At 34.5% G+C, this 72,089-nt stretch overlaps 6 protein-coding genes and 1 long non-coding RNA gene across 7 annotated transcripts; 2 read left to right on the top strand and 5 right to left on the bottom strand.

Moving 5' to 3' along the window:
• Window positions 1-850: 850 nt before the first annotated feature.
• On the bottom strand, window positions 851-2,032 carry LOC133036759 (uncharacterized). Its single transcript, XM_061113489.1, has one exon. The coding sequence runs from the start codon at window positions 2,030-2,032 to the stop codon at window positions 851-853; it is 1,182 nt and encodes a 393-aa protein (XP_060969472.1).
• A 30,498-nt stretch (window positions 2,033-32,530) lies between these two features.
• LOC115712336 (vignain) lies at window positions 32,531-34,289 on the bottom strand. The gene is made up of 3 exons (XM_030640609.2): window positions 33,326-34,289; window positions 33,082-33,225; window positions 32,531-32,986 (listed from the first exon to the last, which is right to left on the bottom strand). The coding sequence occupies exons 1-3, from the start codon at window positions 34,001-34,003 to the stop codon at window positions 32,732-32,734; spliced, it is 1,077 nt and encodes a 358-aa protein (XP_030496469.2). The 5' UTR covers window positions 34,004-34,289; the 3' UTR covers window positions 32,531-32,731.
• A 1,676-nt stretch (window positions 34,290-35,965) lies between these two features.
• Window positions 35,966-37,163, bottom strand: LOC115715239 (uncharacterized). Its single transcript, XM_030644077.2, has 2 exons — window positions 36,862-37,163; window positions 35,966-36,297 (listed from the first exon to the last, which is right to left on the bottom strand). The coding sequence occupies exons 1-2, from the start codon at window positions 36,964-36,966 to the stop codon at window positions 36,214-36,216; spliced, it is 189 nt and encodes a 62-aa protein (XP_030499937.1). The 5' UTR covers window positions 36,967-37,163; the 3' UTR covers window positions 35,966-36,213.
• Window positions 37,164-38,526: 1,363 nt separating this feature from the next.
• Window positions 38,527-39,632, bottom strand: LOC115715046 (uncharacterized). Its single transcript, XR_004011162.2, has 3 exons — window positions 39,344-39,632; window positions 39,178-39,235; window positions 38,527-38,712 (listed from the first exon to the last, which is right to left on the bottom strand). It is a non-coding gene; the product is annotated as an uncharacterized LOC115715046 (long non-coding RNA).
• A 3,543-nt stretch (window positions 39,633-43,175) lies between these two features.
• Window positions 43,176-47,894, top strand: LOC115713119 (putative multidrug resistance protein). The gene is made up of 6 exons (XM_061113004.1): window positions 43,176-43,427; window positions 43,510-43,564; window positions 43,652-44,384; window positions 44,486-45,026; window positions 45,110-47,067; window positions 47,172-47,894. The coding sequence occupies exons 1-6, from the start codon at window positions 43,242-43,244 to the stop codon at window positions 47,539-47,541; spliced, it is 3,843 nt and encodes a 1,280-aa protein (XP_060968987.1). The 5' UTR covers window positions 43,176-43,241; the 3' UTR covers window positions 47,542-47,894.
• Window positions 47,895-60,729: 12,835 nt separating this feature from the next.
• Window positions 60,730-63,042, top strand: LOC133036758 (uncharacterized). Its single transcript, XM_061113488.1, has one exon. The coding sequence runs from the start codon at window positions 60,730-60,732 to the stop codon at window positions 63,040-63,042; it is 2,313 nt and encodes a 770-aa protein (XP_060969471.1).
• Window positions 63,043-63,354: 312 nt separating this feature from the next.
• On the bottom strand, window positions 63,355-64,305 carry LOC115710883 (uncharacterized). The gene has a single exon (XM_030639236.2). It carries the CDS (start codon window positions 64,303-64,305, stop codon window positions 63,355-63,357), a length of 951 nt encoding a protein of 316 aa, XP_030495096.2.
• Window positions 64,306-72,089: the final 7,784 nt, after the last annotated feature.

Raw genomic sequence — 72,089 nt, 5'->3', positions numbered from 1 at the left:
GATTTTTAAATATTTTTCAACTCATCCTTATTATTATTTTAAAGAGAGCTCTCCCATATTTTTAAGTTGTTTTATGAGATTTGTTTTTTTGTTTTTTTTAAAATATTATAGTATAACCACAGAATTTTAACACATTAATTACTATATTTTTTGAGAAATTTTCTAAGCTTCTGAATGTTTTATCAATTAAAATTAAAAAGGGGATGGTACTGTATTTTGGTAATGCAATATGTTGTTGTTAATATATATAAATAGGGATTGGACTGAGGTGGTCAAAGATTTTGTGGTGGGTGACTGAGTCAGGTCAGGTCAGGTGAGCCCACCATGGTTCATGGAACTGTGAACCCTTTTGAGCTGATCAAGGCCACACGGTTGGCCACTTAAACCTAATTAATCCCTAATTTAATCACATTTAGCTACCAACCCCATAAAAAACTATCACATAATTTCATACAAACACTTACATTACTATACTTTGGATACCCCAAAACTTTGGAAACCGCTTTAGGCTCATTGTCTTCTTTTAGGTTCTCTTTCCATTGCAAACCTCCCATAACCTTATTAATTTTTTTATGAAAATACTTATTAATTTAATTTAAGTATCTATTATTTTCTATTGCACTTCTGAATTATCCATCCCTCATAATTTTTTTTGGTTAATTAAGATTTTTGTCCCCTAAACTTTAACATTATTAAACATACCCCTGAATTTTTCTAGCTGTTAAAAATTTCCCCTAAACTATTGAGATTATTAAATTTAAAGTCTTTTGTCTAATTTCATTCAGTTTTACTATTTCAGTGATTGTTTTTTTTTTTTTGAGAAAAAGCGTAGTTATATATAATGAAGATATTAGACCTCTCGGTCATTACATAAAATATTCTCCGGGACAGAGTTAATCGGAATAGATCCGTACATATTGTTGTTAAAAGCCCAAAAAGCCACATTATGGGCCATAAAATTACAAGATCTACTAATGTTCGAAAAATTACAACAAATAAAAGAAAGAGAAGACTTAGTACAAAAGGAGGCATAGTTCTCTAGAGCCCAATGGGATGCCTTCCCATTAAGAGCATCGATCACTAGCCTCGAGTCATTCTCCACTATAATATACTTATGCTGAAGATCCATTGCAACAGACACCGCCAAGCAGCAGGCCGCAGCTTCTCCACAAAGAGCATCAGAGTAGTCCAACCGGGATGTGTAAATACTCATCACCCTTCCCAGATGGTTCCTACCAACCGCAGCTATACACATACTCTCTAAACCCACTCGAACATCACAGTTAAATTTGATCCACTCCAGAGGTGGTGGATTCCAGCTGTCCCTCCTCAACGGCGAAGGACAAGGCAAAAGAGTAGTGTGTAGCTCTGCAAAAGAAGAACAAATAATGTCAATACATTTTAAAACATGAGGAGGGCTGTTGTTATGAACCACTTCATTTCGCATTCGCCAGATATTGTCAACAACAATGGATGCATAGAGAAAGACATCCTCAACCCTAACACCTTTGTTATTAAGGCTCCAGATAAATTTCACCCAATCCCAAACACGAATACCGTTGTCACTCACTGGAAAAATTCCCCAAGGTGATGAGCGCCACAAGTGCATCGCCACATCACAAGTTAGAAACAGATGTTTCACAGTTTCCTCTCCCCTTCCACAAAAAGGACAATTAGTATCTTCAATTGGAAATCTCTTACAGATGATTGCTCTAACCGGCAGGGCATTGGAGAGGATGCACCACCAAAGAACCTTTTGGCGCTCCATAATATTACTATTCCAAAGTTTATTCCAAAGCGCAGGCGCAACATCACAGTGGGGCGCTCTCTCCAAAGCTTGGGAAAGATAAGCTGATTTGCAAGAGAAACGCCCATTACTTTCCAAAGTCCACAACCAGCTATCCTTGCCACTACCTTGGGGAATTCCATCCTTGAGAATAGCCGAAATGGTCTCACGGTCAAAGAGCCTATGAAGTTTCCCCATATCCCACCCACCCGTGGGTGTTATGAGATCAGCAACACACTTGTTCATTAAATGATGCTCCCAAGACTTTGATATCTATCAAATTATGTCCATTAAACTTTAACATGTACTAAATCATGCCCCCTAAACTTTCATCCATGTTAGACCTTTTTTTTATTAAAATTGGACAAAAGTTCTTAAATCCAACAATCTCAATAGTTTAGGGGAAAATTTTAGCGACCTTAAAAGTTGAGGGGGCATGATTTGGTACATGTCAAAGTTCGAAGGGCAAAAATCCTAATTAGCCTTTTTTTTTTTTAATAAAATCACACCGAACATTAGGATGACATTTCGTTAGAATGATCTTTTCTTCTATTTCAAAATGGAATAGTCACTGCAAAAAATAACTATTTTTAGTGACAACTTTTTATTCATAACATATTTTTTTTGGACTAAATGTGATTTTTAATCACAATAAAAAATTACTTGTGAACTAAACATAGTATTAAGATACAAAATGTCTCTAATTTAATTTTAGTCACAACAAGTAACTAAAAATACATTTAGTCATAATAAATTGAAATTTTTATGACTAATACATTTAGCTACGGACTTTTTAGTCACAACATAAGAATGATAATTTATAATTTGTCACAATTTTTTTACTTTTAGTCACAAGTTAAAAAGATTTTTTGTAGTGAGTCATCCACCAAAATGGTAGAAGGTCATTCTATTAGAATGACATTCCAATACTTTAATATGCAACCAAACAAAGAAATAGAATGAAAATTATTTCATTTCCATTCCAATATTCTATTTCATTACCTCCAACCAAACGCCACCTAGGGGTGTTTATCCAAACCAATCTACATTGTTTTTCTCATAGAGCATCCAATCTACACTAAGTGCTAATTTCATATTTTGAACCGAATCCAATGCACAAATGTGCGGAATAGGTCAGTTATTTTAGATTGGTTACTTTTCAATATTAAATTATATCATATTTGTGAAAAAATATTTTTTCTCACATAACTAGCAACAAAATAAAGTATTGTTATTTTATTTCTCCAACAATAAATTAAAATAAATAAAATAACAAATAATAAATTTAAAGGAAGAAAAAAAATGTATGTATAAAGAAATATTTAATTTTGTTTTAAATTGTATGTACAAAATAATATATATAAGAATGGAATATACATTTGTTCTATTAAGTTTTGTAATATATTTGTAATATATGTATTAGATTTTTAAATTACTATTTTCTTTAGAGAAATTTGCGACAAAAGTCTCCTAAAAATTCACATTGATGCAGATTAGTCCCCAACCTCTAAAAATAGCAGTAATAGTACCTAAGTTGGACTTTCGTGTTTGTCCGTTCATACCCTATCAGTTAGAGTGACTAATGGTACACATGTACGCCTCTGATTTAATCTCCTTTTTATTTTATTTTATCTCTTTCTCTTCATAAATGAAAATAAGATATAAAACAAATTACTAATTAAGAAAAATAAAATATTAACCAAATTACAGATAAAAAAACAAAACCTAAAACTAGAAAATTAAAATGGTAAAAAAGGTAAAAAAATTTGAAATCAGAAAACCCCAACACCCCGAATCTCTAATCCCTAATCTCTAGCCTAATCGAAACCCAAATCCTTCAACAATTGATTCAGAAACAAGTCACAAAGATCCAACCCCATTCAACGATTCAAAATGCTCATCACTTTGTTGAATCGTGACCTAAATCCTTGGAGCTTGAAGTCGACTGCTTGGGAGGTACTCAGAAATCGAAAGGACGATGGAGGACGACAATGGAGGAGGTACAATCTTATTTTCAACTTTATTTGATGTTTTAATTGTAATATGTTGGGATTGTGATTTTTTAGAACTTTTATTTTCTCTCACACTTTATGTTTGTTTACCCTCACTTTTGAAATGAAAATAGTTTCACTGTTAGATTGTGTTAGTGTGAATGATATTGTGTTAGGTGTACACATTTATTTGATGTGTTGAGATTCTTAGAGAATGATAGTATTTAAGGTATTTTGATAGATTTTTTGTTGGGTGAATAAGTCAATTTTCACTTAGTTTTAATGTGGAGCTCTTTTATGTGGGATATATATAGTGTTGATGCGTTAGAGTTTGTTGGCCTTGATACCTATTAAGACTTTTGCACCTATTTTAATGATTTGCCCCTAATTACTTAGGGTAGAATGGTTAAATATTTCACGTTTTTACGGGGAATTAAAAAATTTGAAATAAAATAAAACTTAACATTTTATTCAAAAAATTTACTTTGTGATATATTTCCATCAAGTTAATTGGCTTATTACTAATAGTTAAAGGATAACACTTTTGGCTAGTTATATATGTTTAAGTTTTTTTCACTACAAGAAAAGGGCTTTTTGCCGGCGCATTGTTGCGCCGGCAAAAGTACACTGAATGCGCCGGTAAAGCTTTGCCGGCGCAGTTGTGCGCCGGCAAAGCTTATCTGGGAAGCTTGGTCGGTAAAGGACTTTTTACCGGCGCGTACATTAACTGCGCCGGTAAAACGTCCTTTTACCGGCGAGGAATAACGCCGGCAATAAATAAGCGCCGGTGTTAAAAAATACCCTTATCCGCCTTGAACCTGCTATGATTAGGTTTTGCCGGCGCAATAGTGCGCCGGCAAAACTATTGGCGCCAATCTAGCTGTTGGCGCCAATAGTTTTTGCCACTTTTTACCGGCGCACTATTGCGCCGGCAAAAGTATTAAATTTTATTTTTAAAAAAATTTAATTAATTATATTTAATTAATTTTAATATTAATTAATTAAATATAATTAATTATATTTTTTTAAATAATTGTAATATTATATTAACAAAATAAACCAACATAATTTACATTACAAGATAAACCAACATTAATTACTACTAAAATCAGTATATAAACAAAATATTAAATGTTCGAACTGGATAATAAAAAAAGTACAGTTCTATAGGCGGGTAATGTCGTCATCGTTGTTTCTCTGAGTCTCGGGAGGCTGCGATGACGATCCAGCACCCGCACGACGGCCGATGATCCGGCACCGGGAGTGGGCAATGGTGGAAGATCCATGGGAGGCAAGTTGAAACCCGGCACGGCTCGAGAAAGATACTCAACCGATCTTGGAATCGTCTGAGGTAGAGTTGTTGTGTCTCATACTGCTGCCTCGTTGTTGAGTTGTCTGCTCCGCTTCCTCCACTTTTTTCTGTAAAGCCTCGTACTGTTCCATTGTAACAGTCGGTTGGGGCGAAGGATGCGTGGCGAGTGCTCTTTTGGCCCAACTCCCTTCGGTGCGGGAGATGACCAAAGCCTCTAAGATGCCGAGATCGTTCCCCGAGTACTTGCGTCATAACAGGTAAGTCTCGGGGGTACTGTGTAGGATCGACAGCAGGCTCTTCGGGCTCATCTGCAGTGGGCGCTGGTTGAGTTGCCGCTATTTCAACCATTTGCTCCTAAAATAATTAAACAAGTAAGTTAAATGGTTAATTTTAACACAAAATAAATTGAAAGAAATAAATAAAAATTGAATTAAAAGGTAAACTTACGTAAGCTTGTTGCGCGAACTCGTTGCGCCAATCGTTGCCTTTATGGTGAAACTTTTGAAAAGTTTTCACCGCAGTTGGCAGTTCTCCTGTGTCGGGGTTAGCCTATTTTCAAGAGAAAATATATTAGTACTGTTATTTTAATAGAAAAAGTTAAATGAATGATAGTTAAATATAAACTTACCCCTTCGACAACATGTGAAACAATGGGCTTGGAGCCCCAGCCTCCTAAAAATTTCATCTTACCCCGACTTTCTTTATTTTTCGCTGCTCTCGCCTGAAATTAATAATTTTTCTAACAATTAATTATTTATTATTGACTATATATACTAATCATTACCAAAATTTAAAATTTTAAAAAATGTACCTTTTGTTTGTCTGTGCTCCAATAAGCGTGCAGTCACTCCACACCTCTTGAGTTACTCCCTCAGGAGGTGACATGTCGGCCCTCTCCTGTCCAAGCTCCTCAATGTTTTGTATCCACTTCTTCTTGCAGTCTGCCCTCCAGTCACGTAAACCCTTTGACATCTCGTACTCACCGTAGTCTACGAATGTAGGGTTATCTCGTGGGAGGATAAACTTGGTCTGCAAAAAGTTACACATTAATACATTAATTACAATTTAATAAGAGTATAGTAATTTAGAAATTAAAAAAATTAGTAAGGCATACCTCAAGTCTATCCCACAAACTATGCTGATGTCACTCTGCGACATCTTCCCATTTGAATTTATTAATGGGGATAGACATCCGAGTCATCCATTTGGCCATATTGTTGAATTTTTTTCCGTTCTTGCCTACGGGGGTGCCAGTCTCTGCGTGCACCTCAATCGGTAACTTGGCAGATTGTGTTTTGGAGAGCTCCTCCTCAACATTCTTGCCCTTGTATTTACCTCTGACGCCTTTCTTTTTCGAACTGCTGCCACCTGGTGTAGACATACTACATATACAACACATATTGTTTATTTAAAATAAACTAACATATTGCAAACATATTAAAGAACAAGGGTTGTAATTTTTATTTTATTTAAAACACTATGTCAATTACAATTCATCATCCTCATCATCAGTTACATATACAGCATTATCATCACTGTCACTCTCTAATTCTAAGGAGTTGTCTTCTTCGGTATTTAGACCCTCGTTGTCATCATCGACAATGAAATCATCTAATTGTTGAGGCTGTGAATTCACACGATGGATGTTTGCAACTTCAGTTGGGTCGACATCATGGCGAACATAGTCAACATCATCCAACTGTGGATGTTGAACAACGAACTCGGTTTCAGCTGAATTGTTTTCCTGTACAAAGGGTGTCTCCCCATCCGTGTCCGGGAAGTCCCAAACATTGCGCGGTATGTACTCATTTACAATCAGCCAGTCTTTACCGTTCTTTAAATCAGGAATATATAGGCATACTAACTTATAACAAAACTATTAAATTAATTACTAATATAAAGAAAAAAAAACAAACCTGAAGCAGTCCAAAAATGACAACAACAAGCAGGAGGCGGTGCTTCGGGCCGGTCAACGGGACCTAATTTCATAAAAATAAAACTCAATAATTAAAATATCAACACACATATACACACATAAATATATATACATACACTTATACTTAAACTTAAATATATATACACATACACATACATACACACACACACATAAACACATACACATATACATATACACACATAAACACCTATATACTCTCACATATTTACATATACTCTCACATAAATATATATACACATATACATATATATATACATACACCCACATACACATACACATATATACATATATACATATATACACCCACATACACATATACATATATATACATACACCCATATACACATATATACATCCACATCCACATACACATACACATACATACATACACATACAGAAATACATATATATACACTAATAAACACATTTACACATACACATACACATTTACATAAACTTTTCAAAAAAAAAATTAAAAAATACCAGGAGGTGGGGCTTCGGGGTGTGCGGTGGAGGCTACTGCGGCCGGTGGTGGTGCCCGACGAAGGGTGGTGAGTGGCTGCCGGCGGTGGGGATTTTTTTCCAAAAAAAAAAACAAATTTTTTTAGAGAAATGAGTGGGATTTTGAGTGAGATTGATGGAGAAGTGAGATTGAGTGAGAATGAGTGAGATTGAAAGAGAGGGATGAAGGAGATGAAGGAGAAATTTTTTGAGAGAAAAAAAAAAATTTCTGAAAAAAAAAAGCAGAAATGGGCTCTGCTCGTCGAAGGGGATATATGAACACTTTTACCGGCGCATTGAATTGCGCCGGTAAAAGTGGTCATATAACCCTAAAACCAAACGCACCGTTTGGCTTAACACTTTTACCGGCGCAGTAATGCGCTGGTAAAAGTAACCCCACCTACCACGCGTTTTATTTCCCCCCAAATTTTCACGAGGGCGGTTAACATTCCCACCAAAATTTGGGAAACTTTTACCGGCGCAATTGTGCGCCGGTAAAAGCCTTACAGAATTGGACATGTGTTCGCGCCATTTGGCGGTTCAGTATTCATCTTTTGCCGGCGCAGTTGACTAATTGCGCCGGTAAAAGGTATAGCTGAATCCAATCCCAAATTCAGCATCTCATTAATGCTGACAACTTTTGCCGGCGCAATTAGTCAACTGCGCCGGCAAAAATTGCTTTTCTTGTAGTGTTTATTAGTTTATATTTTATTTGACTGAATCAAGTGGTAGAATCTAAGAATTTAGTTTTTTATTGATATATTTATTTTTCTTTGTTGATAGATATTTTAATACAATTTATTTTTCTGATAGTTTTTTAGTGTTACAAACTAAAGCTCCATCTTTTTTGGTGTGTTGTTTGAGGACGTTATAGCTTTATTATCTAAATTTTTGGAGGCAGTTTTGCCTTATGTTTGCTCACTTTAGCAGTTTATGGTTTGGCGAAGCATGCCTTTCGGTTAGACGATGATCTATCCTGGTTCGAGGATATTCGTACACTGTTTGTGAATAAGGGTGTACATAAATCGATCCAATCCAATGATAGCCGACCGATCCAATTACAAGCAACTGCCAAACATTAGACATCTAATTGTGATTAGATCGAATTGGATGTTATTTTTGAATATCCAATTAGATCAGTTCCAATGTTGGATGGGGTGTCCAAAAATCTAATACATTAACATCCAATCGAACTAATTAATATTTTCATTTAGTTTGAATGCATAATTAGATTTTATGTTGTTATACGTAAAAAAAAATATATGTATATATGAAAATTAACATTAAATTTTACTTTTTTTTGAATTGGATAAATCTTATTCAATCCAATAGATACTGGATCTAAAATATTAGATGGATCCGATCCGATCTAATAAATGCTAGGTCTAAAACATTGGATACTAATAGATATACATGAAATACATCCATTAGGAATCGATATCCAATCTAATATTCATTGGATCGATTAGATGAGTAAAATTAATTAGATCGTATCCCTAAAAATATTTGATATGGTCCAATAAACATTCCTATTTTATAAAATATCTACATGGTAAATTTATGAGTGATTCTAATTGCTACTAAAAAAAACCTATTTTTGATAAAACACAAAGAATCAAACAATTATATTTCCTTTAACAATGATGGCTGATAAAATAAATAATATTATTTTCACAAATTTAGGTTTAAAGGGCCGAAATATAGAATCCAAAGCCATAGATAGATATATGTGTTATCTAATAAGCCCAATTAATTAATTAGTACTGTTTTCGAGTTTATTGGGTTGTATGCATGCATGCATGCCAGCCAGCCAGCCAGCCACTTCAATGTATAATATGTTTGTCGTTTTTGTCTTACATTACATTACATATTTATATTTATAATATATATACATATTAACCAGCAAGAAGAGGAAATGAAGGAATTATGTTCATATTAATTAGTACCCACTAAAGTTAATAAAGCAATAGCTAGCTTATATATATTCTATAATAAATATAATATGAATGATATTTCCTTTGTCTGATCATCATGTAATAATATCCAATATAAATCTACCTTATATGATCAAAACCAGTAGTACTGATCAACTTTGACCAATATTATTGTTTCATCTTTCACTCTCTCTGATCTCTTTTGAGATCAATCTTTGAGTTTATAGTAAAAGTGAGTCTCTGATGATTTCTGATACTATAAATATTATACCTTTCTTATTAGTACTGAATCTTTTTGCAGAAATTAATATATGTATATATTCGGGGTATACATAAAGCCAAACCATATATCGATCACAATAGTTGTAAGTCATGATATGATATGACATTTCCTTTATTTTTACATACCCTCTTTACCTAGCTACCTAGCTCATTATTTCTTTGTTTTTCAGCTACTTCATCAATATTCTTCTTCATAAGTCTCCAAGTGGGTAGAAAGTACAAAACCAATAATTACACTGATTTCATGTGTTTTTTCTTTTCTTTTTTATGTATGGTATTTTCATACATGAAATTATTAATCATCTAATTATTGTTCTATGAATGATCATACTATGTATTATGGTAATGAATTTTAATTATTTTTATTTTATTTTTTAATATTAAATATATAATAATAATTTTGGTCTTTAAAATATATTTTACAAAATAACTACTGTATAATATAATTTAACTCAAAAAGACAATTTAATTTATTTAAACATTCCAATTATGTTTTCTAATAAAGTAAACAAGATAAATTACAACTATTCTATTTCCAAAAAATTTTAGTAAGCAACATATTACAAATATTGATTTCGATTATTTTTCATTTAACTCGATTGATTTCTTCCATTGATTATTCTGATTCTAATTACAGTTTAATAAACGTGCTATTAATGACATTCCTTACAAGATTGGTGAGGGAAGTTCTCCCTTTCTTTTCTTCCTTATTTAATAAAGTTCTCTATTTTCTAATTTTAATAATTTAAGTAAACAAATATAAGGGAATTATTACCTTACTATTGATTCCCATAACTTATTAGTAAACATGTCATGAAGGTAATGGATTTTAATTATTTTATTTTATTTTTTAATATTAAATATATAATGACAATTTTGTCCTTTAAAATATATATTACAAAATAACTACCATATAATATAGTTTAACTCAAAAGGGTAATTTAGTCAATTTAAGCATTTCATTACGTTTCTTAATAAAATAAATAAGATAAATCACAACTATTCTATTTCTAAAAAAATTTAGTAAACAACATATTACAAATATTGATTTCGATTATTTTTCATTTATTCCGTTACATTTCTCCATTAATTTATTCTGATTCTGAATACTGTATAGTAAACATGCCATAACCCCCAAAACCCAATTCCCATTCCATTTCCCGGCCCATTCTCCGCCCAATTCCCATTCCCATTTGCATTCGCATTCCTATTCCCATTCCCATTCCTATTCCCATTCCCATTCCCTGGCCCATTCCTATTCTCATTCTCATTCCCATTCCTCGGCCCATTCCCATTCCCATTCGCATTCCCATTTCCATTCCCATTCACATTCCTATTCACATTCCCATTCACATTCCCGCTCCCATTTCCATTCCCATTACCATCCCCATCCCCTTTCCCATATCCATTCCCATTCCCATTTCCTGGCCCATTCCCATTCCCATTCCCATTCGCATTCCAATTCCCATTCCCTTAACCATTCCCATTCCCATTCCCATTCGCAATCGCATTCCCATTCCCAGGGCCATTCCCATTCCTGTTCCCATCCCACTCCCATTTGTTTCCCTGGCCCATTTCCATTCCCATTCCCAATTCCATTCCCACTCATTCCCATTCCCCGGCCCATTTCCATTCCCATTCCCAATTCCATTCCCACTCATTCCCATTCCCCACCCCATTCCCATTCCTATTCCCATTGCCATTGCCATTCCCATTCCTTAGCCCATTCCCATTCTCATTTCCATTCCCTAGCCCATTCCCATTCCAATTCCCAAAGCACAAAACCCCAAATGCCAAAACCCCAAAACCCCAAACCCCAAACCCCAAACCCCAAACCCCAATTCCTATTCCCCGGCCCATTCCCATTCCCATTTGCAATCGCATTTCTATTCCCATTCCCATTCCCCGGACCATTCCCATTCTTGTTCCCATTCCTATTCTCTGGCCCATTCCCATTCCCATTCCCCGGCCCATTCCCATTTCCATTTCCATTCCCATTCCCATTCCCATTTCCATTCGCATTCGCATTCACATTCCCATTCCCCGGTCCATTCCCATTCCCATTCCCTGACTTATTCCCATTCCTATTCCTATTCCTATTCCCATTCCCATTCCCATTCCCCTAATAGGGTTTTGGGGTTTTGGCGTTTGGGGTTTTAGGGTTTAATGAATGGGAACATGCTGGGAATAGGAATGAGAATGGGAATGGGCATGGGTCGGGGAATGGGAATGGGCATGGGAATTGGGAATGGGAATGGGCTGGGGAATGAGAATGGGCTGGGGAATGGGAATGAGAATAGAAATGGGAATGGTAATGGGCCGGGAAATGGGAATAGGAATGGGAATGGGCCAGGGAATGGGAATGACAATGCGAATAAGAATGGGAATCGGTCAGGGAATGGAATTCAAAATGCGAATAGGAATGGGAATAAGAATGGGGATTGGAATGGGGCAGGAAATGGGAATGTGGATGGGGATGGGAATGGGAATGGGGATGGGAATGGGAATGGGAATGGGAATAGGAATGGGAATGGGAATGGGCTAGGGAATGGGAATGGGAATGGGCCAGGGAATGGGCCAAGGAATGGGAATGGGAATAGAAATGGCAATGGGCTGGGGAATGAGAATGAGAATAAGAATGTGAATGCAAATGGGAATGAGAATGGGAATGGGGAAAAAATTGTTGGGTTTTGTGCCCTAAATAAAAACCATTTCAATATAATCAAATAAAGATCAGAAATCACATTTTATGTTGCATGGTTCACATGATTTATTTCATGATTATATTAATGTATAAATTCTATTAAGTCCAGAAATATGTATTTGTTCATGATTATTGTGTTGTTAGCACAGTGGAATATAATCATGATTATATGTTCAAAAAGTTTCCCTGATTTGTCAGTTCATTGGATTTAGACTGGCATGATAATCAACGATAGGTGTACTTACACGTTGGATAAGTGTTATGTCCTTTCTAGGGCATTGGCAAAATTTACCAATATCGGATGTATGGAGTATACATTGGAAGGGACCGATATTGAACTTTGATTAGATATGATAAATTTACCGTAATATCTATTCAATTCAATATCACCTAGTTGATCCTAGATCAAATGATCTTAATCCTGATATGGTTAGTTCGATCTCAAGAGTATTATACACGTTCTTTGATTTGTTAGTTAAGCCTACTTTTTGGTCAGGGTGATACATATATTTTGGGAACATGGTAGTGCAATTGAGTTGGAGCGCTAATCATAAATATGGAATCTATAGCTTCTATAGGTATTTAGAAGTGAAACGATGATTTCCTTTGAGCTTGCTAAATAGAGATAAATGAGGGTTTCTTCTTCTTCTCTGCTATCAAAATTGCTAAAAACCAGAACATTAAATGTGTCAATCTTAAACTTGAAATCAATGCAGTCTTTGAGATATGGTGATGTTATATATGCAAGTAGGCATGTCAAAAAGATCCATTTAGTTGGAGCCGGTTAGAGCTCCGATCCGAAGGATCACCTCTGATCCAAAACATTCAGATACTTATTGGATCTTGGATCAGATCCGCTCCGCCCCGTCCAATTTTTCTTTTCTGGATCAGATCTGATCCGACCCAATTTTAATTTATTTTAAAAAAACTTAATTCAAGACTCGGACCACAGACTCGGATCCCTTGGGACTTGGACCCGGACCTAGACCTAGACCGAGACCGGGACCTAAGATCTGGACTCGAGACCTGGACTTGGGCTCGAGAACGGGACCCGGACCGTGACCTGGGACCCGGACCCAGACTGTGACCTAGGACCCTGTTGGGTTTTATGCCCTAAATAAAACTCATTTCATATAATCAGATTTACTTATTAATAAAGATCAGAAATGACATTTTATGCTGCATGGTTCACTTGATTTATTTCATGATTATATGTATATAATGTATGAATTCTTTTTAAGTCCAGAACATATGAGTTGGTTAAAGATTATAGTGTTGTCAGCACAGTGGAATATAATCTTTATTATATGTTCAAAAGTTGATTCCCTGATTTGTTAGAACACTGGATTTAGACTGACATGGTATAATTAGCGATAGGTATTCTTACACCTTGGAAAAGTGTTATGTCCTTTCCAGGACATTGGCAAAGTTTACCAGTATCGGATGCATGGAGTATGCATTGGAATGGACCGATATTGAACTTTGAATTAGATTTTGAAACTTACCGTAAATATCTATTCAATTCAATATCATTAGTTGATCCTAGATCACATGATCGAAATCCTGATATGGTTAGGCTCAATTTCAAGAGTATTACTCGTGTTCTTTGATTTGTTAGTTAAGCCCAGTTTTGTATCAGGGTAATACGTACATTTTGGGAACACGGTAATACAATTGAGTGGGGGAGCGCTAACATAAATATGGAATCTATAGCTTCTATTTGGCAAATATAAGTAAAGGATGATTTCCTTCGAGCTTAAGCAAACGAAGATAAATGGTGGAGATCTCATTTCACTTAGGTGAAATATCATTTATACAGGGTTAAGTGTTTTAAGGATAAAATACATTGTAGGGTGTTACGGTAATTTAATCCTGTACAGTGTAAATCATCTATATAGAGGATCATTGATCACATTAGGATTATAACAATGGATAACTGATGACGTGTCTATATCGTGGAACATATAGAGCGTTTCTATATGACTGAGAGTGAAATTCCAAGTTCTAAGTGTGGATTCAATGAGGAATTAATAAGTTAGGGAATTTACTTGGTGAATTCGGTTCGACTTATTGGAAGCTCGGTTATATAGACCCATGGTCCCCATACTAGTTGAGGCCATACTGCTTGTAAGACTCAGTTAATTGATTTTAATTAATCAATTATAATTCTAAAAGTTAGACTATGTCTACTTTATGAATTCTCACAGTTTAAGGATGAAATCGTAAAGAAAAGGGTTTCTAGGTTTAATTATTAATTGAGAGACTTTGCATGTCTAATTAATAATTATTTTAAATGACAATATTATTTAATAATCTATTTTAGTTATTAAATAATTAGTTTTGGCATTTAAATGATTAGAATTGGAAAAATGGCATTTTTGGAGAAATAGAAATAAAATTGAGGAAACTGCAAAATCCAAGTGAGGCCCATTTCCCTCTATGGCCGAGCACTCCCTTTGTGTTTCCCAATTATTATTTTCATTTTTAATTGCCATGTAATTGCTAATCAAAGCCTAGCTATAATAGGAAAGTAGTGGATCACACTAAATAAGGCAGTTAATCAATTACACAGTAAAAGAGGAAACTGTTTATTTGGAAAGTTGTGCTCTCCCTTCTCCCTATATATAGCAGCCCTTATTCTCTTCTCTTGCACATCATTAGAAGCCATAAGCCACGAAATTAAGAGAGAAAAATAGAGAGAAATTTCGAAATCCTTGTGAGATGAGTAGTGCCCACACACATCAAGTGGTATCTCAATCATAGTATGGAAGACTATGGAATTTCTGCATCAAAGAAGGAGAAAAGAAGATCCAGGTTCAGATCTTGGTGATGCTCTGCTACAGAAAGGAATCAAGGGCTAGAGATCTGAACGGAAGGAGTCATATTATTCCGCTGCACCCACTGTAAGGTTTTCTAACTTTATATGTGTTTATTTTCATTGTTTTAGAATTCATATTAGGTTGTTAATCCAACATACTTGTTAGTAAATCTAGATCCTGGTAAAATAATTCCCAAAAACTGGCACACGAGCCATGGTAATGATTTACTTTCAAGTAATATGAATTAAAACAATGATTGCATGTTTCTGTGTTGATTTGGATGGTTTCATGTTGGTTTATGTGTTGTTTGATGAATGTTGATGTTGTACAGTTTCGTTTTCCATGAAAAATATTTTTTCAATTTTTGAAAATATTTTATTTGGATTCCTTGTGAAAAATTAAGCAATTTTGTTTGTAACGGAACTCGATTCCGATAAAAATTGAGAAAGTTATGAATTTTTGAATTTTGGATGCCATGGCTGTCGAGTGGGTGCATTGAGTGCACCAGGCACTCGGACGAGCCAGGCACGCGCGCGCCCATCACCCTGCAGCTGACCGAGGTTTCTCGGTCAGGCACCCTGCAGGCGCCGAGATTTCTCGGCAGTTCCCCCCATCCGCGCGCGCATGAAGGCTGCGTGCAGCCTGTTGCACGCCCAATTCTGGGCAGTTTCCCAAAAGTTGCGATTTTTGGGGTTTTTCCCCAAAAATCCAATTTTTTCATGGGTTTGTTTCCCAAAATTCATTTTTTTTCCTTTCTTAAATATTTCTAAATTGAAATATTTCCAATTTTAAATATTTTCAATTTTAAATTTTTCCAATTTTAAATATTTCTATTTTGGATTGTTTCCAATTTTTAAATATTTCCTATTATGGTCAGATTTAAAAATTTGTTAAGTTCTTTAATATTTATTTATTATTTAATTATAAGATTAGATATTTTGATATTTAAGATATTTTAAATTAAAAGATAACTTTGTCTTTTTATTTAAAATATTATATTAAAATTATCTTATATGGCAAATTAAATAATTAATAAATTTGAAATTAACATAGATATTTTTATAGATATACTTACCATAATGTTTTTCAAATTCAAAGATTTGTTATTTTGTTAAATATTTAATTATTTAAAAATTATAAGTATAAAATGATATTTTTTCTATATATATCATTTTTTCCTTATTAGAAATTTATAAATCATATCTTAAATATTTAAATAACATAGATATTTTTGTAGAGATTTGAATATTGCTTAATTTGAGATATTTTGACATATAATTATGGTAGTTATTATTTAACCAAATCTATTTTAAAATTGGTTTATTTTATTAAATTATAAGATCTGAAAGTGATATTGAAGATTCTTTCCTTTTAAATCATTGGTATTATTAGATATTTAATTTAATTTGATTCAAATAAACCTAGATATTTTAAAATTAGTTTCCTTTATTTGGTTAGTTTAAGAATAATAATTTAATTATATTAATATCTTGATTCACATCTGTTACATGGACAATGTTTGTTTATTTATATTGTTTATTCAAAACTTTTTAACAAACCTATTATTTATCTGATCTAAATTGCTATGATTAACTTGTTGACAGATCATGATCCAATGATCTGATTTTAATCATAGTCCAATTGACGATAGATCTTATAACTAATTTGTAACAGGTAAATTTTGTACTTCTTTCATCTGTGTAAACCTAGTAACATGATAGGGTCCATCCAAATCATTTGACCTGTGTGAGCCTATATGTTTGCTTTTGGGCTTAGATACATATAGGGAGCCCATTTAAGTTTTTACTAAGTAAATGGACTAGGTTGCTAAAATAAATTTTGACATAAGGAAATTTATTTAGGCCCAATTAGATTTAGGCTTATTCAATGAATAACAATTGTTTATTTTAAGGTTAAATTTCTCTCTTTTGGGCCTTTTGTGAGAGTTGGGGGCCATAGAAGTGGGTACGACATACTGAACCCAGCTCCCCCTCACATGAACTACCCCAATTGTGAAGGCCCATTTGCCTTATTTAAATAATTCTATTAGGTTAATTATATTAGTCTAACCTAATTAAAATTGAATTAGCAACATAATTAACTTTTAAAATATATGAAATTTATTTTTCATTGTAATATTTTAAAGTTAATTTTAGAAAAACACTTAGTCAATGATATATTCTAGATAGTTATTTCTAGTACTAGTTATTATTTCTAATATTAAATAGGAAAAATATCATTGATTGTGAAATTAATTGTTTCCTAATTAATTTTGGTACAATCTAAGTTTAGTATATTTTCCTAGTATTAAACTAGAATTAATAATTAAGTTTTCTCTTTACTTAATTATTTATTTCTTGAATTTAATACATTTAATTAAATTGAAAATTTCAATATCTAAGTTGATTTTCATCATGATACTTTAATATTGTTATTTTCATGTTATTTAATTAAAGTTGAAAATTATTTTAAGTTTGGAATTTTATTTCAGAATAACTTAAGTTTGAATAATTTTCAAAATATATTTTATTTTATTTTATTAATCATTTCCCAAAATTTCGAAATTGCATTTCTTTAATGCAGAAATTTTGAATTTTATTAGAAAAATAGATTAAAGTTGAAAATTATTTATTTAATTTTGGACCAACTTAAATCAGTGACTTTTTCATTTAATGGTTAATTAGAATAAATGAACTAAAATATATTATAATTAGAAATTGGATTAATTAGTCTATGAAAGTCTAGATAGATATTATCTGTTTTGCTTGAAGTATTTTTTTAGTGTATTTAATTAAATAGAAAATTAATATTTAAGTTGATTTTTAATCATGATACTTAAATATTTGAAATTTTTCTTAGATATTTAATTAAATAGGAAAATTATATTTTTTGTTGAAAATTAATTTTTATTTATTAATTTTGGGCCAACATAAAATTAGAGTAATTTTCCAGGATTTATTTTTATTTTATTTTAAAGCATTTTCGAAATGCAATATATATTTATAGAAAATTAAATTTGAGTTGTAAATTAATTTAAATTAATTATGAAACAACTTAAATTGAATAATTTTCTAAATATTTATGGAAATTATTACTAAGATGGAAATAATTCACGTTATTTATCTATCTAAGTATAATTTATAAATATTAAATTAAAATTTATATTTGTAATTTTTCATTCTAAATTGGAAATTTTAATTAATTAAATATATATTTAAAATGAATGGATTAAAATAAATATTAGAAGAAAATACAACCCTTCATTAAATAATGAGCTTTATTATAAGGATATTCGATCTCCATTGTTGGTTTTACATAGCTATTGTTTTAGTGAGTAATTCTCCCTAATGGAGGAACGTTCATTAGCAAGTTAGCACCGTTTAATCTCAAAAGATAAGTAATCTTGTAAGTTTTTTATATAGTTTATGACCACCCTAATGGTGGCGACTATATAAGACTTGCAAGAATATGAAACAATGGTGGAAGCTCATAAGATAGAATAGCCTTGACTCTCGCCTAAACGGGACAACGCGGATTCACATCTTGATCGAATAAAAGGTTGCTAGAATGTTTGACATTTTAGATGAGCTGACAACTCTATTCAATGAATGATAGCTTTGACTCTCGCCTAAACGGGACACTGATATCAGTTTGTTGAAAACCTTGGAAATTATTTAGGATTGTATGTTTTAGTATTTTCACTTGTCATTCCTACTTGCTATGTGCTTCATAATTTCTGAATTGTGTATGAATTTGTATTGAACCATGTTATTTTCTGTTATTAAATTGTAGTTTAATTTCGAATCTTCATTGTTGGTCTAACTTGATTTGTTTTTCTAATGAGATAAATTCCTAATGGATTTTCACCATTAGACTAACATAGTAGTGTTAGATCTCGAAAGATAAATATTGTATATGCAACATCTAGTTGTTCATCAATTGATGACACCTTAGACTAGTGTTTTACAATATGAAACAAGAAGATTGTATAAATAAGATTACTTTGACTCTCGCTAATCGGAGCATCGTTGAATTCTTATTTAAAACGAAATTATCCTAATTCCTCTTAGCTTATTCATTTCGAATTAGCTAAATGACATATCATTGGATGAATGGTCTATAAATCATATAAAGTCTTATTTTCTCTTAAGAAATTAGATGACGCATATGATTATATTCCCGGAATTCTATCCCTAAATGATATAAATCCTCAATCTTAGATATCTCCTACTTGTATAGGCAAATCATAGAGTTAGATTAGTAGTGGTGGTCCAAGAAAGAATGACTAATTATACAGTTACACTTTCACAAGTGTTTCATAACCATTTTCTTTCAATGGATTCAAACTGTATGAGTTTAGTATTTTGTGACCAGAATCCACTTGCACTATTCTAAGAACTCTTTGATGTTGATGTAACTTAAGTCATCAAAAGATACAACCACATATTTTATAAATCTAAGGCATTTGTATCTTGTTCATAGTGGTTTTGACAAGATCATTCTCTGTAAAGAGTTAATATGCCTATATCCACTGAAAGTAATTTCATCTCATTCGCAGATGGATGTACATTCAGGGATGGATATGAGTTTTCGTTATATTCTTAAAACGATCACTCTAGATTTTACCTTATGCAAAAGAAATTTGAAATGTTTGAAAAATTTCATGAATTTCTAGCAATGGTAAGTGGTTAAAGATCTTGAGAACTGATAGGGGTGGAGAAAAAGTTAGTAGATATGCAGTTCAAAGATCATTAATTTGATTTTGAATTATATCCAAACTTACCTCCCCAGAAATTCGAGTTGCATATTGATGATTAGTTACTAGTCGTTGCCTAAATCCTTCTATGGAAATAAAATTTCAGAATGATGCAATGGTTGTATACATAATGTAAATCATTACTAGATTCATGGATGACCTAATCGAAATCTTAAGAAAAGCTAGAACTGCTAACCCTGGTTTGCATGTTTGTTAGCTATTCTAAGTGATTAGGGGTGGATCATCCCATAGTCATTAGATAAGAAAGTGTTTGTTTAAACAAATACCACTTTTTCTAAGAAAATGACTAAGTCTGAAAGTAAAGTAGCAAATAAAGGAGATATTTTTTCTTGATTCCAAAAGTGTTCTATCATCTTATTTTACAAGATGATCCCACTGCCTCTGTTGTCTTAACACAACTGAAGAGGTCTATACCATTTAGTTTTCTTTGACATAGTTCACGGTACCTTGTTGTAGTGGGAGAGTTTCTAGGAACTCACCTTGTTATAACTTGGAAGACACTAGTGATTAAAATCCATTGTGAGTTTAAACAAGTAATGGATTGTCAAGATAAGAAACTAAGAAGAAAGCCAAGAGAACTATAGTTTGATCCATTCACATGGAGTAACCTAAAGTTTTCTGTTACAAGGACATGAAAGGAAATTTTTGTTCATAAGTCTATTCAATGGACTTAACAAAACTTCATGTTCCTAGTATAATAGGTTTGAGTTTATCTAAACCTATGGCTTGTGGTATACCTGGTAATTACTTACTCTAATGCAAGCAACTTACTTTAGTAAGATGCTGGAGCATTTTTCTTTCCAATGGAAATCTATAGAAGCTTCACAACTTCTTAGATATAGATTTTATTTATCTAAGGAAAAGTCTCAACTATTCCAGAAAAGATAAAGCCATGAAAGAATTTCTTGAATCAACAGTGAGAGGTCTCAGATATGCTTTAGTATGCCTTAGACCAGACACCTGCTGTTGAGTGGGAGTAATGAGTAGGTATCAGATTAATCCAGGAGAGGAACATTGGAAGACAATCAAGTAAATCTTAAGATTAAGAAGAGGAACTATATGTTAGTCAATAAGGATGTTTTTGAAACTCTTAGACTACACCACATCAGATTTCGAGACTTGCCTGTGTGCTAGAAAGTCTACTGATGAGATGGTGATTACTTTGGGGGTGGAGTAGTGATTTTGGAGAAGTGTAAAAACCTATCTGAAATCTCTTGGTCTACCAGAAAGAGACTGAATGTTAAAAGTTGCAGGAAAGATACTTTTTCAGTCTAAGGAAAGTTCTATACATTTGTGGCAGTGTTCCAACTTGCCTTAACTACTAGGGTTACTTCCTGTATAACAAAAGAGTAGTTGCCCAAAAGTATAGAATCCAGTATCCCAAAAGAGTAGACATATAGAGAGGAATTTCACATTATCAAGGATTTTGTGATTAAGGAAGAGTAATGGTGGAGAAGAGGTTGTGTTTAATTCAACCTGTCAGATCCCATTACGAGGAGTTTACTACTATTACACTTGATTGGTATATCAATGTGTTAATGATTATTTGAAATGCACTTTTTGTTTTATATTAGTGCAAGTGGGAGTTTGTTGGGTTTTATGCCATAAATAAAACTCATTTCTTATAATCAGATTTACTTATTAATAAAGATCAGAAATAACATTTTATGTTGCATGGTTCACATGATTTATTTCATGATTATATGTATATAATGTATGAATTCTTTTTAAGTCCAGAACATATGAGTTGGTTAAAGATTATAGTGTTGTCAGCACAGTGGAATATAATCTTTATTATATGTTCAAAAGTTGATTCCCTGATTTGTCAGAACACTGGATTTAGACTGACATGGTATAATCAGCGATAGGTATTCTTACACCTTGGAAAAGTGTTATGTCCTTTCCAGGACATTGGCATAGTTTACCAGTATCGGATGCATGGAGTATGCATTGGAATGGACCGATATTGAACTTTGAATTAGATTTTGAAACTTACCGTAAATATCTATTCAATTCAATATCATTAGTTGATCCTAGATCACATGATCGAAATCCTGATATGGTTAGGCTCAATTTCAAGAGTATTACTCGTGTTCTTTGATTTGTTAGTTAAGCCCAGTTTTGTATCAGGGTAATACGTACATTTTGGGAACACGGTAATACAATTGAGTGGGGGAGCGCTAACATAAATATGGAATCTATAGCTTCTATTTGGCAAATAGAAGTAAAGGATGATTTCCTTCGAGCTTAAGCAAACGAAGATAAATGGTGGAGATCTCATTTCACTTAGGTGAAATATCATTTATACAGGGTTAAGTGTTTTAAGGATAAAATACATTGTAGGGTGTTACGGTAATTTAATCCTGTACAGTGTAAATCATCTATATAGAGGATCATTGATCACATTAGGGTTATAACAATGGATAACTGATGACGTGTCTATAGTGGAACATATAGAGCGTTTCTATATGACTGAGAGTGCAATTCCAAGTTCTAAGTGTGGATTCAATGAGGAATTAATAAGTTAGGGAATTTACTTGGTGAATTCGGTTCGACTTATTGGAAGCTCGGTTATATAGACCCATGGTCCCCATACTAGTTGAGGCCATACTGCTTGTAAGACTCAGTTAATTGATTTTAATTAATCAATTATAATTCTAAAAGTTAGACTATGTCTACTTTATGAATTCTCACAGTTTAAGGATGAAATCGTAAAGAAAAGGGTTTCTAGGTTTAATTATTAATTGAGAGACTTTGCATGTCTAATTAATAATTATTTTAAATGACAATATTATTTAATAATCTATTTTAGTTATTAAATAATTAGTTTTGGCATTTAAATGATTAGAATTGGAAAAATGGCATTTTTGGAGAAATAGAAATAAAATTGAGAAAACTGCAAAATCCAAGTGAGGCCCATTTCCCTCTATGGCCGAGCACTCCCTTTGTGTTTCCCAATTATTATTTTCATTTTTAATTGCCATGTAATTGCTAATCAAAGCCTAGCTATAATAGAAAAGTAGTGGATCACACTAAATAAGGCAGTTAATCAATTACACAGTAAAAGAGGAAACTGTTTATTTGGAAAGTTGTGCTCTCCCTTCTCCCTATATATAGCAGCCCTTATTCTCTTCTCTTGCACATCATTAGAAGCCATAAGCCACGAAATTAAGAGAGAAAAATAGAGAGAAATTTCGAAATCCTTGTGAGATGAGTAGTGCCCACACACATCAAGTGGTATCTCAATCATAGTATGGAAGACTATGGAATTTCTGCATCAAAGAAGGAGAAAAGAAGATCCAGGTTCAGATCTTGGTGATGCTCTGCTACAGAAAGGAATCAAGGGCTAGAGATCTGAACGGAAGGAGTCATATTATTCCGCTGCACCCACTGTAAGGTTTTCTAACTTTATATGTGTTTATTTTCATTGTTTTAGAATTCATATTAGGTTGTTAATCCAACATACTTGTTAGTAAATCTAGATCCTGGTAAAATAATTCCCAACAGACCCAAACCCAAAACTCGGTCCCGGAACCCAGGTACCGAGACTAGACTGGGACCCGAGACCCGACCCGGACCCAGGGCCCGACCCAAACCCTGGACCTGGACCCGGACCCGAGACCCAGACCCAGATTCGGTTCCCCGACTCGGATTCGGGACCCGGACTCGAACCCAAACCTGGGACCCAAACCCGAACATGGGACCCAAACCTAAACTCGGACCCGGGACCTGGACCCGGATCCGGACCTTAACCCGGGACCCGGACCCGGACCCAGGGCCTGGACCCAGACTCGAGACCTAAGCACGGACCCGGACATGGGACCCGTACCTAGACCCTGACCCGGGACCTGGTCCCGAACCCGAGACCTAAACCCAAACCTGAACCCAGGACCTAAAACCGGACTCGGGACCCGAGACTTAAACCCGGACTCGAACCCAGACTTGGGATCCAGACTGGGATGGGGACCAGACCCAGGACTCGAGACTAGGACCGGACCCGACCCGACCCCGAACCCGGACCATAGTGTTGTATTTAATAATACTAATTCAAAATTAAAATGGATATATATAATTATAAGTTAATATTAATTTTTTTTTTTAAAAAAAAAGAGTCGGGTCGGATTAGATCCGATCCGATCGGAGTATCTGATCTAGCGGGGCGGGGCGGGGCAGATCCTTACATGATTTGGATCAGGTCGGATCATAGCCGGATCAAATCCGACCTGACCCATTTACACTCCTATATGCAAGCTCTCATATTCATCTTGCAACGATCTAGCAAGTTTAGTACTACTCCAATCCATCCCTAGTTCGTAGCCAAGTCTCTTAACCAATATTATTCTCTTTATTTATTAAGAAATTAGCCGCGAAAATTGTTTTAATTTTTTATACACTTAATCTCTTTATTTTTTTTGGAGCATTGCTATTAGGCACCAGTGGCGCCTAGCACCTTTTAAACGTGTCGTCTTGCGATTGGCTAGCGATACTCTCTAAAAATTATTACATTAAATTATATGGAACCCAATACTTAGTTGGGCCAATAACGATATTGACATGTAAGATGGTGTTCGACACCACTGGTGCTCTTTAGCATTTCTATTTTTTTTTTTGGTAGCAAATTCCATTTGAATTTACTTTTTTTTACAAATTTGAGACTAGATGACTACTGTGTAAAATTTTCAAGTTAATATAGTAATAATTTAGTTGATATTTAACGGTAATATCTAACTGACACTTTAAATTTGAAAAAAAATAAAGATAAAAAAGTTTTGCTAAAAAAAATAAGGAAGTTAAATGTATAAAATCAAAATATAAGAAATTTTTCTATAAATAAACTTTTATTTATTATATATTGAGTAATTTGCAGTATAAATACTTAAGTTTAACTCCTAGTTACAAATAAATACTTAAAATTAATTTTTGACATTAATAGTACCTAAGTTATATTTTTGAAACTCTGTAGGTACCTAACCGTTAAATATTTAATCATTATCCATGTATCATTTTCTTAATGGTATATTTAAATTATTTTTTTAAAAAAAATAAAAGTTTTGATGACTTGGACCAATCTGAAATTGTCACTTGGCAATTTACTTAACACTTAACAGCCATGTACTTATAAAAGTTCAAGAACTGCCAAAAATTAAATTTAGTTATTTATTTGTAACTATTGTGGACATTGTCCCACATAGAATAAATAGTAGAGTATTGAGCTATATATAAGAACATGGATTACTCCACTCATCACCAATTGGTTTTGAGATGGAACCCCATGATTCTCAACAGTAACTAGGTATAGTTAAACTTAGGTATTCTATATCTTTATGGCTAAGATATTTTTTTTTCTAGTGTATAATATTCAATAATATTTGTATGTATTTGTAAAGTCTTTTTTGGCAAGTTAGATGCCAAAATATTTTTTATTTTATGGTAAGATATTTTTGCATTCATACACGATTGTCTTACCTTGTATATTCGGTTTTTATTGCTCTTTTCTATGTTAGGAAACATGCATTTTACAACTGATCTTTTCTTATATAGAAACTTCTTGTAAGAGAAGCAATTCTCTTATGAGAAGTTAATTTTTTAAGGAAACTTTGATTATTGCCTTTTTCTTATTGAATTCGATTGTGTCTTGATACAATCAGAATATATAAACTGTTTATGGCAGGAATCAAGACTTAATAGAAGATCAGACCTGATTATAGCAAGTTTCTTTTTTCTAGTCTGATTTGTTGCGTCAGATCCCGATCTGATGCTGCAGATCGTGTTTATCTTAAGAAAGTTTTGTACAGCTGTAGATTCAATCTTGTGGCTGTCTCTAGGGTTTCTATGTTCTATAAATAGAGCCTAGAGAGAAGCCATTCGAATCAGCTCTTTCATTATTCATTTTTTTTTTGCATTTTTCTTATTTGTGAGGAGAGTTTCTTTGTTATGTGAGAACCTAGTTGTTCATCTAGGTTCTAGTGTTTTATATATCAGTTCTTACTCTGTCCTAGAGTTTATTAGAATGACTTGACTGAACAAGAGAGTGGTCTTCGAGTGAAGACTTGTTGAAGCCTTACTTCAGGAGGAAGTAAGCACTCACACTTCAAAGACGAAGGGAGTTCGAGCTTGAAGGCGTTTCAGAAGTCAGATTCATAAAGTGCATTACAAAAGATTGCGGCAATAATTTAGAGGGAGTCTAAACTTGTATAAGTCAACTGTCTTTGTAATTGTTGATACTTTATTAATTGATTTCATTCTTTTGGTGTGGCCCCGTGGACTAAGAGTGTTCGAAAGAACACTGATACCACGTACAAATATCTTGTGTCAAGTTATTTAATTTTTTGCAATTATTTTTATATTCTGTCTATTCTGTTTTGTCGCTGCAAAACTGGTTTCTACAGTAACAGAATTACATTCTGCTTCTGTAGGCGTATATAGTTTTATATTCTCGTATATATTATTGATATTTGTAAAAACTCGGTTTTTCAATTGGTATCAGAGCGGGACACTAAACTCTTAGTGTGGTCCTTTTAACGTTTTCGTGTGTTGTTGTGTAAAATGTCATTTTTTTGCAATGGAAGTTTAATTTCTAGACCACCGTTGCTTAATGATTCCAATTATTCTTATTGGAAAGTTAGAATGAGGGCCTTCATCAAGTCTCAAGATGAGAGAGCTTGGAGGATGCTTCTATCAGGTTGGTCTTCTCCAGTTGAGACAGATTCTGAAGGTAACTCTAAAATAAAATATGAATTGGAATGGTCTATTGAAGATGATAAAATTTCTGCCTACAATAGCAAAACATTGCATGCTATATTCAATGGTGTAGGTGAGGGTTATATTAAACTTATATCATCTTGTGAATCTGCCAAGGAAGCTTGGGAGATCCTTCAAACTCAGTTTGAAAGAACTTCTGATGCTAAGCGCTCTAGATTTATTATGCTTCAAACTAAATTTAATGAGCTTAGGATGTCAGATAATAAAACCCTAACTGAATTCTATGAAAAACTATCTGATATTGTTAATGAATATTTTGCTCTTGGTGAAAAACTTGATGATTTTTTTCTTGTGAGAAAAATTGTTAGAGTTCTTCCAGAGAGGTTTGATACTAAACTTTTGGCAATGGAGGAAGCTAAAGATTTTAGAACAATGAAGGTGGAAGAATCAATGGGTTCCTTGCGTACTTTTGAATTGAATCAACAAATTAAACAAAAGGACAAACCTAAATCCATTGCTGATAAAGGTAAAAGTATCACTTTAAAAGTTGCTGACAATGAAAATTCTGATAGTAAATGTGATGATGAAATTGCTTTATTAACCAAGAATTTCAGAAATATATGAAAAAGATGGGTAATAAAAAAAATAACTCGAAATTTTCAAAGGGAAATACTTCTATTAAACCATCCGTGTCTAACAAAAAGGGAATTCAGTGCAGGGAATGTGAAAGATTTGGGCATATTCAATCTGAGTGTGCAAACACTTTGAAAAAGAATAAGAAAAGTTTCAATGTCACTTGTGTTGGGTTTTGTGCCCTAAATAAAACTCATTTCAATATAATCAGATTTACTTATTAATAAAGATTAGAAATAACATTTAATGTTGCATGGTTCACATGATTTATTTCATGATTATATATACATAATGTATGAATTCTATTTAAGTCCAGAACATATGAATTTGTGAATGATTGTAGTGTTGTCAGCACAGTGGAATATAATCTTAATTATATGTTCGAAAGTTTATTCCCTGATTTGTCAAAACACTGGATTTAGACCGACATGGTATAATCAGCGATATTTATTCTTACACCTTGGATAAGTGTTATGTCCTTTCCAGGGCATTGGCAAAGTTTACCAGTATCGGATGTATGGAGTATACATCGGAAGGGACCGATATTGAACTTTGATTAGATATATTAAAATTTACCGTAATATCTGTTCAATTCAATATCACCCGTTGATCTTAGATCAAGTGATCTTAATCCTGATATGTTTAGGTTCGATCTCAAGAGTATTATACATGTTCTTGTTGGGTTTTATGCCCTAAATAAAACTCTTTACAATCTGATTAGTTATCAATATAAGAAATTTGAAGTGATTGATGTTTGCATGAAATTTTACATGCTAATGGTTTAATATGTTTGATATGTTTATTACATTCATACACACAGAATCAGTTAAATCCAGATCATATGTTTATTCACAATTACAGTATCGTCAACACAGTGGAATGTGATTGTGTTCATATGAATCAAAAGTTTTGGTCCCTGTTTCACCAGTGTTATTGGATTTACACTAATGTGATAATCATCGATGATGTATACTTACACTTGGAGTAAGTGTTATGTTCTTTCCAGGACATTAGTAAAGTATACTAGTTTCGAATGTATGGAGTATACATTAGACTGGACCGATATTGCAACTAAGTTAAGATATTACAAACTTACCGTTATACATATCTTTCCAAGTCAATATCAGTAGTTGATCTTAAGATTAAAAGAATCTAAATCCTGATATGCTTAGGCTCAACTCAGGAGTGCTATTCATGTTCTTAGATTTATTAGTTAAGCCTACTTTTGGGTCAGGGTGATACGTATATTTTGGGAACATGATAGTATGATTGAGTGGGAGTGCTGAACATAAATATGGAATCTATAGCTTCTACTAGTGTATAGAAGTCAAGTGATGATTCCCTTCGAGCTTAGCAAATAGAAGTAAATGGATGAGCTCTTATTTAACTGACTAATTATTAGATCACTAAACACCATTTACAGGTAGCTAAGTGTTTTAAGGGGCAAAATACATTGAGGGGTGAGAACGGTAAAGAAATCCCATCTCGATGTAGATCATCTATATAGAGGATCTTTAAATCACAATAAGATTATAACAATGGTTAAATGAGATAGTATATTGATATCGTGGAACATACAATATGCTCTATATAAGTCTGAGAGTGCAATTCTAAGTTCTAAGAGTGGATTCAACGAAGAATTAATAAGTAGGAATTTACTTGGTAAATTTGGTTCACTTATTGGAAGCTCAACATATAGATCCATGGTCCCCATTCTAGTTGAGAACATTCTGCTTGTAAGACTCATTAATTGATTCGTGATTGATCAATTATAATTCTAAAGTTAGACTATGTCTAATTTTATGAATTTTCACTAAGCAGGGGTGAAATTGTAAAGAAAAGAATTTCTAGGTTTATTTATTTATTAATGGACTTTATATGTCTAATTAATAATTAAATTAAATGACAATATTATTTAATAATCTATTTTAGTTATTAAATAATTAGTTTTGGCATTTAAAAGGTTATAATTAGAAAATTGGCGTTTTTGAGAAAATAGAGATAAAATTTGATAAAACTACAAAATTAAGTGAGGCCCAATAACACACCATGGCCGGCCACTTAAATAGGTTTTTCAAATTAATATTTTCATTATTTTAATGCCAAATAATTCCTAACCTAAACCTAGTAGTTGCCTATAAATAGAAAGTGATGGCTCAGTCAAAACACAAGTTTTCACAAGCCTTTCTGACAGAAATTTCTCTCTTCAGAAAAACTGAGCCTTCCCCACTTTCTATACCTGGCCGAAATCATCCCTCTCTTTTCCCTTCATCAATTTCGTGACCCTAGTGAAAGAGTGAGTGCCCACACACGGAAGCGTAACTCAATCATAGATTGGAAGACTGTGAAGGATCAAACTTGAAGAAGAAGGACATTCGGGCTCAGATCTTGATTATACTCTGCTACAGAAAGGATTCGAGGGTTAGAGATCTGAGTGGAAGGAGACATTAATTCTGCTGCATCAATGTAAGGTTTTCTTAACTTTATATGTGTTTAATTTATCGTTTTAGAAAGTTCATATTTAGGATGTTTAAACAACATACTTGTGAGTAGATCTAAGATCCTAGTAAAATAAATATTCCAACAGTTCTTTGATTTGTTAGTTAAGCCTACTTTTGAACAGTCCGGGTGATACGTAGATTTTGGGAACATGATAGTATAATTGAGTGGGAGCGCTAACATAAATATGGAATCTATAACTTCTATAGGAATTTAGAAGTGAAACGATGATATCCTTCGAGCTTGGATAAACAGAGATAAATGGTGGAGATCTCATTTCACTTCACTGAAATATCATTTATACGGAGCTAAGTGTTTTAAGGATAAATACATTGAAGGTGTAATGGTAACTTAGTGCCTATTCAATGTAGATCATGGCCAGCCACTATGCTAGTGGGATTGAAAAATGACAAAATGGCAAAATTGCAAAGTGAGGCCCATTATCCATATCATGGCCAGCCACTATGCAAGTATTTTACCATTTATATTTTTCATTATTTTAATGCCGCACAATTCAAACCTAACCCTAAGTGGTATTCTATAAATAGAAAGTGATGGCTTCAGGAAACTAAGAATTTGCATCTTATTCTTTTCAGAGAAAAACCTGAGCCTCCACTCTTCTTCTCTTTTCTTCTCTTCAATTTCGAAATACCCTAGTGATAGAGTAGTGCCCACACACATCAAGTGGTATCTCAATCATAGTGTGGAAGATTGTGTAGAATCCAATCAAGAAGGAGAATCAGCATCAAAGAAGGAGAGAAAGAGATCCAGGTTCAGAGCTTGATTATGTTCTGCTACAGAAAGGAATCAAGGGCTAGAGATCTGAACGGAAGGAATCATTATATTCCGCTGCACCCAATGTAAGGTTTCCTTAAACCCTCATGTGTTTATTTCATTGTTTTAGAATTCATATTAGGATGTTAATGAAACATACTTGTTAGTAAATCTAGATCTTGGTAAAATATTTCAAACAACTTGGAGTGATGATGAGACCAAGAGTGATGAAGAAAATTCTGAGAATGTTGCCCTAACTTCTATTTTGACTAATGTGTTGTGTGATTCACAGGTGAAAGCTAGACTGGTATGTTTGAATAATACTACTAAACAAGAAGAATCAGATTCTGATGATTCTGAAATCTGTGAAGAGTCTCTTGCTGAATCATACAAAGTCATGTATGAAAAGTGGATTCAGGCTACTACTGAAAATAGAGAGTTGATTAAAATGAATAAAAAACTATCACATAAAATTGAAATGTTTGAGTTAAAAATAAAAGAATATGAGACAGATTTTTGTGTTAAAGATGAAAAAATTACTCTTTTAAAGAAGGAACTTGAAAATTTTAAGAAAAATGTTCAAATGCTTAATCTTGAATCTTCTATTTTTGAAAAAGCTCAGAATGCAGGTCAAAGAGGTTTTGCAGGCATTGGATCAAATGGTATGAAAAGTTTTGGAATCACGAAGTTTGTAAAATGTTCCGACGAATCTTCCGGATACTACAAATGTGAAGTCTGCTACAACAGTTTCACAACCTGTCGTTGCAAAAGCAGTTTTTGCTGCTGCAAAATCCCCAAGATTTACAAAAAGAGTAAGATCTGAGGTAAAAAGATTTGTTCCTACTTGTCATTTTTGTGGTAGAAAAGGATATATCAGACCTAAATATTTCACGTTGCAAAATATGTTTAGAACAAATTATTTTGGTAATTTGGAAAAATCCCAAAAGAAACATAAAGGTTTGAAACTAAAATGGGTTAAGAAAAATTGTCTAGCTGGTTTTTCTGATAAAAGTGTTGCATCTCAGATGTGGTATTTTGATAGTAGTTGCTCTAGACATATGACAGGTGACAAGGACTTTTTGACTAACATTCGGCCTATGCAGTGTGGAGAAGTCACTTTTGGCAATGGCTTAGTTGGAAAAGTCATTGGTATGGGAACTCTCAATTTTGAAGGGTTACTTAGATTGAAAAATATGATGTTAGTTGAAGGACTAAGGGCTAACTTGCTTAGCATTAGTCAAATTTGTGACCAAGGGTATTCTGTCTCATTTGAAAGTGATCATTGTTATGTACTTAATGATGATAATCAATGTATTTTGCAAGAATTTCGATCCAATGATAATTGTTATACCCTAACTCCTGTGTTTACTTGTCATTCAGCCATCAACAATACCACGGATTTGTGGCATGCCAAACTCGGACATATTAATTATAAAAATCTAAAAAAATTGTCAAATGCAGGTATTGTTCAAGGTCTACTCAAACTTGGTAAAAAAAGTGTTGGTAAGTGTAAATCATATCAACTTGGTAAACAATTAAAAATCACTCACAAACGTGTGTCTGATATCAATACCTCAAAAGTATTGAAATTGCTTCACATGGATCTTATGGGTCCAATTCAAGTTAAAAGTCTAAATGGTAAGCGATATATTTTTGTGTGTGTTGATGATTTCTCTCGATTTACTTGGGTAATTTTTTTAAGAGAAAAGTCTGACACTTTTGATGCTTTTAAAACTCTTTGTTTGAGATTAAGAGTTGAAAAAGGATGTAATATTAGAAAAATTGTTCGGATTCGAAGTGATGAATGAGCTACACCTCACATTACTAATACTCTAATGTATAAAAAAGTTCTGTAAATGTATGGCTACAAAAAACCTTTTATTCCAATCAAAAACAAATCATAAAACTAGTACAGTCTATAGTATGATCTCACTTGTGAAAGCCAGAAAGATTTTATTTGATGTATTAGTAAAGGCTTGAAATTGACCTTGCCTAAACAAAGACTAACAGTGAAATTTAATAAAACTTAATATATGTGATTTGTGTGCATTAGATTAGCACTACAGTTCATCTTTAGAAGAACCAGTTTTGGGGTTTGCTGAGGATTTAACCGGGTAAGAAGCATCCATTGCTATACCACACAGCCCTTCTTCTGCATCAATTCCGCGTTCCATCCTAATATAGCCTTTCTCTCCCCATTCGGCTCCCCAAGAGTTCTTCACTATCCAATATTTTGTCCCATCAAGAGTTGCTCCATACCCCACTACTGCAACTCCATGATTTAGCTGTATACTACATTCTCCTGAATAGACTCCCTACATAAACAGAATCCCATTGCAGAATTTTATCAAGTTTTAGCTAGTTCCAATTGTTTTCTTATAGGAAAAGATTATGAAAACTGAATTGTTACCTCTGAGTAAAACTGAAAATCCCTATCACCAGCATCTATGGAAACAGATACAGGTTGGTTTGCTGCGGCTTTCATTAGAGCATTCTCATCGTTTTCGGGTACCCTTTCGTATCCATCAATGGTCACCAAAGGAGAGTTTTTGAACTGTAAAACCATGATAATTATGCTCATTTTTTCTTTGCTTAGATACATGAAAAGTTGGAATAGTATTGAGTCAAGATTGAAATAGATTGTTTTACTTTACCTTAGATGATTCACAAGAACCATCACTGGCTGTGTAGGGATAGCTCTTTTCAGTAGTTATACCTCCTTGCTTCTTTATGAACGCAAAAGCAGGTTCCATCAACCCCCCTTCACAACCATGGTTTTTCGAGCTGCAATCAACCAATTCTTGTTCCGACAAAGATACCAGCTCCTTTGTTTCGATTTGGTTGACACCTTCAACTGCAGCTACAGCTGAGAATGCCCAACAGCTACCACAGTTGCCTTGGTTTTTAACTCCAGTGACTGCTCCTTTCTTCCTCCAATCAACAGATGTTGGAAGATCACTAGTGTTTTCATGCTTGAAGGTAGTAGTTGGTCGTTCACCGTGTAACATCCTATAGTGGTTAACCTTTGATCCAGCATAGGATCTTACAAACTCATGGTTGGTCATGTCTGCAAACATGTTCAGTTTCAACTTGTAAGGCTTGTTCATCTGGTTCACCTTGTGGACATGCTTTACATTCGCCTTGAACACATTGAAACGTTGATGCTTTTCTTTAAGGTCCCTCGAAACTGTGTGCTGGCTTCTCCACCTCTCGTATAAATCCCATAGACTCTCTTCAGAAGCCAAGTCTTTTTCATGGAATTCAAAGCTTTGAGCTAGCTCGAAAAGCACAGCAAGCGAAAGAGCAATCAGGAAAAACTTCCCCAAATCCATACTTTTTCTTTTCCTTGGAGAAATGTGAGAGATGATGTTGTTTGATTTGGTAACTCTACCAATGCAATTATGCAAGCTTTTATAACATGGTGAACGGTTTTAGTTAGCTTTTTGTAGTTTTTACCTCAAAATATGGGCTCCATTTTAGAGGTTACACCATCTATTATTAGATGATTGATATGAATTTGTCATAGGTTTAAACTTGATTTGTCCCAACAGCTTACATGCCAACCTCGTTGATTTGATTCAGCTTGATCACAAGGCTGACGAATATTGAGTTGTTGAAGCATAGAGAACACGATTTCTTTGCAAGACTAAGTAAACTGCTCAAGTTTTTTGTCTTTTGCTTAGAACAGAAAACCTTTTAAAAATTCCTGAACAGAGTGACGTGTGTACTATCTTAATTGGGTTGGTCATTGGTTGTGTATTAGAAAAAGTAGAATTCACTTTTCCTTTTGACCAAACATTGAGGTTTATTTTGTTTCCTATTGCTGTTTATATAGCTGTTTGTAGTAGAACAATATGAGCATGCTCTCTAAACATTATTACATATCAACGATGATCTGTCGAAAATGAGTGTGAAATATGATTACTTGTCAAGTTGTCACTAGAAAATTAATTTCATTCTTTCAAATTGAAGAGATTAATAGTAAAGTGGTAAGTAAGTTAACAATGAAAATTTATCGTCCTTAACAATTTATGTAGGCTCTTTTACCCCAGTTAGTTTCTTATGCCGAGACACACAAATTACAAGATTCAATGGTACAAGACAACGGGAAAAAAGGATACTGCTTTATTATGTTGGCGAAAACAGGCCAGAATTGAAGTAAGTTTCTCCAAGGTGAGAAATTTGACTGTTCTCATCATCAATATTACAAGAAAATGGTGCATAAATAGTAGTAGACACTTAAATCAGTAAAGGTTTAACAACATTTCATATTCATATGAAGAAATAATTTTGAGCATTAAACACACACAAACCATCAATGAAGTACGATCATACACATTTGAAGCTAAGTTTCTTATTTAGAATCTGCATTATGTAGTTTCCTTAGGGATACATTTGGGGAGAGAAGTGAAATATGAATAAGAATTGAGATAATATGCATAATAAAGATTGATAAATTTTTTGTCATTCCATTGGAATAATTTTTCCACTATTTTTAATAAAATATCTACCAAATAGAAGAAGTCATTAGAAAAATAAAATGAAAATTGATTAATTTTTATTGCCTATTTTTTGTTAGTATCCGCCACATATTTATATATATATAAGTAAATACCATTTGGGATCCAATATTTTACAAAAATTACTGATTGGACTCTCTATTTTATTAAATGACAAATTAATCCCTGTAAATTTGTAATTTTTACAAAACATATGCTCTAAAATGGCATTTGCTTTTTTTTTTTTTTTCATCTTACATTAGAATGATCTTTCCTTCTTTCAAAAACTATTGGTCTTCTACAAAAACAATGGAAAAGTCATTCCATCAAAATGACATTCCAATACTTTTTAAACTACAACCAAACAAACTGAATAAAACTAAAAAAAAAAAATCCGTTTCATTAACCCCAACCAAACACAACCTAAGTTCACATAAGATACTTGTTGTCACCACAACATAGTTTTGGTAACTTAAAATCAAGAGAAATACTAAAAGGCACCAACACTCTTATGAAATATCAAATCGCTACTAGTGCAATTCAATATCGTGTCTAACTTATTTTATTTTAGTTATAATTGTAAAAAACAGCTAACTATTTATGAGATGTCACCTCATAAGAAATGCTAGGTACCATAGTGCCTAATAGCAATACTCTAAAATCAAACCAACACAAACTTGCAACTTAAAATGTTTTTCTCTCCAAGTAAAGATCTCAAAAAAGAGAAAAAAAAAAAGAAAAAGAAAGTGCAATGAGTTAAACAAGCAGACCTCCCACAATCATCAAAAGCCAAGAAACACAGAATATCTGACCATGTAATTATTATTTCAGCTAGATGACATAGCAATCGAAGCAACAGATAATTGTTATGAAAAAAAAAATCAACAAAACGAAGTTAACTGCACATCTCAAGAACGATGCACTTTATATAAGTGAAGAATGTTGCAAGAGCCTATCGACCCTTAACATAAAAATTCATAAGTAAAAATAAAAACAGAAAACCACATGAAGTGTTTTAAAGGAAAAGCCTTAGGCAATGGCGGTCACGCAATATCGTTCTGTCTGGCTTGTTGCAGCAATTCTTCCCTCACTCTCCTAATCTCTGCTTCTCTCTCCAATCTCTCTTGCTGTAGCAATAACAAGTACAGATAAGCAAAATCCTAACAAGTTCCATAATTGACCAGCTAATTAGAGGTTACCATCTATATTACAGAATCACTTTCACACCAAACCAAATTGATTGGAATGAACCAAATTTCATTATTAAGATGTGGGCATTATAAGGTCCTCAACAAATTTAAATTGTAAAGTTCAAAACTTTAACATTCGTCTCTACTAGTACTCAAACCAATTTGGAAAACCCATTTTTCTAATTCCCAAACCAAACAAAATCCATTATCCAATCATCCAAATTTCGAAATAAAATATAAGAATATAAATGTTAAATGTTAAATGTAACAGTTATCAGATCCAATCGGAAACTTTTTAACAACCCAGATGATAAAACTAGCAAAATAAAATAGGAACAGAATCAATCTAGGGTTTAATCTGAGAACGAAAAATACGCACGAATCATACCAACATGAAAATTTCAAATTTTGGGTAAAGCAAAACAGCATTCAAACGAAAAATAATTTAATTATTTAAAAGAATTAAGAACTACAAAAAGAAATTAAATGAAAGGGACGAACCTTTTCGTCTTGATGAAGAGCGATCCAAACATGGACCTTTTCCATGGATTGCCAGAACACGAAAGCTCCAAGTGACATAGCGAAGTAGGTCGCTACCTTCACCATCTTCTTCTTCTTCCTCCTTCTTCCACAAACGACACTGAATCAAACGCAGGACTTCGATAAGTAGGTTCTGAGAAGAGAAAGAAGAAAAGGGTTAATTTTTAGTTTCGTCTAAAATTATATGGTGCAGCCGGAATAATGTTCTTTCATCTACAACTCTATCTCCCGCCTACACGTGGCCGTAAGCTTGACCAACTTCCATTCTAAAAGAAAGCCCACTACTTTTTTTAGACCAACTTTCTTTTGGATTTCATAAATATACAAAAATAATAAAATTTTTACATTTTTACAGCTGCTTTTTTTAAAAATATATTTTTACGGATTTATTTTGTTTTCATTTTAATAAAAATATGGCGTGTTGATTTTTTAAAAAATATTATTTTAATGTTGCTGCTAAAAAAAAGTAATTTGATTTGTTTTTACAACTATATATAGTGTTTTTTTTTCAGAATAATATATTTTTAATATTGCCACTACTAGAAAGCAGCCTGAAAGTAATGTTTTTATTGGAAAAAACAGGTGAAGATTTGTAAAAAAAAATATGAGAAAATATAAGTAAAAAAAAAATCTTAAAAATATATATAAAAAAATTAATTTATTTTTAAGTATATTATGTAAATTTCTCTAAAATTTTAGCCTAACTTTTTGGCAGGCTTGTGAATGTTTCTAAACCCATTTTGTTGTATGGAATACTTTTTTTTTTTAAAAGAAATTACACTCTATACTTTTTTTATATTGTCTTATTTTATTTTTACACTCTTTTTTAAAGTCTATCATTTTTACCTCTTTTTTTAAACATTGTACCAATTTTGTCTCTGTCACTTCAAGATACTCTCCATGTTGACTCTGTTATGTCAGGGTATTTTATGTACAATACATACAAAAAGAGAGGTATGTTTCAAATAAATATAAAATTAGAGACAAATTTGATTAATTAATTAATAAAAGGGGTATTTTTTAACTTACCCCTTTCTTTTATTTGTCCTTTTAAAATTATCTGCGTTTCTTAATAATTGTATTTGATGTCGTTTTTAGTTTGTTGTCGTTTCTCATTTCACTATCGTTTTCAAAATTTAATATTGTCGTGTTTTAATTTTTTTTTCTCGCTGAAAAGTCGTGTTTTAAATTTTATTGTCGTTATTCCAGGAATTGTTGCAGAAAGAAATCTCAAAAATTGACCAATGATTTATTATCAGCGTAATGGTTTGAAACAAAAAAGTTGGATTTGGTTCGATTAGAAATATGGTGTCGTTTCAATAAAACTTTGTCGTAAACAGGTTTACATGAAAGTATTGTTTTCTTTTCTTTGCTTACAAATATATCGTTTTATTAGAAAAAAAAACAAACAAGGCAATTAGGGCTGTGCATGGGTTGGGTTGGCTTGAAGGTATTTTAGTGGGCCAACCCAATGAGATCGGCCTATTAAATTCTAACCCATTCATATTAAGATTTATTTACAAACCAACCCAACCCAACCCATTTTTAATCGGTTTGGGTTGGGTTGGGTTAAAACCCTTAATTTTTTATAATTAAAACTTAAAATTTTGAGCTAAATTTCCATGATTAAATGTAAAATTCAATAGTTCATCAAAAGTTCAAAGGTTAAAAATCAATTATTACAGTCATCCAAATCAAAATAAGGACTAAAGTTAATTAAATTGTCCAAAATATGATCAACTTGAAAAATACATCAATTAATAATGTCAATAATCTTCTCCTTTGGTGATGCTTTGACCTTTGGTGTGTTACCTATCATTCAAAAAATAAAGCTACTCAAATTATTTATATTAAATTAGCATAATAAAATAAAGAACATTGTTAATTTATAAATAAATTATTATAAAAGGAAAAGTAATTATTAAAAAAAATCAACAACTTAGCAATCTAAATAAAACTACTAATTATCTAAAAACAAAACTAACAACTAAACATTCACATAGATCAAAGAGACACCAAAAATCATAACATACACTACTGTTTTATTTATCACTCAAATAAAATAACCATTATTGAAACTAGCAAAAATAAAAATAGAATGAAACATACAAAAATCAATAAAAAAATCGTTATTACTGAATTATTGCAACATAAATTTAAAAATACTCACAAACAAATCATTACTACATATTCAGAAAATAAAAAATTAGTATTACTAAATATTCATCACTAATATTAGAAAAAATAAATAAATGATATGAAGAGTCAAGAAATAACCTGACAATGAAAAGTGAGAGCCGAAGTAGCGTGGTGTGCGACAACCCTTGCTTAAACACTTTCAGAAAATTAAAAAAAAAAAAGTGAGACTAAAGGTATTGAGATTAGAAATTTGAAGAGAGAAATAATTTCATTGAGCAAAAATAAGATGAAAAGAAAAAGTTACCTCCGGCGAGAACGGAATGGGAGGAGAGTGGACTCTTATCTGTGCCGTGTGCGTGCATCGGAGAAGGAGGCGGATCCAAACATTCTCTGAGAGAGAGAGAGAGAGAGAGAGAGAGAGAGAGAGAGAGAGAGAGAGAGAGAGAGAGGGCAGTGAGTTGAGAGAAAGAGAAAGTAGGAGGCGGATGGTGATGAGGGGAATGTATTTATGTTGTGTTATGTTTTTAGGGTTAGGGTTAGATAATATATATAAATATATATGTGAGAAAAGTAAAAGCCCAATTCAAATTGTCTAAAGCCCATAAAATTAATACTATGATTTTTTTTTTTCAAAAATTCGGGTTGGGTTGGGTTCATTGCCCATAAACTGCCCAACCCATTTCCGACCCAAAACTGAACGGGTTGACATTTTTCAAACCAATGGCTATTCGGCCCAAATTTAAAGGGCCTGTTTCGGCCCAAATTCGGGTTGGGTCGGCCGGTTTGGTCGGCCCAACGGGCTAAATGCTCAGCCCTAAAGGCAATGGAAAACTGAAGAAGTGTACTCAGAGAGAAACCGAGCGACGTTATTTTGAAAATATAAAGTTAGTGTTACGTTAATCTCTTATTAAAATTCTTAATTTCCATACTTAAAAATATATGTTGATTTATTTTTTTTCTAATTTTTTTTCCTATTGTTCTTTATATTGTAAATTTTTAAATTTTTTTGAATAGGTTTAAAAATTTTTGAACACTGGTAGTAAAGTGGAATATCAATAATTCTCTTTTCGGTACTGTAAATTATTTAGAATTTTTTAAAATTTAGAGAAATGATATTATAAATAGAAATTTTTACATGAAAAATCCATTTTGCACAATTTATTACATATATACCTCTACACGCTTATGTCTACATTTTTACTTACAAAGTTGGTTTTATTACACAAATACCACTTAGTCATCATTCCATCCATCATCAATCAAATCCTACTCTCTTCCCTCTCTTTTTTCATTTTCTATCAATCAATCCATCATTTCACTCTCTTTTTTTCTTCTTTTCTTTTTATTTTTAATTTTATTTCAGTTTTTAATTTTTAATTTTTAATTTTATTTCAGTTTTTAATTTTTAATTTTTAATTTTATTTTCAGTTTTTAATTTTTAATTTTTTTCCATAACAATTATTCTTTTATTTTTATTTTTAATTTTTAATTGTAAAGCTAGTTTCTTATATATTGTTGCTTAGGTCTAGGATTGACTTCTATCAATCAATCCATCATTTCACTCTCTTTTTTTCTTCTTTTCTTTTTATTTTCAATTTTATTTCGAGTTTTTAATTTTTAATTTATAATTTTATTTCAGTTTTTAATTTTAAATTTTTTTACATAACAATTCTTCTTTTCTTTTTCTTTTTAATTTTTAATGTAAAGCTAGTTTCTTATATATTCTTACGAAGCCAAGGAAAGTGTTCTGAGAAATGAAAAATATTTTCACTGGTTTTAGGCACAATCTTAGGAAATTATTGTGCTTCTTATGTATGTTTGCTCAACAAATAATGCAGAGATTTCATTGTCAACGTTTTCTGGGAAAAAAGCTAATGTTGGTGCTGATGTTCGAACCGAGGTTTGTTTTCGGTTTCTTTTTGGTTTTCTCCCATATTTGAAATTTTACACCTTCTGTATGTATTTTTTTAATATATTTTTTATCTAGTTGTTTCATGTCCATTTTTATATCATCAATGGGTAACAATGAGATTTATCATGGATGTTGATGTTCAAAGAGTTTTTCCTGTATTTTAGTTTGTATACAGTTGTTTTGTAATTTTATTATAGTTTTGCTACTTGCATATGTTATTTCACTATAAAATTAATATGCAACTATTTGCACAAAACTTACTATGTATAACTACTAATTTTTAGTCCCCATCAAATTAAATTCTTGCATAATATATAAACTATCATAAAACGATAATGCAACTATAAGGCAACTATTTGCACTTGCATACAGTTGTTTTGTAGTTTTATTATAGTTTTGCTACTTGCATATGTTATTTCACTATAAAATTAATATACAACTATTTGCACAAAACTTACTATGTATAACTACTATTTCTTAGTCCCCATCAAATTAAATTCTTGCATAATATATAAACTATCATAAAACGATAATGCAACTATAAGGCAACCAAAACAAAAAATAAATCAAAATGTAACTGTATATAACGTAGATGTATTATTCATGAGGTTTTTTTAAAAATTTTCACATCATACATTGTTTTGAATTTGGGGAGGTCCAGATCTGTTTGTTACAGATCTACATTTCATGAATCTGGATTTCGATATTAGGAGGAGTTGTTTTGATCGAATAAAACAGAAAATAAATGTGTAATTTCAGTTTCTTCACAGTTTTTCTGTTTTTTTTTTCGTCATTTTCAGTTTAGATCATTGCAGGTATTTTTTTCCAGTTGATTTTGCCAGAATTAATAGTTGTATTTTTCTCGTTTTGGTTTCATTTTGGTTGTTTTGCGGTTTTGAAACGAGCGCGTATTTTCATCTTCATGGTTCGCTCTGTACAGCTGAAGGCTTAGTGCATGTGGTATTTTTGTAAATATTTGTATGTGGACTGTATAAATGTTTAATGGGCCGGCCCAAAGTATTTTTGTAATTTTTTTTCCTTTTTTGTATTTTTTTGTTTTTTTCCCAAAATATAATAAATATCGCTATAAAAAAATTAAAGAAATATATTCTAGTATATGATGTCGAGCGTGTAAATTGATTAAAAAATAAATAATTTGCAGCATAAATACTTAAGCTATATTTTTAAAATTTTATAGGTATTTAGTTGTTAAGAGTTAAGTAAATTGACACGTGTCAATCTCTAATTGGTTCACGCCATTACATTTTTATTTTTTTTAAAAAAAATTAGTTTAAGTATATCTATAAAAAAATAATACGTGATAATAATTTCACATTTAACAGTCTAACTATCTATGGAGTAACAAAAATATAACTTAAGTATTATTACTACTAAAAATTAAACTTAAATATTTATTTACAATTTATAATGAAACTTAAGTATTTATACCACAAATTAATACAGAAGGTAGAGAATAACAGTATTGATATTACTTAAGCATCTCATGTGCTCTTGTAATGGACAAGAAAAATACAGCAGGTATTAATAAGTCATATTCTTAAATCATTTTAAGGCTTTTTGCAGTATTTATTCATGTATCTGTCTTATTTTAGAAACCAAATACTTTGTAGTTTTCAATTTTGCTATCCTAAAATTCAAAAATACACCTCCAAAAATAGTGTCATATATGGGAATATTTTCCTACTAGCTTAACTAAATCTCCATAGATTCTTGTATGTAAATGAAGCTTATGGATTGCATGCAATGCAAGACTAAGTAAAAAACCCAAAAAGAAAAGAAAAAAATTTCTTATATAACTTGAATGTAATATAACATGGCTAAGAGTTAAGGAGGAAACTCCAAAACAGGATTTCTTAAAACTTAGAAGGGTATATGAAATCTGGCAAGTCCCAATATTCTTTTTAGAGTTTTTGTCTTCAAAAAACAGAAAGAAAAACTTCAAATATATGAAAAAGACCTTGTTGGAGCTTTGGAAGACTGCTCTTTCACAGTAAATTTAAACAAATAAACATATGCCGGCTGATTCCAAAAAAAAGAGTGAGACATAAAGCCATCCATTTGTCATTAAAAGTAGCAATGAATCTCTCAATTATATCATTAACAAATCATTGAAGTTACCTAAGAGTCTAAAGTCACTTTAAAAATCATTATGTGCATTACAATGGCATAATTCTATTCTAGGAATAGCTGTGGGATGATGAGGCTTGTTTTAGGTAATAATTAGGATTTTATTGCATTTTTATCAAGTAGTTAGTAGTTTATTATAACTATGTGGAAGAAAAGTGGTGGTCTGTTTAGGTATGCCGATGGTAAAGACAAGTGGCTAATGGTGTTTGGGACTTTGGGTAGCATTGGAGATGGGCTCATGACACCACTCACCATGTTGGTTCTTAGTCGTTTGATAAGTGATTTTGGAGTAGCCAACACTTCTTTCTCAAATGATGTTGTAGACAAGGTATGTCTACATATATTTACATTTGTAGTGTCTCATCTTAATTTTTCAAAATTCTTATATATGTTTATTTTTTTTTTTACAGTACTCACTCAGAATGCTCTATGTTGCCATTGGGGTTGGAATATCTGCTTTCATTGGTAATTGGACTTTTTCTTTTTTGTGTTGTATTTGTTTTTTTGTAATGTCATGCCACTTAAGTCATTATATGGTTTTTTGATTTGCAGAAGGAGTTTGTTGGACAAGAACAGCTGAGAGACAAACTTCTAGGATGAGAATGGAGTACTTAAGATCAGTACTAAGGCAAGAAGTTTCCTTCTTCGACACTCAATCAACATCTTCTCATACTTTTCAAGTTGTTTCATCAGTTTCTTCTGATGCTCATCTAATCCAGGACACCATGGCAGAAAAGGTTCTCTTTTTTAAAGTTTTTAAACATTTTTCATACTTTTTATCTTCTTCATCTTTTGAATCTTATATTTTCTTTGTTCTCTTTCAACAGATTCCAAATTTTCTAGCACATCTGTCATCATTTCTATTCTGCTTCCCAATTGCTTTTATGCTTTCTTGGAGGCTTTCAGTGGCAGTTTTTCCATTCTGTCTCATGTTTGTCATTCCAGGAATTGGATTTGGAAAGGTATTGAAGGAGTTGGGTACAAAAATAAAAGATGCTTATGGCAATGCAGGTGGCATTGCAGAGCAAGCGATTTCATCCATTCGTACTGTTTATTCATATGTTGGGGAGAACCATACTATGACTAAGTTTAGCAAAGCACTTGAAAATTGTTCCAAACTTGGCATAAAACAAGGTTTAATGAAGGGAATACTGATGGGGAGCATGGGAATGATTTATGCTACTTGGGCTTTTCAAGCTTGGGTTGGGAGCTTGCTTGTTGCTGAAAGAGGAGAAAAAGGTGGCTATGTTTTCATATCTGGGGTGTGTGTAATTTTGGGAGGAGTGTAAGTAACTTTGTTATTTTCTTAATAATTTTCTCTTTATTATTTAATTTTTTTGTTGAGCATATTTTGTGACAAAGTACATCTTCATTTGTTCTTTTCAGATCTGTAATACTTGCTCTTCCAAATCTATCTTTCATCTCAGAGGCATTGATTGCAGCCGATCGAATATTTGTGATGATTGAGAGGGTTCCACTCATTGACAATGAAGATGAAAAGGGAAAAGTTCTCCAACATGTAAAGGGAAATATTGAGTTTAGAGATGTTGAATTTAGTTATCCATCAAGGCCTGATACTCCAATTCTACAAGGTTTTAATCTCAAGGTGAAATCTAGTAAGATGGTTGGTCTTGTTGGGGGCAGTGGTTCTGGAAAGTCCACTATCATTTCTTTGCTTGAAAGATTCTATGATCCAATTAGAGGACACATTTTTCTTGATGGGAATAAACTAAAGACACTTGAAATAAAATGGTTGAGGTCCCAAATGGGGTTGGTTAATCAAGAACCAATCCTTTTTGCAACATCCATAAAAGAAAATATTTTTTTTGGAAAGGAAGGAGCTTCAATGGAAGACGTTATTAATGCAGCTAAGGATGCAAATGCGCATGAGTTTATTGTTAAATTACCCGAACGATATGATACTCAAGTAAGAAATAAATCTGTATCCCTTTTAGAAATATACATGTTTGCTTAATTTGATTAGTAACAAAGTTACCATCTTTATGTCAGGTTGGACAATTTGGAGTTCAGTTGTCTGGAGGGCAAAAGCAAAGGATTGCTATAGCAAGGGCTTTAGTAAGAAATCCAAGAATACTTCTATTAGATGAAGCTACGAGTGCTTTGGATGCTCATTCTGAAAGAGTTGTGCAAGAAGCCTTGGACAAGGCTTCACGAGGAAGAACAACAATTGTCATTGCCCATCGACTTTCCACAATTCAAAATGCTGACACAATAGTAGTTCTTCAATCAGGGAAAGTGGTTGAAATAGGTTCACATGATGAATTAATTCAGAGAAAACATGGAACAGGAGGTGCATATAGCAAAATGGTTGAATTACAGCAATCATCCATACAAAGGGATGACATATCCATTGGTTTTCATCATCCAACAAAAGGTAGAAAACAAGACAAAATGATGAGTGCTTATAGCTCTATGTCCCCAGCAAAAGTTAGATCAAGCTGGCAAAATAGCCCTGCAACCACTCCATTTAGTCCAATATTTTCCATGAGTGTCACTAATTCTTTCCAAATGAGCCAATATGATAACGACCACAATAAAAGATCACATGATGACTCGTATTCCTCCCCATCCCAGTGGCGTTTATTGAAGATGAATGCACCTGAGTGGAAGCAAGCAATACTTGGTTGTTTAGGGGCTGCTGGATTTGGAGCTATTCAACCAATTCATGCCTATTGCTTAGGAACTGTTGTTTCAGTTTACTTCCTAAAAGATAGCTCTCAGATCAAATCAGAAATGAAAATGTATTGCTATATATTTTTAATCCTAACTGGTTTAAGTTTCATTACAAATCTTCTTCAACATTACAACTTTGCAATCATGGGAGAGCGTTTAACAAAAAGGGTGCGAGAAAGAATGCTCGAGGAAATGCTCACCTTCGAGATAGGTTGGTTTGATCAAGATGACAACACAAGTGCAGCTATCTGTGCTCGACTAGCCAATGAAGCAAGCATGGTGCGTTCCCTAATTTCGGACCGCATATCATTGCTAGTTCAAGTTTTCTTCAGTGCCTCTTTAGCTTTTATCATTGGACTAATAATCACATGGAGGGTGGCCATTGTAATGATTGCCATGCAACCTTTGCTTGTTGGAAGCTTCTATTCAAAGAGTGTCTTAATGAAAAGTATGTCTAGAAAGGCTCAAAAAGCTCAGAGTAAAGGTAGTCAATTAGCAAGTGAAGCTGCCATCAACCATAGGACTATAACAGCCTTTTCCTCTCAAAAAAGAGTACTAGACCTCTTTTGGCTTTCAATGGAAGGTCCTAAAAAGGAGAACATCAAACAATCATGGTTTTCTGGCATTGGCTTGTTCACTTCTCAATTTTTGACAACTGCTGCTATATCTTTAACTTTTTGGTATGGTGGAAGACTCATCAACAGTGGCCAAGTGAGCTCAAAGCATTTGTTTCAAGCCTTTTTTCTCTTAATTAGCACAGGAAAAAACATTGCAGATGCTGGAAGTATGACCTCTGATCTGGCTAGAGGTGCAAGTGCCATCAAATCAATATTTGCAATCTTAGATAGGAAAAGTGAGATTGAACCTGAAAACCCAAAAGCAATTAAGAAAACCATCAAGGGACAAATAGAGTTGAAGAATATATTTTTCTCTTATCCAGTCAGACCAGACCAAATGATTTTCGAGGGCCTAACTCTCAAGATAGAAGCTGGAAGAACAATGGCTCTAGTGGGACAAAGTGGATCAGGAAAATCTACTGTAATTGGACTAATTGAAAGATTTTATGATCCACTAAAAGGTTCAATCTTAGTAGATGGGCTAGACATTAAGGACTATGACTTGAGAAAGTTGAGGTCGCAAATTGCTTTGGTAAGTCAAGAACCTACTCTTTTCGGAGGTAGTATTCGAGAGAACATTCAATACGGTAAAGAAGATGCTTCAGAAGTTGAAATGAGAAAAGCTGCAAAACTTGCCAATGCTCATGAATTCATAAGGTAAGGGAGTTTGTCATTTGTGTTATGATACTTGAAACTATAACACTAAATTATTACATCAAAAGTTTTTAGTGACAAAATGAATGAATTGTTAAAATATGCAGCTCAATGAAAGATGGCTATGACACATATTGTGGAGAAAGAGGTGTTCAACTCTCAGGAGGACAAAAGCAAAGGATAGCTCTTGCGAGAGCAATACTGAAAAACCCGAAAATCCTTCTATTGGATGAGGCAACGAGTGCTCTTGACAGCACATCAGAGAATTTAGTCCAAGAAGCATTGGAGAAGATGATGGTTGGGAGAACATGTGTAGTTGTGGCTCACCGTTTGTCCACCATACAAAAGGCAGACATCATAGTAGTGATAAAGAATGGGAAGGTTGCAGAGAAAGGATCACATGCTGAGTTGCTTTCTATTGGACATCATGGTGCTTACTTCTCTCTTGTAAAGCTACAAAATCACTCACAAAATTGATGATAAGGTCATGAAAGGGTGAGTTTGTGGTGAATGATCAACCTCAAAACTTGATTTTTAGAGCAGTAACAATATTCAAGAAACATCAAAATCCAGAAACCAATCACACATGTCGAAAACTATAACTTAGATGAAATTAGACAAGAAGAAAACTTAATTCAAGAATGAATGAATAGTGGATCGTTATTGATTGAATAGTCAGTAGTACACAATGAGATATGTCTAAGAATCCAACTCTACACAATGCACAATTACAAAGAAAAATCTCACAATGAGAGAAATCACTTCAAGAGTGATACTCCCATTACTTTCTTCCGGACAGACACTCATCGTGATCTTCGACTCTCTCTCTCTCTCTCTCTCTCTCTCTCTCTCTAAACTTGACTCTAAATTTTGAGGCACTTCTATTTATAAATGTTGGTGGGTATTTCTTTAAATTACTATCAAAGCATATTAACTTGACACAGGTTAAGTGAGTTTAATCCCAACAAAGTTAATTATATAATGAAATTTAAATAAAATTGATATGTTGAATGTATCTTTAGTTAGCATGTAAATTTAGACTTACATTACTATGCAATTTTGTTAATGACTTGACTGGAAAGCATTATTTTTTTTAATTATTAATGAAGAATTATAAGGCAAACATCTTAACAATAACACCTTGTCGTTACATTATTATATATATATATCTAACAAACTAAACTCGTCTCATTTATATTCTCTTTAGTGAGCTCTAAACATTTTGTTTTCTTTATTTCACTGAGGTGAGCTAACTTGTTAATCTCCAATGTTTTTAATTGGATGAGCTTTTATTTTCCATTATAAAATTTAAAGAGTTGGATATAGATAGATAAATTAAATAAGTTACCAACTTGAATGAAATATAAAATATATGCACTTCAATTTATTGATATATATATTTTTATTATTAATTCTGAAGTCGGTGTTTGGCATCACTGCTTAAAAATTGAGCTGTTAAAAAAATTAAAGTTTGATCCAAATTTATTATTTTGCAAACAATAAGTGCCAATCAAGAACATAATAACAAAAACAAAGAATAAATTTAGAACAGAATTTGAAACAAACATTACTACAAAAATGTCATTTATGACACGTTCTTTTCATGTTGGACATAAAGAACCATTAAAGGGTAGTGCAAAAACAATATTGTTGGACGTAATAATGGGACATACTCGAATGCTTGTATTACGTCCAACTTTGCTCGACATGAAAGTTGATAATCTTATGTTATTATATTTCATGTCCTGAATTTTTATTTTTTATATAAATAATTTAAAAATATTAATTTGATAAATACATATAAAAATATTTATTTGAAATTCAAGATTGTAAATTAATCAAAATTATAGGAGAGCTCATAGATTGGTTTGGTCTGAATTTTTTTTTTTCAGCAAACCAGAAAAATTAAATGCTTAAACCACATCAAACCAATCTACTTAAGAACTGATTTAGTTCAAAACCATTGTTTATACTTTGTAAATGTTTTACTACTTTTTTACTAATTTTTTTACTTTAAAATTTATAATATGTAAATAACAATGAAAATTGATATTCTTAAAACAATATTAACCTTAAGATTGTTCCTAAATATCAATATTCAATAAAAAAAAAATTGTATTAAGTATATATAAACAACAATTAAGTGGTTTAGTTTGGTTTGAACCACATGCAAAAATTTTAAAACCATGACCGGAGAGAGAGAGAGAGAGAGAGAGAGAGAGAGAGAGAGAGAGAGAGAGAGAGAGAGAGAGAGAGAGAGAGAGAGAGAGAGAGAGAGAGAGAGAGAGAGAGAGAGAGAGAGAGAGAGAGAGAGAGAGAGAGAGAGAGAGAGAGAGAGAGAGAGAGAGAGAGAGAGAGAGAGAGAGAGAGAGAGAGAGAGAGAGAGAGAGAGAGAGAGAGAGAGAGAGAGAGAGAGAGAGAGAGAGAGAGAGAGAGAGATAGAGATAGAGAGAGAGAGAGAGAGAGAGAGAGAGAAGGAGAGGGAGAGGGAGAGAGAGGGGGGAGAGAGAGAGAGGGGGAGAGAGAGAGAGAGAGAGAGAGAGAGAGAGAGAGAGAGAGAGAGAGAGAGAGAGAGAGAGAGAGAGAGTGAGAGAGAGAGAGAGACTCACCACTACAGTCTGATGGATAGATGGAGAAAGGAAATGAGAAGAGAGAGGCAGCGTTGAGCGAATCCATAGGGAAGACAGTAGCTCAGAGTTCTAGGGGTTTTTGGGGTCTAGAAGCACCATGGTGGTGTCAGGTTCATTATTAGTATTGATTTTTGTTTTGTTTTTTATATCAATAATAAATGATGAAGATAATGATGTTTATCCAACAACGATAATTAGTTTAATTTTTGTAATTTAACAAATAAATTATTAGTTTTTATTATTAATACTTTTCTCTATTTTTTTTTAGAGTCTTACGTAGTTGATCTTAATGATTCGAATATATATTGTTTTATTATTACTTTTTTATTATTAATATAATTTATTATTAGTAATATGAGTAATTGATATTTGAACTTTAATTCAACTCAACTCAAAGCTGTTAACCCAAAAACTTTCCCCAGTGACAAGAAAGATAACATCTCAGAGTTGAGTAGTCTCGAGTCATGGCAGTCGACATGAGAGAGTTTCATAGCCATGTGCCCAAGTTAACTCTAGGAACTCTAAAATGGATGTTTTGATCCCGCCAAGTTATTTTCAACTCACTATCTTTCAGTAATTTGTACCATGAAGACATGAAGCATCCAAGTTCATGTCTTAGGAGCTCAAAATACACAAAACAACACCTCAAAAATCAACCTAGGCACCTAGGGTTTCACCCAGCGCCTAAGTTGCCAACCCAACTAGGGTTTCAGACTTTTAGTTTTTGGGACCGTCTTAGTGCAAATGGTTCAAACTTTGCACTAGGACATGAACTAGACATACTACGAACATATTTGAGGCATCAAAATTATATTTGGAGAACTTTTATTTTTGAGCACTTGGAGCACCAAGTGCCCGGGCACCCAATGCCCAGGTTGACAATTTGTTAACCTGGGCCACTTTCAAGCATTAAACTGAAAATCTGACTCATGCATCTTCTTTGTCTTCATCAAAAAATGGGAAGTGCTATTTGGGGAAATAGGCCAAATTGGGGGCGAAAATAAGGGACAAGCGCCTAGGTTGACACCTGGTGTTGGCCCAAAACCTAGGTTGACATTTTGTCCACCTGGGCCAACTCCGAGGAGTTTTTTCAAAATGTCTTCCGAGAATATTCTCCATTTTCATCAAAGATTAAGATTCAACTATTTTTAGGGGAGAAAATAGAATTATCTAAGGGCCTTAAATTGCACCTAGTGCCCAAGTTAACACCTGGCACTGGGCCTAGCACCCAGGTTGACATATTATCAACCTGGGCTATTTCCAATCAATTTTTTGAAGAAGTGTTTTGGGCCTTTCTCTGTCATTAGAAATAACAAAGATACAAGTAAACTTAGGGAGAAAACGACAAATCTAGGGGCTTCAAAATTGAGCCCAACGCCCAACTTGAAAATCATCATGGTTCGCTGGTTTTGCACCCAAATGCAAATTCTACTTCAATCATTCTCTCTGAAATGGTCAAAAATGGGATAAGAGACCTCGTCCATGATATTAAGAACCTTGAAAGTTCTAAAAAGACAACCCGAATGCTTCGAAAAGAGCACCGATCGCCCAGGTTGACATATGACTTGGTGCGTTAGGTTCTGCTTATCCGATTTTGATTGTCTCTCAACTGTTTGTCTAGTTTTTCATAGTAACTGAGAGCTATGAAGTCAGAAGAGTTAAATTCACAACTTCATATATTTTTTGCTTTTCTGGCAAAGTGACTTATTCAGAAATTAAGAGTTTCGAGTCTCTCGTTTCCACAAAATAGCAATATTTTCGAGTCTCTCTCTCTCTCTCTCTCTCTCTCTCTCTCTCTCTCTCTCTCTCTCTCTCTCTCTCTCTCTCTCTCTCTCTCTCTCTCTTCGGTTTGGGATCTCAATGTTAATGGCGAACGATAGGGACGCTGATCGTGGAGGCATTAATGACAGACGGGTTAAACGAACAGGCTCCGGTGATCTGAGATCTCTCAGATTTGTTTTCTGTTATTTTCCAAATCTGTTTTATTTTTTGTTTTGGTGATCGTTTGAACTCCGATGGCTTGATGGTCTTATTACAATTTTTTTTTTTTTAAAAAAAAATTAATGTTTGTGTTAATCAAAGATGAACACAAGTGAAAAAAAAAGTAATTTTATACTTGTTTACGTCGATGGAGAACCAACGAAAAGTTTCAAGTTCTTTTGGTAATAAATAGACGCAAATACTCTTATTTTTTGCATTTGTAGAGGGAAATTTGAATTTCCATACTTAAAACACTTTATATTTTTTCTCCTAAATGCATAGTTATTAAAATTGGTCATATATGACCACTTTACTAATTTTCCAAAACTACCCCTCACATTTGAAATCCTAATCTCAGCCTCTCTCTCAACTCACCAACACTCACGACAACCCACGAAATCCCCAACCCGCAGCAGACGTCGACCGGTCTCAACCCACGCTCAACCCACGACCGTCGACGCTCAACCCACGACCGTCGACGCTCAACCCTCGACCGTCAACGCTCAACCCGCGACCACGGTGGTGACCCGAATCGAACATGTCCAAGGTATGTTGTGTTTTTTTTGTTTTTTTAGAAAGGGTTAAAAAATTTATTTTGTTTGGGATTATTTGTGAAACATTATTTGTTAGATTTTAGCATTTTTTTGTGAAAATAGGATTCGAATCCGTGAACGGAGAAGAGATTGACATTTTGGATCTGGGGAAGAAGATGGTCTGATGGGGCCGATGGGGGGTCCGAATATGGGGTCTGACGGGTCTGATGGGTGGGTTCGATGGGGCCGATGGGGGGGGGTCCGATGGGGTCCGACGAGTGCGATGGGAGGGGTGGTCCGATGGGTCCGATGCATGTGCGGGTTGGGAAAAAATGGGGTTGAGTTAATGTGAGGGTTATTTTTGAGTTTTTTAAAAGTGTCATATATTTTTTAGTTTGAGATGTATTGGTTTAAGAATAAAATATTAGGGTTTTTAAAGTATAGTTTTTCAAATTTCCCTTTGTAGAATATATGTCGATTATTGGATTTGATGTTATTGGTATAATTGTCAGTTTAAAACCAACACAAATGTATCATTTTATAGTAAAGAATAAAGAATACAATGATATGATTGATGCGTCGCACAAGAAATGTTGTAGTTTTTTTTTTCCTAAAAATATCTAATTTCATTTTCGTTCCAATCCACGCATATTATGTTAAAACAACAATGTTGATTATGATTAACTCTTGTGACAATCGAAAATTATAAACACAATATATACTTCTTTTTTTAATTGAACGCGAGGGAGAGGAAACCTAGCTAGCTATGAATATAATTGTACAATCAAACTAACTTATTTTGGACAAAAATGATCTCATTTCCTTTCTATAAATGTACATATTTGTCCCTATAGATACAAATATAGCATATTTATTGGCTGATCAGGCTACAAAAGGAATCTGTTCTATATAATAAAAACCTAACTTATGTATAATAATTAATAAGAAGATATAAAGGCTGCTATAATTGACCCATAATACCCTTTCATTTTTATATGACTAGACATATATTTCACGAGTTCTATAACTATGTCTATATGAGATTTGTTTTACTTTCAGAAAAAGGAAAAACTATACTTGGTTGCAAGGCCGTCTTAAATATTTTGGAGACTCTGTTATAATTTTGAAAATTGGGCTAGAGATGGAAATCGGGCGGTTAATGTACGGGGAATGCAATCCCCGCCCCCATCCCCGCTACCTATTTATACCCCCATCCCCACCCCATCCCCATCTAATAACCAACGGATTCGGGGTAGGGGAATACCCATCGGTTATAGGAAACCCATCGGGTATCCATTAAAGTAAAATGAAAAACAAAAGTAATTTAAAATAATTGAAAAAAATAAATTAAACCAATATTCTCACAAATATGTCTCAAAGTTTGAAAAAAAAAATCAAAAAAATCATAACCCAAGTATAGGATCATAGTCTCATACCTCTCAAGCCTCCTTACAAATTAAAAAGTAAATAAAGATGAAATTAAGAATCGAGAAGAAAATATCTTTACACATGTAATCCACGATGATCATCAGTTCACTATCGTTATTAGATCTTCATAATTTAAGCATATGATATATAATTTTGATTATGGATGATAATCAAAATAATTTTGATTATCAATCATATATATACTATATATATGTTAAGAATAAAAAGGAAATTATATATATCTATATCGGGGTCGGATATGGTGCGGATAGTATTATCCCCGCCCCCGCCCCATCCCCGCTTCGGGTATTGAAATTGTCCCCCACCACCGCCCCATTAACCACCAAGACGGGGAATCCCCACCCCATTAGAGGCGGGTCCCCGCGGTTACCCATCCATGCGGTATAAATTTCCATCTCTAAATTGGGCCCTTACAAAAAAAAATACAATTTATAAATAATATTTTTAAATATTATTATATACGGTATATATTTTACAAAACATCAAAAAACTCCAATTAATTTATAAAAATTGTTATTGATTGCAATACAACAAAAAAATGATAGGAAAAAAAATAATAAATAGCGACAATGAATTTTTATTTTTTTTGCTTAAAAGCAATAATAGAATTGAAAATAGATTTTAGAAATTGACATAGAAATGATCAATCATAAATTGTTAGCCCTTTAAAAAGTTGTATTCATTGAAAAAAATTGAAGGGCATTAAAAAAAATATATATTAGGCCCTTTATTTTTTGGGCCCTTTATTTTTTGGGACCCTGTGCAATAGCACATCTTGCACCCCATAAGAGCCGCCTATGCGTAGTTGGTACTTGGTTGTCTTCTCACAGATTTTCTTGGTACTAGTGGTACTAGTAATCTTTGGAATATTTCTGCATATATATTATTATTAGTTTTATGAAATTTAATAATGGTAACCTATTAATTATTAATGTGTACTTGGGAAGTTTTATTTACATCCTATTAAATTATAAGTATTAAATTTTAAGTGCAGCCATATATATATATATATAAAAAAATTAATTTTAAAAAATCACTCTTAAAATTATTATTTTGTATTAATTTCAATACTTATTTTAATTTTATATTCATAATTTTTTTTCCTAACATCATGTATTTTTTTTTTTCTAATAACATTAATTTTTTATAATATTTAAAATATAATTTTTTATAATATTTAAAATATAATTTATTTTTATATAATATGTATATTATTTTAAAATAATATGAAAATAAAGAAAAAAAACACTATTATAAATTGTAGATATATATTTTATATAAAATAAAAATCATTCCATTAGAGTATCTTTATAAATTTGTTGGGTGAAAAAAAAAATTAATCCTTTATCTTATTTTCATTATATAATATTTTTTTTGAACAAGAGCTTCTTTCTTGTTGATTATAAAACAATGAGGTGTTTCGCTATAGTCGAGATATTATTGCTCTTGCTATTTACGTTTTTAATAAACAATATTGTAATTTCATCTCTATCATATATGCAAACGGTAAAAAAATGCTCTCCGTACTACTTTTGGTCCGTACTGATCCGTACGTTCAGCCCCTGTAGTGGGTCTCTGCCTTTTCCTTTGGGCCTAGGGTTTATCCCTTCTTTCTGTATCTTCGTTACGTAGCTTTCTGTAAAATTCCTTGTGAGATTTTCTGGTTGGAGTCTTGCCTGGTTTTCTCAGTTTTTTCTGAGTTCCTGTTTGTGAGTGCTGTAAGATGGAAGAACTAGTGACGTTTTCTACTGACGGGGAAAAGAACACCGAGAACACAACGGTGAGTGGGGTGGAGGAGCTCTCGATCTCGTTGGAAGCTAATCTTGATTTGGGAAGTGAGGCGGCAGGGAAATCGGTGGTGGCAAAAATCATTTCGAAGCGCCCTATTTTCAATGGCCTGCTCCGATCGGTGCTGGGTAAAAAATGGAAGTTGTCCCCTGGATGGAAGCTTCAGGATGTTGGGAACAAAACGTTTATTATCCGTTTAACAAAAAAAGCGGAGGCTGAACTCATAGTAAAGAATGGCCCCTGGGCGGTGTGTGACGGTTTCTTGGTGGTCAAACCAATGCCTGAAGATGGAAGATGGAGTGCGGTGGATATGGACTCCTCTCCAATATGGATAAGGGTTTATGAAATTCCTCCTCGTTTCTAGACTCAGAAGAATGCGACGGCTATAGCTAACAAGATTGGTTCGGTTATCTCCATTGATCGTATGTGGCGAAATGGATTCCCTACAAACGAATACATTCGACTAAGGGTTAGTATTTCTCTTTTAAAACCTCTCCTTGTTGGGTTATTTCTTCCAATGGAAGAAGGGGTTAGTCTCTGGTGTTATTTCAAATATGAGCATCTCCCTTATGTCTGCTATAAATGTGGAATTGTGGGTCATGATGAGTCCTTTTGCCGGCGCCAAAGACGGATGATCACTGATGATTTTAATAACACGGTTCCGATGTACGGCCCATGGATGCGGTTGGGCTCTCGTAGGAAAGATTGTTTGTCTGACTATGCTCTATACGAACAAGAAAGGCTCAACCGGGAAGTTACGGAAGTCAGAGCCCAAGAGGTAGTGGAGCAAAACCTGTGTGCTGGGGTGGAGGACTTTGTGTTGGGTTTTATGCCCTAAATAAAACTCTTTACAATCTGATTAGTTATCAATATAAGAAATTTGAAGTGATTGATGTTTGCATGAATTTTACATGCTAATGGTTTAATATGTTTAATATGTTTGTTACATTCATACACACAAAATCAGTTAAATCCAGATCATATGTTTATTCACAATTACAGTATCGTCAACACAGTGGAATGTGATTCTGATCATATGAATCAAAAGTTTTGGTCCCTGTTTCATCAGTGTTATTGGATTTACACTAATGTGATAATCAGCGATGATGTGTACTTACACTTGGAGTAAGTGTTATGTTCTTTCCAGGACATTAGTAAAGTATACTAGTTTCGAATGTATGGAGTATACATTGGACTGGACCGATATTGCAACTAAGTTAAGATATGACAAACTTACCGTTATACATATCTTTCCAAGTCAATGTCAGTAGTTGATCTTAAGATTAAAAGAATCTAAATCCTGATATGTTTGGGCTCAACTCAGGAGTGCTATTCATGTTCTTTGATTTATTAGTTAAGCCTACTTTCGGGTCAGGGTGATACGTATATTTTGGGAACATGATAATATGATTGAGTGGGAGTGCTGAACATAAATATGGAATCTATAGCTTCTACTGGTGTATAGAAGTCAAGTGATGATTCCCTTCGAGCTTAGCAAATAGAAGTAAATGGATGAGCTCTTGTTTAACTGACTAATTATTAGATCACTAAATACCATTTACAGGTAGCTAAGTGTTTTAAGGGGCAAAATACATTGAGGGGTGAGAACGGTAAAGAAATCCCATCTCGATGTAGATCATCTATATAGAGGATCTTTAAATCACAATAAGATTATAATAATGGTTAAATGAGATAGTATATTGATATCGTGGAACATACAATATGCTCTATATAAGTCTGAGAGTGCAATTCTAAGTTCTAAGAGTGGATTCAACGAAGAATTAATAAGTAAGAATTTACTTGGTAAATTTGGTTCACTTATTGGAAGCTCAGCATATAGATCCATGGTCCCCATTCTAGTTGAGAACATTCTGCTTGTAAGACTCATTAATTGATTCGTGATTGATCAATTATAATTCTAAAGTTAGACTATGTCTAATTTTATGAATTTTCACTAAGCAGGGGTGAAATTGTAAAGAAAAGAGTTTTCTAGGTTTATTTATTTATTAATGGACTTTATATGTCTAATTAATAATTAAATTAAATGACAATATTATTTAATAATCTATTTTAGTTATTAAATAATTAGTTTTGGCATTTAAAAGGTTAGAATTGGAAAATTTGCGTTTTTGAGAAAATAGAGATAAAATTTGATAAAACTGCAAAATCAAGTGAGGCCCAATACAACACCATGGCCGGCCACTAGATGAAGTTTTTCAAATTAATATATTCATTATTTTAATGCCAAATAATTCCTAACCTAAACCTAGTAGTTGCCTATAAATAGAAAGTGATGGCTCAGTCAAATCACAAGTTTTTTAATAACCTTTTCTGACAGAAATTTCTCTCTTCAGAAAAACTGAGCCTTCCCCACTTTCTATACCTGGCCGAAACCCTCTCTTCTCTTTTCCCTTCATCTTTTTCAACCCTAGTGAAAGAGTAAGTGCCCACACACAGCAAGCAGTAACTCAATCATAGATTGGAAGACTGTGAAGGATCAAACTTGAAGAAGAAGGACATTCGGGCTCAGATCTTGATTATACTCTGCTACAGAAAGGATTCAAGGGTTAGAGATCTGAGTGGAAGGAGACATTAATTCCGCTGCATCAATGTAAGGTTTTCTTAACTTTATATGTGTTTAATTTATCGTTTTAGAAAGTTCATATTTAGGGTGTTTAAACAACATACTTGTGAGTAGATCTAAGATCCTGGTAAAATAATTTCAAACACTTTGAGCCGGCCTTAATCGGTACTGAAATTCACATGGAAGCATTGGTGGAGGCGGAGACAAGCAAGCATGGGAGGGTGAATACCCTGGGGGCTGAGGGGTCGATTCTTGGTGTATCCACGGTGGATGAGGGGGTTACCGGCGAGGAAAAGTCGATAGCTCAAGCTCAGGGGCAAATTAGTCCTCATGGAAAAAATCTATACGTGCATGCAAGGGAAGGACAAAAGGACGTGGTGGTGGGCGAATGCGTTGTCCCTAATAGTAAGGACGGTGGTCCCTCCAATTTTTCAAATTCTGGGAAAAAAGGGAAGGCAATTGCTGACGTGGATGAGAGTAAGGTGTCCCATTTAGCCATGGTTTTTAATGCTGTGCTGGATCCTGGAGCCAAGTCGGCCCACAAAGCTTCAAGGCCCAATCGCAAGGGAAGTGGTATTTTTATTAAATCCACTGAAGATGGGAGTAAAAAGGCCTTCGGTGTTGGAGCATCTGGGCCTGGCAAGAAAAGGAAATTAGAAGGCCCTCCTGACCCAAAATTGGAGCTATTAACAGAGCCAATTTGTGTTCGAGAAACTAATGGGGGCGTTAAGAAACTCTGCGCTGAATCTACTGATAATCTAAACTCTATCAACATTGATGTCTCTAGCTGTGACCCCCTTAAGGAATTACCTTCAATTACTGCTACAAGCCCTGGGAAGAGTACCAAGTTGGGAGATGAGGATTTTTCTATGGCCGAGGAGGCGAGCCGAATCATGCCCCCCAATCCGACATGTTAGTCCTCTCGTGGAACTGCCGAGGGCTTGGCAAACCCGAGGCAGTAAATTCCCTCCGAAGTATTATTCGGAGTGCCAACCCCGACGTAATCTTTCTTATGGAAACAAAGAAAAATTCGTCGGATATGGAGGAGGTGTGGCAAAGATTGGGTTTCTTGGAAGGCGTTTCTGTGTCTGTTGTTAGAAATTCTGGTGGCCTGGCTTTATTCTGGAGGCGTGGGTGGAATCTTCAAATCCTCTCTGCGGATTTTCATAAGATCATTGTTCGTTTTAGTGAAGATAGGAATGCCCCGGAGTGGATTAGCTGTTTTACTTATGCTCCTCCCTGTCGTGCTTTGCGTTTGGATTTCTGGGAAGAGTTATCTGTGACTATGAGTAATTATTCTTGCCCTTGGATTGTTATGGGGGATCTCAATTCCATTCTCTCGGCTGAAGAAAAATGTGGTGGCTGTCCCGTAACCAGAGCAGAAGGCCAGGGTCTTTGTGATTTCATGTTCAAATTGGGAGGGATCGACTTGGAGGGTGTTGGGGCTATCTTTACTTGGTCCAATGGCCAAAACTGGAAAAGATTAATTCGGGAGAAGTTGGATCGTGTGGTTGTGTCTGCTGCCTGGATTTCTTATTTTAAAAAAGCAGGGGTTAGAAATCTTGCTGTTAGACATTCGGACCATGGCGCCATTATTTTAGACACTCGTATGGACAGAGAAGTGGTGAAGACGCCTTTTCGCTACCTTGATGCCTGGAGCCGTGACCCTGGATGTCGGAAAATAATTGAGGAAGCTTGGAACATTGCTATAGTGGGGCTCGATAGTTTCATGCTGAGCCGCAGACTTCTCTCCACTGCCAAGGCCCTCAGTAAATGGAACAAAGAAGTTTTCGGGCATTGTCAATTTAAACTCCAGGCCCTGTAACGTCTTTTGATTGAAGTTCAAAATCGAATCCCCTCTAAGGAGAATGTCGAATTGGAAGGATCAATTATGCTTGAGATTGATGAAGTAGAAAAACGTCTTGAATCTATTTGGAAGCAAAAGTCAAGGGAATGTTGGCTTAAGGAGGGAGATGGTAATTCAAAATTTTTTCATGCTTCTGTAGAAGTGAGACGTAAAAGGAATTTTATTTGGGCCATTAAAGAGGAAGATGGGTCTTGGATTGAGGGGAAGGATGCTATAAGTGATTATTTCAGATCTCATTTCATGGAACTTTTTAATTCCACGAATCCTCATTTCGATTCCGAGTTGGAGAGCCTGTTAGAGTCGTGCATTTCTGAGAATGAGAATTCTTTCCTTACTCACTCCCCATCATCGGAGGAAATCAAGAATGTGGTGTGGGAAATGCCCTCTCTGAAATCCCCAGGCCCGGACGGCTTCCCTACGAAATTCTTCAAGGATTATTGGGATATAGTCGGCCCTCAGACCATTGAGTTCGTGCAGGAGTTTTTTAGAACTGGGAACTTCACCAAGGAGATTAATAGAACTTTTATAGTTCTTATTCCCAAGAGAGCCAATGCTAACTGTTTTGATGAATTTAGACCCATTAGTCTATGCAACACTTCGTATAAAATTGTTGCTAAGCTCTTGGCGAATCGGCTTAGCAAGGTGCTGGACAAAATCATTTCTCCAAACTAGTCGGCCTTTGTTCAAGGAAGATGGATTGTGGAGAATTCAATTATTGCTAATGAGGTGTTCTTTGAGCTAAACAAGAGACAAGGAAACTCGACTTATGTTGGGATTAAGTGTGACATGTCAAAAGCTTACAACCGCTTGGAATGGAGTTTTATTTTGAAGGTAATGAAATGCTTGGGCTTTAATCAATTATTCTGTAAGTTGATTCTCTGCTGTATTTCTTCAGTCAACTTTCAACTTTTGCTCAATGGTGGATTAACTAAGTCCTTTGCTCCTAAGAGAGGCCTTAGACAGGGCGATCCACTTTCGCCCTACCTATTCATAATAGGTGCGGAAGTGCTCACTAGAATTCTTTTGAGGGAAGAAGGCAATGGCAGTTTGTGTGGTTTTTCTTTCTCTCGGGAAGGTCCTTCTATTTCCCATTTGATGTATGCTGATGACCTTCTCATTTTCCTTAAGGCTGATCAAGGTAATCGTGAGACAATCACCCATTCTCTTGATAAATACTGTCGTTGGTCAAGGCAAAGAATTAATGTGGCCAAATCCAAGGTTTTCTTCTCGAAGAACTGCCCTGACAGATGCCGTGAGGAATTCCTTCAGGAGCTGGGTTTTGAAGAGATGTTGGGGGAGGAAAAATTTCTGGGTAACCCAATCATTTTTAATGGAAGGCGAAGCTCTGATTTTCATTTTGCTATTGACAAGATAAGCTCTCGGCTGGAAGGTTGGAGGGCTAATATGCTTTCACAAGCTGGGCGGATGACTCTAATTAAAAGTGTTCTTGCTTCTATTCCTATCTATACAATGTCAACTTTCTTACTCCCCAAAAAGACTACTGATAGCATTGATGCCATTATAAGAAAGTTTTGGTGGACTGGCCATTGTAAAAAGGGAAGATATTTATCTTTGAAGGCCTGGGATAGCCTCTGTAAACCTAAGTCATGTGGCGGATTGGGCTTTAGACGAGCCAAGGACATCAATTTCTGTTTGCTCGTTAAATTAGGTTGGCTCCTAGCCTCTGGCTCTATGTCTCTTTGGACTGAGGTCATTAATACAAAATATTGCAATGGTGCTGGCTTCCTTTCTACTTCTCTTCCCTCTAAAGCCTCTCCCGTGGCAAGAGGCATTTGGGCCACTAGGGACTTCATAGCTGATAATAGCATCTGGATTGGTGGCCAAAACTCCTCCATTGATTACTGGTGCCAACAATGGATCTGTGGAGAGGGTACTATTATCCACAAAGGTCTCATCAATCCGTTGACAACGAACTCGGCCTCGGTTAATGACTTGGTTGATAGTGATAACTCGGGATGGAACGAGCGAATGATTGATAATGTCTTTCTTCCTGTTGTGGCTTCGATAATTAAATCCTCGGACAGAAATTCTCTCCCGTCCATGGACGTGGCCTGTTGGAAATCTACTAAGGACGGGAGTTTCTCTTTGAAGGCGGCGTACTGGGACTTAAACAAGATAAGATTCGCTGATAAGGATGATATATGTGGAAAGATTTGGCTTGCTAAAATTCATGATCGTTTCAAGGTGTTTTTATGGAAGCTTTGCCAAGATGCCTTGCCTTTCGGATCAAAATTGCAGAGTATTTTTGGAAAGCCTCCTGGTGCTTGTTTTCTCTGTGGCAATGAAGGCGGGGATGTCATAGATCACTTTGTTGCTGGTTGTTCTGTCACGAAACGGTTATGGTTTTCATCTCGATGGGGCCTTCGGGCTGAAGCTCTCTCATTTGACAATGGGAGAGAGTTGGTTGCTTGGCTTTCTCAGCCTCCTTTTCATCATCTTCTCCATTCGCAGGAATTGTCCAGCTTTTTTCTTTATGGTGCAGTTTTGTACCATAAATTGTGGCTTAGCCGGAATGATGCTTTTCATAACGGGGTGCCTGTGGATATTAAGATTTTGCAAAAGATTATTGAGAGCTGTTTTGCTGAGCACGACAGGGTTCGGATTGAGAAAGGAGTTAGACCGAAGCTGTGTCATGGTGTGGCGGAAACCAGATGGGGTCTCCCGAGGCCTGGAAGAGTGAGAGGATTTGTGGATTTCGCAACGGACAGGGAGGTTGGGGCAGTTGCCGTGGTCCTGTTTGATGCCTCTGGATCGGTTATGGCTTTTGGTGCAAAGAAAGTAATGGTTCATGATGTCGTTCAAGGGGAATTGGAGGCCTTGATTTTTGGAGTTTCTATGGCTATTAATCTGCAGATAGAAGGGGGGGTGGATTTTCACACAGATAACTCTTTGTTGGTCAAGGGTCTGATGGACAAAACATCCCCGTCTTGGAGGTCTCACTTCTCTTTTGCCAAACTCTATGATCTGTTACTTTGCTTTGATTGTTCGGTTAGCTGGATTTCTCGTGTTTTAAATAATGCTGCGCATACTCTTGCTCGATGGGGCCTGTCCCATTCTTGTAACGGTTTATTGCGTTTTTGGGAGGTGAGTCCCCATGTGCTCACCAAACTTTGTGTTTTAGCTTAATGAATTTCAGTTTCTTAGCAAAAAAATAAACAATAATATACGTACGAGGTGACGTGGATTGTTGAAACTTCTATCAATGTAACCATGAATTTTTTTTTTTGAATAAGAATGTAACCATGAAATTAAAATAAATAATAGAGATAATTATTTATTGTAATTTTTTTTAAAAAAAAAATAAGAAACTTTGCAAGTGGCCATATGTTGAATATTATTTTGGATACAAGAATTGTTTTGCTTATATAATATTTGTAACCTTTTTTTTTTTTTTTTGAGAAAATCACTGCTATTATAAATTAAAATCATTTACAACAACTAGAAAATAGGATAGGGAATTTCTCCTACCCAACACATGTCTTCATCCAATCCTAAAGCAAATTTGGCTAACCCATGAGCTGCCTGGTTAGCAGTTCTTTTAACATGGGATATCAAAACACCAAGAAAAGAGGATATAAGACAACGAACATCAAATATAAGATCCGAGAAACTAGATAAATCAGTAGCATTCGAAAGAAGTGCTGATGAAACTCGCAATGCATCAGTTTCTATATGCGTGACAGGAAATTGTAATTGTGATGCCCAATTGAGAGCATGGAAGAGGGATTTTGCTTCCATTTCATCTGACCGAAAGCTTCCCTGCACAATCTTTGAAAGGGCTGCAACAACTTTACCTTCATGGTCCCTGATAATAGCCCCAACACCCAGTTTTTTCTGCTCCAGATTCGTCCCAGCATCCACATTCAATTTAAACCCATTGATTGCTGGTGGTGACCATGGAACTCCTTTCTGCAGAGTATTATTGGTGACTGTGTGTGTTTGAGACTGCTCAGTAACAGCAGGTGGAACTTTGGTTAACTTGGCACGAATGAAATCCTGATGGAAGTTGGTTACATAAACCACAACAGATGACCGTGGCCTTGGTTGTCCACCATGAAAAATTTTATTACGGTCAGACCAAATTCCCCACATAATACAGATGAGAAATTCAAATTCCTCCTGATTGTACATTGAAGATAGATGCAGCAAGTAATCTCTATTGAACATTGACTGAGCTTTGTGATAATCCAGAGAAAATTTTGAATCTGTCCAAATCCCTTTAGCATGCTTACAACCAAAAAGAGCATGTCCTATAGATTCCCAATTAGAAGTGCAAAGTGAACATGCTGTAGAATCTATAATTTTTTTCTTGAAAAGGGCAGCTGCTACCAGGAGGATGTTGTGGAAAACTTTCCAAGCAAAGATGCGAACTTTTGGTGGAAAATTCATGTTCCAAAATTACCTCCACCAATCTCGGTGAGGATCTGAAGTGGAAGAGATATGCTGCTCCTCCAAGGATGTGGCTAAATGAAAACCGGATTTGACATTATAAATTCCAGAGGAAGAATGATGCCAAATTAATCTGTCTTGAGCAGCAAAAAAACTTAGAGGGATAGATAATATCTTATCAACATCAATAGGCTGAAAGAAGTCATTTAACATATCTAAGTTCCATTCCCTTTGATCGGTTATGAAAGTGGAAACAGGTAAGGTAAGTGGACCTGTGTAGCGAACTGGTTTGAAATTAGTATAACTAGGAATCCAAGGATCGATTCCAGTAGCTATATTAACTCCGTTACCAATTTTATATCTCATACCTTGAACCAAAAGATCCCTACCCCAACAAATACTTTGCCATGTATACGAAGGAGAATGTCCCAAGTGAGCATCAAAAAAAGATGTGGTTGAATAATATCGATGCTTTAGTAATCGGCTCAACAAGGAATTCAGCATTTCAAAAATTCTCCATGCTTATTTCGCCAATAGCGCTTGGTTGAAATGGACAAAAGATCTAAAACCCATACCTCCTTCATGTTTGGATTTGCATAAAGAGTTCCACCTTTTCCAATGGATTTTAGTTCCATTTTGATTTGTACCCCACCAAAAATTGGCCATCATACTCTCCAATTGGCTGCAAAATTTCTTGGTAAGTTTGAAGCAACTCATAGCATAGGTAGGAATCGATTGAACCACTGCTTTGAGCAACACTTCTTTGCCCCCAATCGAAAATATTTTTTCATTCCATGAATGAAGAAGCTTCCAAACCCTTTCTTTGATATGGCTGAATAGTTCTTGCTTGTCTCTACCAGGATAAGAAGGCAAACCCAAGTACCGTTCATGACATTCCGTGATAGGCATATTCAACGTTTGAGCAAAGAAATTTTTGGTGACATCAGCTGTGTTTGGAGAGAAGGACATCATGGATTTATTATTGTTTAACATCTGACCTGATGCTTGATGATAAGTGTCAAGAGTCCTTTGAATTGCAATGGCCGATTGGTTATTAGCTCGACAAAACAACAAACTATCATCAGCAAAGAGGAGATGTGAAACAGATGGAGAATGCCTAGTTAACCGTAAACCTTCTAAATTGCCAACAGCTTCTTCATATTGCAAAAGTCGAGAGAGTCCTTCAGAACAAATAAGGAATAAGTAAGGAGATAGTGGATCTCCTTGTCTCAACCCTCAGGATGGTTGAACATGGCCTACAACTTCCCCATTTAGTAAAAATGAGAAAGAACTGGTGCAAATGCAATTCATGATTAGTGACACCCATTTAGAAGCAAAGCCCATCTTCAACATTACTGCTTCAAGATATTTCCACTCTACCCGATCAAACGCTTTGCTCATATCCAATTTTAGAGCAAAAAATTCTAGTCTCCCTTGAGTCTTATGTCTGAGACAATGGATAAGCTCAAAAGCAACAAGAATGTTGTCAGTGATGAGTCTGTTGGATAAAAAAGCTGATTGTGTTTCAGAGATGACAAATGGTAATACTTTTTGAAAGCGGAGGACAATGACTTTGGAGATAAGCTTGTAAATAACATTACACAAACTAATAGGTCTATAATCACTCATGGATGATGGGTTAGAAACCTTAGGAATCAAAGTGATTATTGACTTATTAAGTTGAGTCATATCATTACCATCATTAAGAACTCCAAGAACAATTTGTGTAACCGAGATGCCAACAATGTCCCAATAATTTTGGTAGAACATGGCGGACATACCATCGCTCCCAGGGCTTTTATCGGGGCTCATTGACTTGAGGGCAGCAACAACTTCTTCTGGTGTGAAAGGTGCAGTGAGTGACAGGTTCATTTCAGAAGTAATTTTCTCAGGAATGGCATTTAGTACAAGCTGGAGTGAATCAGGTTGGACACCATCAGTTGTAAATAATGAAGAATAAAACGAACAGATCACTTGAGTCAAGTCATCCTTGCTGTTTACAGTAATGCCTTGATCATTAATGAGTGATTTAATAGTGTTTTTGGTCTTCCGTGAAGTTGCATGAGCGTGGAAAAAATTTAGTATTTTGATCTCCACATTGTAGCCAATCCACTCGCGATCGTTGATGCCAATATTCTTCTTCTTGTGCCAACAAATCATCCAAGATTGCTTCAGTATTTTTGAGCTGAGAAACCGTATCATTGGTTCTGTCTACTGCATTATTTAGTGCAGCAACAGATTGTTGCAGATGAGAGATATCCTTCTTCATCTTCCCAAATTTCCTAGTGTGCCATTGTTGTAAAGCATCCGTGCAAGAGGAGAGGTTATTCAGGAAAACATCAACACTGCCATAACAGTCAGGTGACCAATTAGATCGGATAATGACAGCAGCATCCTCCTCCTTGAGCCACATTTTCTCAAATCTGAAGCGTGTTTTTCTTGCTGGTTTTGCAACAGTAGAGTTCAAAAGCAACACATTTACAACAATTGCCCTGTGATCCGAAGCATAGTAATTGTTGTCGAGCAAATTTCGACAACACCAGTTTTGTGCGAGTATTCAAGGGCTACTTGGATACCAAAAATAGATATGTGAGTACTCCCTTAGAATAGCGAGTACTCAAAGAATATAGTGTATAATATACGCGAGTATTATGAATAGTATAAAATAGACACAGAAAAATATAGTGGTTCAGCAAAAGCTTCGGGCTTGGCCTGCCTAATCCACTGTTGAAAAGAGTACTCTAGCTCTGTTTCTTTATTCAGATCAGCCCCCCTTTGAATGGAGGGGGAAGCCCCTACTTATAGGTAGTAGACATCGGTTACAAATAATGGTCATAATGAGACCGTTACAATAACAATAATATGCTTATTAATCAAATTAATTACAACGGTTATAAATATATGTAACGTTTGTCATGAATGCTCCTTAAATGTTTGACTGTTGACTTCCGTTAATTGGTGTATGTATTTGCGTCTTTCCCTATTGATATTGCGACTTCATCAAATATGCAAGGTGTGCCTTTCTTAATATAGCGAGATCTCTTTTAGTTAATATTGCGAGATCCTTTCTTTCGGTACTGCGAGTACTATAATATTGCGAGTCACCTTCAATACAACGAGTTCTCTATAGACAAGTCTTTCTCACGGGGAGGGTAAATTTATGCCTATAACACATGCCCCTAGTTCTTCAGTATAGCTTGCTCTGTGCTGGAGAACTTAAAATAGTCCAAGCCCGCGTTTGTCGATGATCATGATGCCTTATTCATGTTGTGCGTCACATTTTCGATTGGTTATCTAAACTCGCAGGTTTCTTATAAGACCATCGCATAATAAAAATGTGAATCTCGCGGGATTCTTTTGGATGTGTGAACCGCTCGTGATTCATATTGATGCATGGACCTCGCGGGGTTTTCATTGGTGTATGAGCCTATCGGGGTTTTTATGAACCTTGTGAGGTTCTAATTGATGCATGAACTTCTCGGAGTTTGCACTGATGTATGAACCTTACGGGTTTCAAATAAATGCACAAACCTCTTGAGGTTTGTTTTGTTGTGCGAACCTCTCAGGGTTCTTAACTCATGGAATGGTTACGACTAAACAGGTCGCGTATCGGGCATTCGTGTATGAACCTCTCGGGGTTCTTATTTCATGGAATGCCTGCGACTAAATGGGTTGCATATCAAGCATTTGTGTACGAACCTCTCGGGGTTCTTATTACATGGAATGCCTGCGACTAAATGGGTCGCATATCAAGCATTCGTGTAGGAACCTCTCGGGGTTCTTATTACATGGAGTGCCTGCGACTAAATGGGTCGCATATCGGGCATTCATGTATGAACCTGTCGAGGTTCTTAATTCATGGAATGCCTGCGACTAAACGCGTCGCGTATCGAGCATTCATGTGTGAACCTCTCGGGGTTCTTAACTCATGGAATGCATGCGATTAAATGGGTCGCATATCAAGCATTCGTGTAGGAACCTCTCGGGGTTCTTATTACATGGAGTGCCTGCGACTAAATGGGTCGCATATCGGGCATTCATGTGTGCTGACAACATAGAACTCGCAGGTTCTGGTCGAGTTTTCGTGCACATTGATCATCCGGACCAAATGCTGGTAAAGATGCAGTCTTTACATAGGCTTGAGGGAGAAACACCGGGTCATCACATATACTCGATATATGTCTCGACTGTGCTAACTTCTCTCTACGTCCCGCTTTTATTCTTTTTACTATGCGATGCATAGTGTGCGACTAGACCCTATCTCGGTCGCACCTTCTCGCAAGTTTCGATCATGCAAGGAAATACTGTGGGAATTGCTCTCTTATCATGCCCCTAGTTCTTGCGATGACATGTTGCTGTCTAATCGTTGAACTTTTCTCGAGGGACATTTGATCTGTCACATTGCAGGTGATCTTTAGTTTTACCTTATCGAGGTTTTCATAATGACTGTCGATCATCATTTATATTTTCAAGATGCCCTGTCAGCAGAACTCTTTGGAGTCTGTACTGTCCGTTAGGATGGAGAGGCAATTTTTTTATGAATCGTCCAAATAAGGCATAGATTTGGCCATATATACAATGTGCTAGTATTAAAAGTACCGAGCACCATCAGGGGTTTGCAATAAACTTGTTATTTTATCATGCAAAAATGAGTCTTTGGACTCACCTATTTATGATTATTAAAATAATTATTGCAATAGACTCACTAAATAATTAAGCAAAAATGAACGCACGTAGCTCGCCAATTTGCGATTACTTAAGAATGAGCATAGTTGGCCCAAATAATTATGCAAAAAATGAGCACACATTGGGCTCGCCAATGAACGAATAAATGTATGAAGAGCATACTTGGCTCCTAAATAGCCATGCAAAAATGAGCACAGACAGTGCTCACCAATTTGCGATTAGATAAGCATAATCGTGGGCAAAAATGAACACTATTTTCGACTTGCCAATTATTTGTGAGCGTATACAAAAATGAGCATTATAGTTGGCTCTAAGTATCATGCAAAAATGAGCACACACTGGGCTCGCCAATTTGCGATTATGAAAAAATGGGTATTGCAATACGCTCATAAATAATTATGCAAGAAATAAGTGTCATGTTTCACTCTACTTTACAAATAAAATGAGCACATAGCTTTATCATGCATTCAGATGCATTTCTATTCCCCTTAGAAGTTAGCGGATAATAATTTATCAAATATAGAATAATTATTTGACCAAAGTGTTGGACTTGATTAAAATAAAGGAAAAAGTGCACCTGGTAATCTGTAGGCGTTAGGCTATCCGCACATATAGCGTCCAGGCGTTGATTGATTCCTTCTCGTTCCTTTAATGTATCGTACCTCTTTACTTTTATATATTCGATATATAAGAGTGTGGTATTTACCAAGTGGGCCATCGGGCCCTAAAATGAGACAAAAAAGTCTTTTGCCTTTGGTAATTAATTCATCGTCCGAACCTTTTGAGTAGGGTTCGATTCTTTAATTTTTCTGAGACGTTAGCCAGCAAACCTTTCGGGTTTGTGCGCCCGATTGAATCAGAATGGTGCCTAGCGAGGCATTGGCCATACTTGCGATGTGCTTATAGGTAAAAATAATCGAGCACTATCGCGAGCTTGCCATATACTTGGTATTTTAGTATACAAAAAATAAGTGTTTGAGCTTGCCTCTTTGAGAGTACATATGCATAATTTCGAACTTATTAGATAATTTTGTAAAAAAATGAGCACACGTAGGGCTCACCCATTTGCAAATAGAAATAGAATAGCAAGTTTTCTGGAAGCATTTGGGAGTTGAATTCCAAACATCATTTCGTGCTTGCTTTTGGTCACGCCGAACATTTGGACTTCGAGAATTAAGGCCTCCAATTTGAATGGACAAAAGTTGGTCTGTTCTCCATTAATTATGCTTTGAATAACCAAATACACAATATAACGAATGGGCTTTCAACAAATAGAATTGGGCTTGTTGTTATATTCATACCCAATCAAATTGTATAGGGTTGTGATTATCTTATCAAATGGGCAATATCTTCAAGCGCCGACAGTTATATATACGATTAAAAAATCTCCATAAATATTTTCCTCGTAGGAAAGAAACAAAAAATGACAACAGCGCTTTGGATTTCCTCTTCTACTGCCGTTAATATGAAATTGATTTGTTTTTAATGGCTGAGCGGTTGGAATATCTAGTATTGGCGTTCCAATTCAAAACAGAGTCATCGCTTGAAATTCTCTAATCGATGACAAGAGAGACAACCAGGCGGGTTTCGATTTCGACGCCATAGTGTCTATCTTTCCCCGCGCTCACCGAATACCAGATGAATATCCATTTTATTCTTGCCAACGTCATTTCACTTATATAAACGGATCTTTATTTTGCGATTGCTGGAGCCTTTGTTGCAATTTTTGGGGTCGCTTCTTTGTGGATGCGAGAACAATGACGGGTTGCTCCCTCTTTCCGACCTTCTTCTTTATGCCATATTGTTCTGCCCCTAGTATTCTCGCAGGAGTAAAAGAAATATACTCTGTTGTTGCTATTCTATAATCTCTGAAAAAGGTCGAGATTTTTCGATGTCCGAGCGACTCCAAAATCTAAGCGTCCTCAAAACTTGTACGGCTTCAAGGACAGTGATAGAACTCGACGTGCACTAGGACCTGACCAGCTCCATGATCTGAGCGTATTTAGGCGGCTCTAGATTCTGAACTAGCAGTGAGATCCGCTCATTTTTCGTTGAATATATTGTATTTATTTTTGATTTCTTGAACTGGATTTTTCCCAGGTTGGAGGCTGCTGAGATTGCTTGCTGATGTAAAATTTCTTTTCTCTGAATAGTGCCTTGATAATCTTGAAAGATGATTTGTGTTGATTTTGGCTGATCTCTGAATGCTAGTGGTTGATTTTTGATTTCTGATTTCTGTGCTAGGGGCTCGTCACGCCATGACTCTCCTCAAAAATCATAGAAGTATTATACAACGCGTTTCCCACAGACGGCGCCAATTGTTGTCGAGCAAATTTCGACAACACCAGTTTTGTGCGAGTATTCAAGGGCTACTTGGATACCAAAAATAGATATGCGAGTACTCCCTTAGAATAGCAAGTACTCAAAGAATATAGTATAACATACGCGAGTATTATGAATAGTATAAAATAGACACAGAAAAATATAGTGGTTCAGCAGGAGCTTTGGGCTTGGCCTGCCTAATCCACTGTTGAAAAGAGTACTCTAGCTCTGTTTCTTTATTCAGATCAGCCCCCCTTTGAATGGAGGGGGAAGCCCCTACTTATAGGTAGTAGGCATTGGTTACAAATAATGGCCATAATGAGACCGTTACAATAACAATAATATGCTTATTAATCAAATTAATTACAACGGTTATAAATATATGTAACGTTTGTCATGAATGCTCCTTAAATGTTTGACTGTTGACTTCCGTTAATTGGTGTATGTATTTGCGTCTTTCCCTATTGATACTGCGACTTCATCAAATATGCGAGGTGTGCCTTTCTTAATATAGCGAGATCTCTTTTAGTTAATATTGCGAGATCCTTTCTTTCGGTACTGCGAGTACTATAATATTGCGAGTTACCTTCAATACAACGAGTTCTCTATAGACAAGTCTTTCTCGCAGGGAGGGTAAATTTATGCCTATAACAGTAATCCAAATGGGATGTTACTAAAGGTTGGAAAGATGAGTTCCAACTATCATTAGTAAAACACCAATCCAATCGCTCATGAATGGTATCCACTTTGAGTCTCCCTTTAATCCAAGTAAAAGG

The sequence above is a fragment of the Cannabis sativa genome, chromosome 4, assembly GCF_029168945.1.
Source record: "Cannabis sativa cultivar Pink pepper isolate KNU-18-1 chromosome 4, ASM2916894v1, whole genome shotgun sequence".
NCBI lineage: Eukaryota > Viridiplantae > Streptophyta > Magnoliopsida > Rosales > Cannabaceae > Cannabis > Cannabis sativa.
This window is presented reverse-complemented; position numbering and strand designations above follow the sequence as displayed.

Excerpts from the sequence above, each read along its gene's own strand:
- LOC115715239 (XM_030644077.2), bottom strand. The coding sequence starts at position 36,966 with ATGGTGAAGGTAGCGACCTACTTCGCTATGTCACTTGGAGCTTTCGTG. Across the intron at positions 36,298-36,861 it reads CTCTTCATCAAGACGAAAAG|CAAGAGAGATTGGAGAGAGA; the intron begins GTTCGTCCCTTT and ends TTATTGCTACAG.
- LOC115712336 (XM_030640609.2), bottom strand. The coding sequence starts at position 34,003 with ATGGATTTGGGGAAGTTTTTCCTGATTGCTCTTTCGCTTGCTGTGCTT. Across the intron at positions 33,226-33,325 it reads GTTCTTGTGAATCATCTAAG|TTCAAAAACTCTCCTTTGGT; the intron begins GTAAAGTAAAAC and ends ATGGTTTTACAG. Across the intron at positions 32,987-33,081 it reads ATTTTCAGTTTTACTCAGAG|GGAGTCTATTCAGGAGAATG; the intron begins GTAACAATTCAG and ends CTGTTTATGTAG.
- LOC133036759 (XM_061113489.1), bottom strand. The coding sequence starts at position 2,032 with ATGAACAAGTGTGTTGCTGATCTCATAACACCCACGGGTGGGTGGGAT.
- LOC133036758 (XM_061113488.1), top strand. The coding sequence starts at position 60,730 with ATGAAATGCTTGGGCTTTAATCAATTATTCTGTAAGTTGATTCTCTGC.
- LOC115713119 (XM_061113004.1), top strand. The coding sequence starts at position 43,242 with ATGTGGAAGAAAAGTGGTGGTCTGTTTAGGTATGCCGATGGTAAAGAC. Across the intron at positions 43,428-43,509 it reads CAAATGATGTTGTAGACAAG|TACTCACTCAGAATGCTCTA; the intron begins GTATGTCTACAT and ends TTTTTTTTACAG. Across the intron at positions 43,565-43,651 it reads TGGAATATCTGCTTTCATTG|AAGGAGTTTGTTGGACAAGA; the intron begins GTAATTGGACTT and ends TTTGATTTGCAG.
- LOC115710883 (XM_030639236.2), bottom strand. The coding sequence starts at position 64,305 with ATGAATTTTCCACCAAAAGTTCGCATCTTTGCTTGGAAAGTTTTCCAC.